The following is a 72,089-nucleotide window of genomic DNA, read 5'->3' on the forward strand; positions in this document are numbered from 1 at the left end:
TGAGCCTCACCTAGATGTTTTCGCATGTATGGATCATATATCTAAATTTGTCACTTAAGAGAATATTTCTTTCTCACCAACACACTTTTCATATTTGACCAACCAACTTTTATGAAAAACCATGTGAGAAGATGCTTTGATATCCAACAACCAAGTTGGAATATTCCCTTGAGATTCTTCTAACTTTTCTTGTGTCCATTTTTATGGCATGCAACCAAGTTTGAATATTCCATTGAGATTCTTCTCACTTTTGTGGTGTCTTTTTTATGACATTTCAATCGAATCTAGTTAACCACACTTTTTATAGCACACAACCAAGTTTGAATATTAATTTGAGATTCTTCTCACTTCTCTTGTGCTTTTCTGTGACATTTCTATCCATTCTTTTTCCTATTTGGAAGTTTTATCGCAAAAATTGCTTAATTTTAAATTGTAATTTTAAATAACTTCTCATAAAAATACTTTAATTTTAATTCTCTATTCTTACAATATTATTCTATGAATCTTAAAAAGAAAATTACAAAATAAGATTACACTAGGGTCTATCTTTAAACATGCTCACCCATATGATAAAGACTTGATTGAAAAAATTATTATCAAAAAAATTAACAATCCCCACTAGGAACAATTATTATTTAAGTGTTAGAAATTTCACACATTTAATGAGAACACCTAAATCAACGTTCATTATCCCGTTTAACCAAGTAGCGCTTGTATTGAATACAACTGTCAACCATCTCAACGCTCCGATTAAGACCCGAGGGAAGTCAGGCTTCTCAAATTGCGAATTAAGACAGACCGAAGCTAATCACGTACAAGAAAATAGGGACAGCGAGCCCATGCTGAAAAGAAAACTTAAAGGTTACAGTTTAGTACGATGGCGATGTGTGATTTCATTAAGGTTCAGCGGGGAGTTTATATCTTTTTTTTTTATAATAATAAAGATAATAATAATGAATATAATAAAAATAAAAATGATTATATAAATTTAGATAGATTTAGTTAAATTTTTTATAAAATATTAATAATTATATTATTATTATGTAATTTAGTTAGTTGTTAATATCATTATTTCTATTATAAGATATTTGTAAAATATTTATTATTTTCGTTTTTCAATTTAATAAATAAAATATTCAAATATTTATTTTATTAAATAATTAAAACAAAATAAAAAATTCTATTTCTTAAATATTAAAATATAATTTAAATAAATTATATATATATGAGATAAAAAAAATTATGGAGGATATAATTTCAAGTAAGAGTGTGATTTTTTGTTATTCAAAATACATTTTTGAATACATAAATAGATTTAGTACCCTGAAAAAACCCATAGGCTACTTGAATTTTACAGATTAAACAACTTAAATTCAAGTTTTTAAAAATCTCTTTAGAATTTTAGTTAAAAATAACCAGAAAAAATGTCTTAAAAATGGTCATTTCATTTATTAAACTAAACATATATATATAATTTTTTAATAATGAGCTTAGTAAAATATTTTAATAGTCAAAAAGAAAAAACAGTTAAAAATAAAATAATTTAATTACTTAAAAAAATTACATGTAATTTATTTAATTTTTGATATAAAATAATAATAATAATAATAAAATATTCACTAATACAGTTACAATAATACAATTACAATAATGAAAAATAACATATAATTATAAAAAAATTATTATAAATCTATCTTACTACTAATTTATCAAATATTATAAAGAAATAAAAAATATTTATGTCTACTATTTTTTCAAATTTTATATTAAAAAAAATAATATACATAAAAAAAAAATTGATTTCTTAAAACTTAATAATTACCCATTAAAATAAATGTAAATTACAATTGCTCAAAAAATGAAAATAATGTGCATAACAAACATACATGTATTTACGCAACCAATAAATCAATGAAAGGGAAACATTCCTGCAACTTTTAAATTACTGAAATGGAAACATTCCTGCAACTATTAAATCAATAAAATGGAAATTGACATTGTGGAAGACTTGATTGCCACAGCTACCAACGCGACACTATGTGGAGAGTGGGTAGCGGGTCACAGTGCGTCGCTGTGTTTAATGGAGACAGAAACATACGCACGGGGAAGACTATAGGTTTTCTTCACTTACACGCAAATTTATTTCAGTGCTTGTCTTCTTCCACGCAAATTAGTCGCGCATCCACTAACAAAATATCCTATTTACAATGCCCACTCCATCCCATTTAATGTGTATTGACATTATCTTTCCTTTTTTATAAATGAATAGAAAATGCTATATATTTATTTAATGTATATTGACCTTATCTTTCCTTTTTTATAAATGGATAGAAAAATGTTATATATTTATATCAACAAAAATGGTAAGTTACCGTATTTTATTTATGAATGTGATTGCACTAAAATGTAAGTTATTAATAAAATGAACCTACATTTTGAATTTTACAACGGGATTTGATTCTTGGAGTACCTCCTTCTATGTCATTCCGTCTGCTCAGACCGGGGCGGGGCACGAACAAGGTGGGTATGGCGATGGCGATGAAAAATGATTTAATGGGAAGCGTTTTAATCATCCTCTCTCTGTGTACACCTATACGCTTCGCAGCAGCTGACCCGGAGACTTCTATCGTTTGGTGCAATTGTGAGGAGAGCGGAAATTATACATATACAAACGGGAGCGCGTTTCAGCTTAACCTAAACAAGCTTTTGGATTCGCTGGTGAAAAATGTTGATGCCACCGGATTCAATATTTCTAGTGTTGAAGGGCAAAACAACAGTAGTACTGTTTACGGGCTTGTCCAGTGCAGGGGAGATTTAGGTTCTTCCGATTGCAAACAGTGCGCATCCAAAGCTAAAGCAAATCTCGTTCAGGGTTGTCACAACACTTCTGGTTTCGTTCAATTAGACGGTTGCTTCTTGCGGTACGACGATCATAATTTTTACAACGATATTGAGAGTACGAAGGAAACAACAAGAATTATTCTTTGTAACACTGAGAACAGCGGTCAGCCACAGCAGTTCACAACTGCTGCGAGCGCCCTCTTCTTGAATGATATCGCTAAAGCTGCACAGAGCCCCGATCTTTTCGCCGTAGATTCAGTCGCTTCCCCTTCTAATTCAACGCAGAATATCTACAGCTTAGCACAGTGTTGGAGAGATCTGTCGCCGACAAACTGCGGGTCCTGCCTGACTTATGTCTACGAAAATATATTCCACGGTTGCCAACCTGGAGCTCTTGGGGCACAGTTCGGATCTCGGAACTGCCACTTTCGTTACGAGGTTTATGAATTTTTCAACGCTACCGTTCTACCGTCGCCACCAGGGGAAAGTCCTCCCGCGTCCTCTGGTAATTTTTTTTTCTCGAGGAATACACGGGTTTTGTAGGATTTCATTTGTTTCTGCTTAACTAAAACATAGATTACTGGTTACTGACACTTTTGTGTAAATATGCAGAAGGCAAGAAACCTAGCGTCTTGGGTATAAGTCTGGGAGTAGTAGCCGCTACGTTTGTATTAATTGCAGTCATAGGTCTTTGGAAGTGGAATATTTGCTCTCTTCTGAAACCTCCGGAGGAGATTTATCGAACCGGAGGTCCTGAACTTGCAGCTAACTTATTCATTGTTAAGGATCTAAGACGCTTCTGATTACGTTGTGTGCAACATAAATAGACACCTTGTAATTGTTTTCGCAGGTGGGGAAGAGAATTCTATCCTAGGGCCGAGCATAGCGAATCCAGAGCTCATTTTCAAGTACGACATTCTGAGAGAGGCTACCTCCAATTTCAAACTAGAGAACAAACTTGGAGATGGAGGTTTTGGATCCGTCTATAAGGTGAGATATCTCTTATAATAAATTAGATCGGAAATAGCAACACCTAGTAAAATTCGAGGGAAAAAAAATAAGATTTTGAAGTTTGTCTATCTGCAGGGGGTTCTCCCTGATGGCAGAGTGGTTGCAGTTAAACGGCTCTATATGGGTACAAGGCATGCAGATGCTGAATTTCTGAATGAAGCGAATCTCATCAGTCGTGTTCAACACAGGAATCTAGTGAAATTGCTTGGTTGCGCAGTTGAAGGCTCAGAAAGGCTACTAGTTTACGAATACCTCGAGAACAGTAGTCTTGACAAGTTTCTATTCGGTTTCTACTCCTTCTTAATCCCTGGATGGTTTTTGGATTCGTTTTCTTGTGCATGTAATTTACATCTACTATACTAACGGTGTGTTATACATTGCAGATGTAACAAAACGTCATTTACTTGACTGGGAAAAGAGGTACGAAATCATAGTTGGAACTGCACGTGGTCTGGTCTATCTTCATGAGGAATCTCACATTGTCCACAGAGATATTAAAGCCAGCAATATTTTACTCGACGATAAACACAGAGCTAAAATAGCAGATTTTGGGTTGGCCAGATTCTTTGCGGTAGATCAAAGCCACGTTAGCACTCGAGTTGTAGGAACTCTGTAAGATTTTTCTCCTAGGGTTCCCCGCTAACTGTTTTAAAAAAATAGAGTAAATGAAGCAATTACAACTCATATATCTGAATATGGATCATGTAATTTTGAGGCGGCTAGGATATGGGGATTTGATTGCGTATGAGATTGTGCAGAGGTTACATGGCTCCTGAGTACGCCTTTCGCGGACAGTTGACGGAGAAAGCAGATGTGTTCAGTTTTGGAGTGCTTCTGCTTGAGACTATGAGCGGAAGAAAGAATCAGAGTTCGGCCGTTGACATGGACTTCCTTAACGAAGGAGTATGGTTCATGTAGATATCGTCTTTTTTTTAGTCTAAATTTTCTTAACTCGCTTGCTGACTAAAGTTTGTTTTATGTTTTATTGACCAAGCAGACATGGAGACTATATAAATCAGATAGAGCTTTGGAAATTCTAGATGCAACAATGGAAGGAAGTTATTCGTGTGATGAAGGGATTAGAGTGATTAAAATTGGTCTTCTGTGCACGCAAGCATCTCCAGCGTTGCGGCCTTCAATGTCCCGAGTGGTGATGATGCTGACAAGTGAGACCCAAAATCTTCCTTCGCCCACAGCGCCTGCTTTCGTAGATGTGGGTACAGCGACCTTACGTCGCCAACAAGGTGGTAGAGTTATTGAGGCGGACAAAACATCAAACGGTGGAGCTGATCCTTCGTCAGAAAATCTCGAGCCGAGGTGACAATCAGCCCATCCTTCTTGGCATTATTGTATCTTCTCAGACAGCATTATCTTCTCAGTGAGTGTTTTCAAATCCGGGCACTATCAATCTTTTCACACGGCATTATCGTCCCTGTGAATTTAGACTTTGGATGTCACGTGGTCGTGTGGTAAAGAGTGTTCATTATCGAAATATTTCAATTCAAACAACGGTCTTATCCTCTTATCGTGAATTGTGAGCGTTTCTCTCATATAGAAATCGAGTTAATGTGAGCGTTTATGTCATATAGAAATCGAGTTAATATGAATACTATTATAAAATATAAATGATTCGGTTTTTTAACTTTTTTTTCATGTTTAACAAGTGCTATATAGTAGATATTTTAGTTTAAATTAAAGTAAAAAAATGTTTCGATGATGGTAATTAATTGATAATTATTAGGATGACTCACGCGCATGTGAATTTGAAAGTTTACATTAAATCTATTACATCTATTTTTCTTGTTCTTGGAATCAAATATGAGTATGACACTCAGCGAAAATATAGTATACATAGATACAGTCTTCTACTACTAATTTTACTTAGATATGATTCCTTTAATACTAATAATTATCATCTATATTTTAGAACTCTCTCTTTTTATATATATATTTATATATAGTGGAGGACTTAGATATGTTTTCTTTGTTATTAATAATTATCATGTATATTGTAGAATTCTTTTTCCTGTGAAGCCTCAGAATAAACACTCCCAACTTCTCGACAAACCCTTCGCTAAATAGTTTATCCCAAGAGCTAGCAGCCAGAATATGCATAACTCTCCCTGTTGTCTTTGAATGCATGACATTCTAAAATGAATTGCTTTTCTGTTTCCACTTTTCGGAAAGAACAAAAAATACATACTCTTTCCTCCCACACTTCTTTTGGCCTTTTGCAGTGCCTTGTTTCAGAACAGAGTTGATGAGAATTAGTCCTTAACTCAACAATAAGAATTTTTGGCTCTCCAAGAAATATTGGCCTCTATGTACGCATTTTATTGATGATTATGAGTGGGATTAAACACTTCAATATAGTATTTTTTCTTTCTCCCTAGCTCCTTATCCCAAGTAGGCTTGTGGAACTTATCCATAACAAAAGCTTTGATCTCTTTACTGTTTATGGGACACGTGTTCAAGCAAATACCCCATTTACTAAACCATTTGTTATTTTGTTGCATCCAAGTCTTCTTTCTTTTGCACAATATGTCATTAAAGACAACCTTAGGCCATCAACCCTCTTCCATTTGCTCATTTTTTTTTAAAATCTCTTATGACTCACACCATAGCAATTGTTTCAATAGGAACAACCCCTGTTTCACTTAACAAGATCGCATAAAGGAATGCACTTTTAATTTTGAATTTGTTTGTAATTAAAAGCTTCTGAATTTTCTCAATTTGTTTCCACCGCATGTCGGATAAGCTACTCACACACAATTCACAACCATAGAGAATCACTAGAATCACTAGAAGCCCAAAAAGATTTTGAGTGGTTTTTCAGTGCGATAACTCTGCCTCTCTACACCTATTTTGAAAAGCATAAAATGTTTTCCAACCCCCCAAAATTCTTCTATTTCTACAGCCATCCCAGCTTAGATTTTTGTTGAAGTCAATTCTGAGGTATTTGTAATCTGCTACTTCTTCCAAAATGTTTCCTTCAAAGTAGAACTTATGCTAGTTATGTTTTCTTTTTTTAGAGAAAACCACTAATTTTTTTTTGCTAATATTGACTTGCATCCCCACCCTTCTAGAAAATGCTCAAATGATAGTAAGTGTTCTTACAAACAAAGAGTAAATTTAGCAATCAGAATAAGGTCATCTGCATAAAAAAGAAGCCTTATAACAAACTTGCTCAAATGGATAACATCACCCCCTTGCAAATTTAACCACTCCTCAAGTTTGTCGATATATAAACCAAAAATGGTAGGAGACAATGGGAAACCTTGCTTGACCCCGATATCGTTTCTAAAACTTTCAGAAATTCCTGCTGAAGTTCTAATTTTTACTTTCACCTTTTCATACAACCTATGCACAATTGCTCTCAAATGTTTAGGAACCCCAAGTTTCTTCATTTTGTGCCAAAGCTTATCCCTAAGAACTGTGTCAACCGTTTTTCAGAATTAACAAAGCAACAAAAAACTTCTTCATTTTTTTCTCACACTTTTTCAATGATGTGCCTTAAAGTTATACAATGATCAATTGTGGAATGTTTAGGTCTAAATCATGTTTGGCCTTTAGCACGCTTATCTCTTTCTTTGCTGATTTTATTTTCTAGCATTCTTCCAAATAACTTTGCAGACCTTATCATTATGGTCCTATAATTGGAGAGGTTATTGACGTCACCACGCTTAAAAAGAGATATTTCCAGACTAGTTGTCCAATCTGTAGGGAACTCATGTTGTATGATGTTGAAAATTTTTGTAATGTGAGGTGCAAGAATCTTTGAGCCCCACTTTAAATACTCTGCTTGGAGTTTAACTAAGTCTTTTATTTTTCCAACACCCAATTGTTGGACACCTAATCCTCAATGGGTTAGTGTGGAAGCCGAATGGACAAAAGGAGTCCAAGAGACCTTGGGATGTGAAACCCAATGGTCACAACAATGTACTATAAATGTATATCAGTTGTTAATAAAAATGTATTGTCATGTTTTATCCTTTCATATTTCTCTTGCTGACCATGTGTGTTTAACATGGTATCAGAGCAGGCGTATTCCTGCCCTGCATAATTATTTTGAGCCATTTGTTTTATGGCCCTTATGTGCAGATCATTTCAGGAATATTTTCTCAGCTAAATTTTAGCTGCAACCTGTCATTTCTCCAGTGCCATTTTTGGCCTCTCTCTGCCATTCTAAATCTGCTCAGTCATAATAATCTGCGACTTAAATTCTCTATTCTGAAATCCTATCAGCCATATTTTAGCTGCGTTCTCTGCGCCCACTAACCAATAGAGAATCCTGGCAGCTCTGACTCATTATTCCCCTGCGACTCATTATTGTTCCACTGACCTGCACTACTGAATTTCGTTGAAGCTAAATTAAATTTGCCTATCCGCCAAAGGTAATTTTTGCTCAGTTGTAACTCCTTTGCTTCCATTATGCTATTGTTGCAGCTATACCGGCCCCTACAGAATCATTCCTCCTTATTTTCTCTCACAGCACTACGTGTCTATTACTCTGCCTCCACGCCATCTGAAACTTTATTTTATACCATGTTTCTCGACTGCTACCAAAAACGTTGTCCCTGGGTTTGAAATTTGAAGGGTTCAAGTTAGTGTTCCACCAACCTGATTGTAGAATATTTACGCCTTTGTCAGTAGTACGATGTAAATGCACATGCATCATGTCGTTAGCGAAGTAAAAGCAAGGGTGAATTTGATGTAACTTGCGGTGACCCTGGACCATTTTTGGTACTTCCCTCCACTGTGCACGCTCCCTCATACTGAGGTTCACATGTCCAAATTTGACATCCTTTTGCCACTCTCACTCCTAACAATTTTTCCCTATTTTCTCTATGCCCCTGACCTAACGCTGAAATACATCCATTGCCTCTATCAAAAATCTGTCCAAATTTCAATATAGTCCAATGAACTCACGATAGAGATGCATGGTAGCCTTTATTGATTCATCATAAATCTGAATCATCGCCACAGAGAGGAGTCTGCAATCTGGTTGAATGTTGCGTGTGATGGTTTGATGCTTGAATGCATGGTAGTTTTCCTTGGAAGATCTTGTTGCGTGTATAAGACTCATGTGAGAAATTAAAACGATGGATTGATGTTGGATTTTGTGGATGGTGGACATACATGGCTTAGTATTAAATGCGATTGAGAAGCTCCATCGAGACCCATGAGCCATTATCATTATTTCTGCACTCCATCTCTGGTATCTATTGTTTGAAATTGGTCATTGTAAAAGAGCAGTGGTGTACATATGTATTGGGCTATAGGTATACATATTATATTATAATCATTGAACTGTGGCATATGACAGCGTATGGTGTGGCATATGACAATGTATTACTCCGGGAAACATGTTGTTCGGTGCGTTGATAAACCATGAACGTTGAAAGTCATGGTATATGTTTTTTTGGTGCGTTGAAAAGCCTTTGAAAGGCTGTAAATGAAGTGATGGAAAATATGAGCTTTGGAATTAAGCATATGGTCTTTGTTGTGAAGCCACAAAAGAAATCTTGAGAATTGTTCATCAACGAATCTCATATTGCAGCCATTTTACTGTGCTCCAAGATAATTCATCACCAGAAAAGAGGTATACACAATCGAGGCACTTAGAAGCTGAGTTATTCTTCCAATGACTTCAATAGCTCGTTTGAGGTTGTCATATTCTATTTGAGGTTGTTAGGGGCCTCATTTCCGCACCTCGACTAAGGGCAGTGAGTGTGTTAACTTTTAGTGGCTTTTCTCATCTTACTCTGAAGGCATGCTCAGGGCAGATCAGGTATCAAAGTCAATAGCAATGCCCGTGCCCTCCATCATCTTCAAAGCCTCATTCAATTGATTCTCGTTGCAAAGTGTTTTCACTTGCGCTCGTAAAGCAGCTATGTTGGCATCTTCATTTCTTCTACTTCTCATCTGTTTATGAGACGCGTGACCACCATGAACAAGTCTAACAAATAAAAGTAAGGTATCTTCCTTGTAATGGTGCCGACGGCATTTCAGTAGCAGCAGCAACATGTTTTAACATTCTACCGCAGTTCGCGCATGTTTTTATCATCTCAATTTATGGACTAGCAATTGTTTCGAGCATCAAAAACATGCCCAAAGAGAGACAATTTCGATAAGTTGGTACCGAATAAATGTTGCAGATTGATACCATTCTTGAGGTCTCAGCCCTGTTTTAGCATCTAGGCACTTGTATATATCTCCATTCTTGTTAAAACAAGACCAGCAATGGCGCGTCTCTGGCTCGATCGGAGGACTGTTGATTGAATTGAAGGGAGGCTCAAACCACTGGTCTATTGACTCCTAATAAGCTTCAACCTTTTCATGGTCGAATGGTATGGTGATAGCATTGAAGAATAGTATAGTGTTATATGCTTTATAATACATGTTGGAAACCATGCAATGTAAATTTGATATGCAATAAGGATTGTGTTCTTCTTATGTATGTTGGAAAGTGCTCAGCATATGCTACAAAATCAATGAACCTTCAGTGACCTGTGCAGTATCTGGAATGTTGGAAAGCTCTGGAAATCTACAAGTATTGGTGTCATGGCCTTCCTTATGGTAATGCTCCTTGCATTTTATCAGTCTGAAGTATGATTTATGTGCCTTAGATCTTCCATTTAAGACATTCGGAGACGGTTTTTGGTTTTGGAAAACTCCACTTCGACGCAATTTCTGTGTTGTTTGGTCTTTTGCTCAACAAACTTTGACAGGGTTTTACTGCTATTGGGGGCCAGTTCGTCGCTATTATTTACAGGTTTTGCTAGACGAAACGAAGTTTCTGCGCCGTTGTATTAAAGAAAGAGGTTTTGCATGTCTTAAATTTCTGGGGTTTTAATTTGTAATTTTCCAAAGATCTGGACGCCTAGAAGAATTGTGAAATATTTTGTAATTTTGTAATTTTCCAAAGATCTGGACACCGGGAAGAATTGTTTGCAAAAAAAAAAAAAGGCAGAGTTGTTTCAGTACTCTTTTGTTGTAAGTGAAAATGGCTTTAATTAGTGATGTATTAGATTTATTAAATACCTTGATATATTCCACTGTTGATGGGAAGATAAACATCAACAAAGACACTCTCTGTGACATTCAGACCTGCCTATATAATGCACAGGAAAAGATCGATTTTTTGTAGCTTGAATCACAGCTACAACAAGAAGAGCTACATCAAAATAGACATCATTCTGAACCTGTTTCTGTTTAGAACGTTGAGACTGCAACCCATCAGTAGCAAGTCAATAATGTTACAGTTCATTCAGATAAAGCAGCAAGGTTACATGCAGATGCAGAAGTTCAGCTTGCACTTCCCAAGCCCATCATCAGACCTTGGGAACAGCTTGTCCACAACACGCACAGAACTGGTCGTGGATATGAGAAGGACTTGTCCTTTCATATTCCAGACTACTCAAAGCCCATTCAGTTTCAGAGTGCTGGATTCATTCATGACAGTTCAGCTTCAGCTGTTCCAGACTCTGCCCCTCTTCCACAGCAGCAACAACAACAACAGCAGCAGATTGTGAAATGCCAACACTGTGACCGAGTTGGCCATCTGAAAGATCACTGTTTTGATCTTCATCCATGTAAGCATTGTCATAAAACCAACCATTCTTCACACAGATGCTTCAGAAACAAACGTCCTGTAAGAACAAAGATTCATCTTGGATGGATCGCTTCTTGGCAATGGGCATCAACAGCCAAGAAGATATTCCAAACACATGTCAGAACTTGTTCGAGAGTATTGAACAGTCTTGCAGTTGAGTTTTCTCCATTTTCTCACCTTGTATCTGACAGGGGGGGAAATGATGGTCATCTACAAGCTTCAAAGTCACATCAAGCGAGCCTGAGCCACAACCTGCCACACCAGTTTCAGAGTTGTAGCCAGAGACAAAGATGCTTGTGAACATGCCTTCAATTGGTAATCTGGGACACTTCCTCTAGCAGAAGACTTCAGCTTCTTACCAGTTTCGGAAGAATTCCAGGAACAAAATTGAGAACACTTCCTCTAGCAGAAGACTCCAGCTTCTTGCCAGTTTTGGAAGAGTTCCAGAAATTGCATTAAGCATTCCAGAGTTGTTGGTCATCCTTAAACCATCACAGGTTGAGACTTCCCTTTTCAGGTTGAAGTTCTCCCTTTTATGCGGGGTGAGACCTCCCTTTCATGGTTGAAGGTTTCCCTCTTCAAAACAATAGGAGCACTTCCTCTAGCAGAAGACTTTAGCTTCTTGCCAGTTTTGGAAGAGTTCCAGGAACTGCACTAAGCGTTCCAGTGTTGGTGGTCATCCTTAAACCACCGCCCTTTATACCAACATTTCATAGAGCACATTCAGCCTAGTGCTGCCATGCATTTTTTGCACATTTTGTATTACAGCTCTCTTCTTGGACTCATACATAACCATTCAGATTAAGGGGGGGAATGTTGGACACCTAATCCTCAATGGGTTAGTGTGGAAGCCGAATGGACAAAAGGAGTCCAAGAGACCTTGGGATGTGAAACCCAACGGTCACAACAATGTACTATAAATGTATATCAGTTGCTAATAAAAATGTATTGTCATGTTTTATCCTTTCATATTTCTCTTGCTGACCATGTGTGTTTAACACCAACTTCTTGATACCCGTCTCTACCTCTTGCACCGTGAAGAGTTTAGTAATAGTGTTGACCAAGGGGGGAGGGTCAACCTTGGGATTCTGCTCATAGAATTATCTTGCATAGGCAAACCATTTAAAATTTGTAATACTATTTTCAATTTGCATCTTTCTCGGTTGGAGCTCATTCCAAAATAATTTGGAATTATTTTTCCCAAGGAAGATTTGTTATTCCCTCCTGGAAACCATGCAATCGATCTTTTTTCTTTCTTAATATCTGCTTGTAAGCTTTGAGCTTTATGCTATCCTTGTTTGACTCTTTCCACATTCTCCTTGCCTTTTTGCATTCTTCGTCAAACCAAGCATTAACTGGAAAGCAATTTGTTTCAGACTTCTTAATTTTTGGTCTTTTGCAGTTTGCAAGTGCGCTCTGAATTAAATGTGTTAATTCATGACTATGAAGGTCGTGAATTGAGATTTTCTCCTTCTCGAAGAGCCTCTCTAGCGTCATTTTAAAGGTATTACAAGTTTTTGTAGTCAAAAGAATTCTGCCCTTTAGGAGATTTTGTTGAACACACCGTGTTTTTTACTCTAATTGCTTATTCCCAGTTCAAGAGAAACTTAAACAAATTGGCTTGTGATCTAAGGTCACAGATTCAAAACCAGAGGGGATAGAGTATGTATGACTTCATAGACTTACTGCGTGGAGGTGGGTCCCTTGTCCCATAAACAAGGGGGTCACATACACCAATTTGGTGTGTGGCTTGGCCGTGACCTTAAAATTGGATAATAATAATAATAACAATAATATAAGCAAATTTTATTTAGCAAAATAGACCATTTTACAATAAGATCTATAATTCCTTTTTTTTCTTAAGTTAAAGTTGACCCATGTCAAAACAAAAAACACACAAATGTCAAATGAAGATGGAAAAAGTAGACAATGTCTAGCCTTATTTTCACTAAAATTGTTTAATAGAAAATTAAATGCCATAAAGTTTTGAAATTGTTTAATAAAAATTTAAATGCGATACACTTTTGAATAGAAAATTTGTAAAGATTAATATTAGCAAGTGAACTATTTTTTCTAATTTTTATTTTAAATATTTAAAATTTTATTAGAAAGAAGAAGAAGATTTCTTTAAAAAAAAATAAAAAAAAAATTCCACCAGTTTAGATCGGACGAACCCGAATCTCCTCCTGTATACCTAAAGGACAAAGTTACCCGGAGAGCCCAAACCTGCCGGAATCCCGCTGAAAAGCACCTTGCTCGGTCCGACGCATCACATGCCGTTGGAGCAAGTGATCTCTCCCCCATGCAACTCTCTCTCAGGTTAAATAAACCTGCACCAGATATCCTTCCAAATCTAATGATTGAGACATCCCGGTGTCTTTATATATACTCCGAGCACTTTTAAAACTCCGCACCTATGAAAGTCGGCCAGGTTGCTCACGTACTCAATGGTTGTTTGACATGAATTTACCACTCAGTGGTTTCCCATGTGAATTCTAAGATTGACCTCTGTCACTGGTCACAGTCTTGAACAAAATGCTTCCGCTATCCCACACTTCATTTGTTTAGAAATTACTGTACATTATGATAAGGCCACAACTTAACTATAAACGGCCTGCTTACAAAATACTATACATTATAATACTAACCCCACAACTTAACTATAAACGGCTTTGCAATTATGGACATGTTGTGTTTTACTTGAGAATTATATAAGCCCAGTTTAAATGATTGCTAACTTTCTTATTGTTTTCTGTTCTTTTTCACTAAAATCAGGTGATATATTGTTCTCCGGGAAATCATATTTTTTTATGATTTAAATGGTATGAAAGTGTTTAAAAATTTTGGAATATTTTGTTTATATATAATATAGATTTATGTGTTTAGTTGTTCCGTGAAGTTTAAATGGAGATGGTTTTGTTAAAGAAACTTTTTCTCAACCAGTTACTTTATTAAAACTCTACGTACATAATACACAACTTAAAATTATAACAATTTAAAATTATAATTCTAATAAATTTTAACAAAAATAAAGTTGATAAGAAAAGAAAAGGCACAAATTACTAGCAATAGAGGAATCTTCTTGGAGATTGAATAGCAAGGCGTTGTGGCTGGTGGAGGGTGATAGGAATACAAAGTTTTTCCATAGATTTGTGAATTCTAGAAGAGATATTAACTTTATTTGGGAAAATTCAGAATGACAGTGAGAACAAATTTTTCTCTCAAGAGGAAATTTCAATGAAAGCAGTCTCATACTTCAAAACCTTCTATAAAAGGAATGAAAATATTCACAATGAAAATATCTTATGGGAATTGCTCCTTTTCCTTCCATGTTTAATGATGAACAAAACAATTCCTTCTTCCAGCCTGTTTCTGAAAATGAACTTTTTCAGGTTATGAATTCATTCAAAAAGGATAAAAGTCCTAGCCCTGATGGCTGGACTATCGAATTTTATCTTCATTTCTTTGACCTTCTTAAGAAAGACATCCTAGCTATGGTGGAGGAATCGCGTTTGAGGGGATTTTTTCATCCTCATTTCACGTCGACATACATTTCCCTTATTCCTAAAAAAAGAAAGCAAATACCTTTTCAGAATTTAGACCGATCTCCCTCTGCAATGCAATCTATAAAATCTCCTCCAAGATTATTGCCAACAGAATCTGAAGCATCCTATTAGATAATATCTCCTTAGAACAACATAGATTTCTCTGATTAGGTTGTGTGCAACATAAATAGACACCTTGTAATTGTTTTTGCAGGTGGGGAAGATAATTCTATCCTAGAGCCGAGCATAGAGAATACAGAGCTCATTTTCAAGTACGACATTCTGAGAGAGGCTACCTCAAATTTCAAACTAGAGAACAAACTTGGAGATGGAGGTTTTGGATCCGTCTATAAGGTGAGATATCTCTTATAATAATAAATCGGAAATAGCAACACCTTGTAAAATTAGAGGGAAAAAAAATAAGATTTTGAAGTTTGTCTATTTGTAGGGGGTTCTCCCTGATGGCAGAGTGGTTGCAGTTAAACGGCTTTACATGGGTACAAGGCAGGCAGATGCTGAATTTCTGAATGAAGCGAATCTCATCAGTCGTGTTCAACACAGGAATCTGGTGAAATTGCTTGGTTGCGCAGTTGAAGGCTCAGAAAGGCTACTTGTTTATGAATACCTCGAGAACAGTAGTCTTGACAAGCTTCTATTCGGTTTCTACTCCTTCTTAATCCCTGGATGGCTTTTGGATTCGTTTTCTTGTGCATGTAATTTACATCTACTATACTGACGGTGTGTTATACATTGCAGATGTAACAAAACGTCATTTACTTGACTGGAAAAAGAGGTACGAAATCATAGTTGGAACTGCACGTGGTCTGGCCTATCTTCATGAGGAATCTCAGATTCGGGTCATCCACAGAGATATTAAAGCCAGCAATATTTTACTCGATGATAAACATAGACCTAAAATAGCAGATTTTGGGTTGGCCAGATTCTTTGCGGTAGATCAAAGCCACGTTAGCACTCGAGTTGTAGGAACTCTGTAAGATTTTTCTCCTAGGGTTCCCCGCTAACTGTTTTAAAAAAATAGAGTAAATGAAGCAATTACAACTCATATATGTGAATATGGATCATGTAATTTTGAGGCGGCTAGGATATGGGGATTTGATTGCGTATGAGATTGTGCAGAGGTTACATGGCTCCTGAGTACGCCTTTCGCGGACAGTTGACGGAGAAAGCAGATGTGTTCAGTTTTGGAGTGCTTCTGCTTGAGACTATGAGCGGAAGAAAGAATCAGAGTTCGGCCGTTGACATGGACTTCCTTAACGAAGGAGTATGGTTCATGTAGATATCGTCCTTTTTTTAGTCTAAATTTTCTTAACTCGCTTGCTAACTAAAGTTTGTTTTATGTTTTACTGACCAAGCAGACATGGAGACTATATAAATCAGATAGAGCTTTGGAAATTCTAGATGCAACAATGGAAGGAAGTTATTCGTGTGATGAAGGGATTAGAGTGATTAAAATTGGTCTTCTGTGCACGCAAGCGTCTCCAGCGTTGCGGCCTTCAATGTCCCGAGTGGTGATGATGCTGACAAGTGAGACCCAAAATCTTCCTTCGCCCACAGCGCCTGCTTTCGTAGATGTGGGTACAACGACCTTACGTCGCCAACAAGGTGGTAGAGTTATTGAGGCGGACAAAACATCAAACGGTGGAGCTGATCCTTCGTCAGAAAATCTCGAGCCGAGGTGACAATCAGCCCATCCTTCTTGGCATTATTGTATCTTCTCAGACAGCATTATCTTCTCCGTGATTGTTTTCAAATCCGGGCACTATCAATCTTTTCACACAGCATTATCGTCCCTGTGAATTTAGACTTTGGATGTCACGTGGTCGTGGAGTAAAGAGTGTTCATTATCGAAATATTTCAATTCAAACAACGGTCTTATCCTCTTATAGTGAAATGTGAGCGTTTATCTCATATAGAAATCGAGTTAATATGAATCCTATTATAAAATATAAATGATTCGGTGGTTTTTACTTTTTCATGTTTAACCAGTGCTATATAATAGATATTTTAGTTTAGTTTAAATATATTTAAATTAAAGCAAAAAAATGTTTCGATGATGGTAATTAATTGATAATTATTAGGATGACTCACCCGCATGTGAATTTGAAAGTTTACATTAAATCTATTACGTCTATTTTTCTAATTCTTGGAATCAAATATGAGTATGACACTCAACAAAAATTTATATGTACATAGATATAGTCTTACTTCTACTTAGATATGATTCCTTTAATACTAATAATTATCATTTACATTTTAGAACTCTCTCTTTTTATATATATAATGGAGGACTTAGATATGATTTCTTTGTTACTAATAATTATCATGTGTATTTTAGAACTCTCCTTTTATATATAACTCTCTCTTTTTATCATGTGTATTTTAGAACTCTCCTTTTATATATAACTCTCTCTTTTTATATATATATTTATATATAGTGGAGGACTTAGATATGATTTCTTTGTTACTAATAATTATCATGTGTATTTTAGAACTCTCTTTTTTTATATATATTTATATATAGTGGAAGGTGTTGAGATTGTTTAATCAATTTTCCTTATATTTTATATAGATTTAAGTTAAAAATATAAATATAAATTAATAATATATCAAATTAAATATTTTAAATTATTAAAAGTTTAATAAATATATAATTTTAAAAATAATTTAAAATATATTAAAATTTGATAGAATGAAAGGAAAAAAAAATTATTTTAATTTCCACGAAGCTAAAGATAGTCTATGGAACATATTGTTTCTTCATCTTGTTGATGTATTCAGTCTTTTTCCTGTGAAGCCTCAGAATAAACACTCCCAGCTTTTCCACAAACCCTTCGCTATATAGTTTATCCCAAGAGCTAGCACCCAGAATATGCATAACTTTCCCTGTTGTCTTTGAAGGCCTGACATTCTAAAATGATCTGCTTTTCTATTTCCACTTTTCCGGAAGAACAAAAAATACATACTCTTTTCTCCCACACTTCTTTTCGCCTTTTCCACTGCCTTGTTTATAACAGAGTTGATGAGAATTAGTCCTTAACTCAACAATAAGAATTTTTGGCTCTCCAAGAAATATTGGCCTCTATGTATGCTTTTTATTGATGATTATGAGTGGGATTAAACACTTCAATATAGTATTTTTTCTTTCTCCCTAGCTCCTTATCCCAAGTAAGCTTGTGGAACTTATCCATAACAAAAGCTTTGATCTCTTTACTGTATGGGACACGTGTTCAAGCAAATACCCCATTTACTAAACCATTTGTTAGTTTGTTGCATCCAAGTCTTCTTTCTTTTGCACAATATGTCATTAAAGACAACCTTAGGCCATCAACCCTCTTCCATTTGCTCATTTTTTTTTAATCTCTTATGACTCACACCATAGGCTCAATTTTTTCAATAGGAGCAATCCCTATTTCACTTAACAAAATAGCATAAAGGACTGCACTTTTAATTTTGAATTTGTTTGTAATTAACTGAATTTTCTCAATTTGTTTCCACTTCATGTAGGATACGCTACTCGCACATAGCTCACAACCATAGAGAATCACTAGAAGCCCAAAAAGATTTTGAGTGGTTTTTCAGTCCCATAACTCTGCCTCTCTACACCTATTTTGAAAAGCATAAAATGTTTTCCAACCCCCCAAAATTCTTCTATTGCTACAGCCATCCCAACTTAGATTTTTGTTGAAGTCAATTCTGAGGTATTTGTAATCTGCAGCTTCTTCCAAAATGTTGCCTTCAAAGTAGAACTTATGCTAGTTATGTTTTCTTTTTATAGAGAAAACCACTAATTTTTTTTTTGCTAATATTGACTTGCATCCCCACCCTTCTAGAAAATGCTCAAATGATAGTAAGTGTTATTACAAACAAAGAGTAGATTTAGCAACCAGAATAAGGTCATCTGCATAAAAAAGAAGCCTTATAAAAAACTTGCTCAAATGGATAACATCACCTCCTTGAAAATTTAACCACTCCTCAAGTTTGTCGATATATAAACCAAAAATGGTAGGATACAATGTGAAACCTTGCTTGGATAACATCACCCCCTTGCAAATTTAACCACCCCTCAAGTTTGTCAATATATAAACCAAAAATGGTAGGAGATAATGGGAAACCTTTCTTGACCCCAATATCGTTTCCAAAACTTTCAGAAATTCTTGTTGAAGTTCTAATTTTTACTTTCACCTTTTCATACAACCTATGCACAACTTTCAGAAATTCTTGTTGAAGTTCTAATTTTTACGTTCACCTTTTCGTACAACCTATGCACAATTGCTCTCAAATGTTTAGGAACCCCAAGTTTCTTCATTTTGTGCCAAAGCTTATCCCTAAGAACTGTGTCAACCGTTTTTCAGAAATTAACAAAGCAACAAAAAACTTCTTCATTTTTCTCTACACTTTTTCAATGATGTGCCTTAAAGTTATACAATGATCAATTGTGGAATGTTTAGGTCTAAATCATGTTTGGCCTTTAGCACACTTATCTCTTTCTTTGCTGATTTTATTTTCTAGCATTCTTCCAAATAACTTTGCAGACTTTATCATTATGGTCCTATAATTGGAGAGATTATTGACGTCACCACGCTTGAAAAGAGATATTGTCAGACTAGTTGTCCAATCTGTAGGGAACTCATGTTGTATGATGTTGAAAATTTTTGTAATGTGAGGTGCAAGAATCTTTGAGCCCCACTTTAAATACTCTGCTTGGAGTTCAACTAAGTCTTTTATTTTTCCAACACCCAAATTCTTGATACCCGTCTCTACCTCTTGCATTGTGAAGAGTTCAGTAATAGTGTTGACCAAGGGGGCAGGGTCAACCTTGGGATTCTGCTCATAGAATTATCTTGCATAGTCAAACCATTTAAAATTTGTAATACTATTTTCAATTTGCTTCTTTCTCAATTGGATCTCATTCTAAAATAATTTGGAATTATTTTTCCCAAGGAAGATTCGTTATTCCCTCCTGGAAACCATGAAATCGGTCTTTTTTCTTTCTTAATATCTACTTATAAGCTTTGAGCTTTATGCTATCCTTGTTTGAATCTTTCCACATTCTCCTTGCCTTCTTGCATTCTTCGTCAAACCAAGCATTAACTAGAAAACAATTTGTTTCAGACTTCTTAATTTTTGCTCTTTTGCACTTTGCAAGTGCGCTTTGAATTAAATGTGTTAATTCATGACTATGAAGGTCATGAATTGAGATTTTCTCCTTCTCAAAGAGCCTCTCTAGCGTCATTTTAAAGGTATTACAATTTACTGTAGTCAAAAGAATTCTGCCCTTTGGGAGAATTTGTTGAACACACTGTGTTTTTTACTCTAATTGCTTATTTCCAGTTCAAGAGAAACGTAAACAAATTGGCTTGTGATCTAAGGTCACAGATTCAAAACGAGAGTAGGTAGAGTATGTATGACTTCGTAGACTTACTGCTTGGAGGTGGGTCCCTTGTCCCATAAACAAAGGGGTCTCATACACCAATTTGGTGTGTGTGGAGGTGGGTCCCATACAAAGTAGTTCATAAGAAAATGCGTAAGTTAAACAAAATATATTTCTCAAACAACCAAAATAGTCTAACTACAATAACAACATTTACATGAAAACGTGTTTGTTCAGTTATTATTATTATAAGTGAAAGTTCCATCCATACATACACCATTGACACCCACTAGCCCCAATAGTGGAACATTATAGTCAAGAACACCTGCTCCTCCAAAGAAGTATACTCGCTATACGTTGTGGAAAATTCAAGGCTCGTCACAATACTCCCAAGCCTTCTCTAAGCCCAGGCCTAGCCAAAATCTTGGCTACTAAAAGCTTTTTCTATGAGTTATGAGGTTCTATTTATAACAAAGGGTGGGGTGACCCTTGACATTCCCCTTTGTGACCCTTTGACTACCCTCATGACTCTTCAACATCTTTACAAAACTCATTACATTACATAGTGATTGTCCACACTCCACTAGCGACACTTGGAATTTCACTTACAATATATTTACAAATAATACACATTTTCCACATGTACAATAGGCTAGAGACAACCTAACAAGACAAAACACCATGATTCTAAAGTTTGGGGAAGGACCCACTCATAAACCTCCACTTGATGCTTCTTGGTCAAGTATTAATTCCAATCATGGTATTGTGTGATGAAGTCCCCAATACTGCTTGATGATGTCTTTCTGATAGAAAACTCTTGCCCCCTTAGGTTCTTGGCATATGGTCTTGGAACTCGTTTCCAACTCATCCTGAAGCATGTGAAGCATATTGTTAACCTTGACTGGACCACCAATGTACTTTTGCATGTTTGTATGCTCAGCTCCAAGTCATCCCTGGTGGCCTCTCGCCTTAGCTTCTCCATGTACTTATCAATCTCTAGCCAGACTTGGTTCTTGTGTTTAGCATCAATGAGGGAACTTGCATCTGTTCACTCTCTTCCTTAGTTGTTGGTTGTTTTGGCTTATCAACATGTATTGGCATTGTTTGCTCTGTCATTACTCCTTGCCTTTCTTCTTCTTCCTGCTTCTACTTCTCTTTCTGTTCTTTCCTCCTCAACTCCTATCTTTCCTTCAGTTGTTGTTTTGCTTATTTCAATCTCAGTTCTGCTACCTAAAAGCTCTGCTTTTCTCTCTTCTTTTGTTCTGCTGTATGTGTCCTATGCTTCCCTTTTCTTCTACTACCAAAGTTGCATGCATGAAGATTGAATCCGCCTTTACTTTGCAGCTTTGTTGGTGGGCTAATCGTAGGTGTTAAGGGTAATCGTTCAAAACTAGAAACGATTTCTCCAAGCAAGGGTGGAACTTCTTCTCGGGTTTCCTTTGGTGTATCAGTCATCAACCTCCAATTTTAGTTATTTTGCTAAAATGGCAAAATTGGTTAATTTACCCAAAATATGGCAAACTTCCACTTTTCCCACAGAATCAAAAGGAAGTAAAACTACAGTTCATAACCTCATCACGTCTGCCAGTCCAAACCTTTAGCACGTTAAATATCCACCGTTGATCTCATCCTCAACCCGATGGTTGTCGCTTCTTCCACTCACCAACTAGTCCAAACGATCTCCATCATCGATCAATCTCGCTTGATCCAACGATTATCACGTAATCTCGTGTGGAATCTTGCACGATGTATAACGAGCTAAGAGCATGCGAGAAAAGTGGTTTTCCTGTGCCACGTGTCGACCGCTAAGGTTAATCGCATGAAATTTCAAAATACCACTTACCACCTTGAGACCGCACGAGATACTGCTTTCACCTACGAAGACTGCTTTTCTATTTTGACTAACGCCTGCGCTTGTTGGCACGCGATGACCGTTAGATCTATTGGATCTGTCGATCGGACGATTCAGTTCTTCTCTTGGCTTTCTCACGATTTTGTCAGCGTATCCTCTTTTCACCAAGTTTAACACTTCCGCCAAGTTTAGTCTGTCTCTAAGTTATATTCAGGATATTGCTAACTAACTCTGTGATTTCGAATACATTCAGGTTGTTTCAATACACAGTGAGTGAATATTTAAACGCGATCATGTAATATTATACAAAACTCTAATTCTACGGGGCCAAACTGGTAATCAACAACACTCAGAAATAATTCGAAGGAAATTCAACCCTTTTGGATTTGACCATTCAACACAGTATACACAGAGATACAGAGAGATTCCAAATCCATCCAAATCTCATTCTACTAATTCAAAACTTACATAAATACCAGTACATACAACAATCAGATCCTCAATCAATGGATCGAATCTGTCTAATCCTAGATACTATCTAATCTACATGATATTCTCCTCATGAATCTCAACTAGGTCTAAATACTTGAATTAATTACAAAATAATTCAAATCCCTAAATTCTATCTCAAATCCTATCTAGAAAGCTTTGTAAAGTGACAACTAAAGGATCCCACTCCTTTTCTTTTGAACTTTTTTTGTATTTTTGGAATTAAATTCGAAGTCTTTTGTCTTCAAGCCTCATGCTCTTGCATCAGACTCCTGAGGAAAAAATTCTTCATGGGCTCCTGTCCATGAGCTCTTCTACAGAATTTCCCAACTTATGTAGCATGGAATCTGTCATCCAGGTAGCATCAACAATTGGTTGATCCTTCCACTTGACCAAATACTGAAAATACTCCTGTCCCCTTGTCTTCTTAAACAATCTCTTATCCAAAATATTTTCTGGCTGCAATGCCTTTGTTGTAGGTAACTGTTTTACCCAATCAACCTCTTGGTCTTCTTTATCTCCTACTATATCGTCTGCAACATTTTCATACCTGAACAAATCAGCAACATCGAAAATTGGAGATATTCCAATATCAGGGGGTAATTCAATTTCATATGCATTTGTAGAAAATTTCTTCAAGACTATGCATGATCCAATTTTCTTCAATTTTAACTTTTTATACTCCCTTTTTGGAAATCTTTCCTTCCTCGGGTGTGCTAAAACCAAATCTCCAACCTCAAAATTAACTTCTCTCTTCTTCAAGTCTGCTATGCTCTTGTACTTTATGTTGCTATCCTATAACTATTGTTTTATCTGTTAATGTATTGCTTGAATCTCTGAAGAAAAATCTTCTCCTTTAGCACTTCTAATTTCAGTTTTGCCCAAGTCTCTTAATTCAAACACTCCTCTTGGGTGCATTCCATAAACTATATGGAATGGACTCTACCCTGTACTCCTGTTAGGAGAATCATTATAAGCATATTCAGCCTGTGCCAAAATTTGATCCCACTATTTTGGATGTTCACCTGCAAGACTTCTCAGAAGATTACCCAAGCTTCTGTTTACAACTTCAGTCTGTCCATCAATCTGAGGATGATAAGCTGAATTGAAACTCAGTTTAGTACCAAGTTTCTTCCACAAGGTCCTCCAGAAATGACCAACAAATCTGGTGTCTCTATCTGAAACAATGCTCTTAGGTAACCCATGCAACCTTACAATCTCCTTAAAAAACATATTAGCAATGTGAGTAGCATCACTGGTTTTATAACATGGAATAAAATGTGCCATTTTAGAAAATCTATCAACCACAACATAAATTGAATCATTTCCTCTTTGAGTTTTTGGTAAACCCAAAACAAAATCCATACTTACCATATCCCAAGGTCTATCTAGAATAGGTAATGGAACATACAAACCTGTGTTTTGGCTCCTTCCCTTTGCATACTGACAGACTTTACAATTTTTTACATACTTCTCCACTTCAAATCTCATCTTCGGCTAGAAATAAAACCGATTCAACTGCTCATAAGTCTTGTCTGCACCAAAATGTCCTCCAAGTCCACCACTATGTTTCTCCTTAATTAAATTTTCTCTCATAGAGCAATTTGGTCCTCCAAGTCCACCACTATGTTTCTCCTTAATTAAATTTTCTCTCATAGAGCAATTTGGTATGCACAGCTGATTTCTTTTAAACAACAATCCTTCTTGCAAGAAAAAATCCAGCCACTTACTTCTGTCTAACAAAACAAGATTTTTACAAGCTTCAAATGCCTCTTTAAAATCTAAATCTTTCTCATATAATTCTTTAAGAAAATCAAAACCCAACACTTGAATTTGACTTTCCTGAACTAGGATACTTTTTCTGCTTAAGGCATCTGCTACCTTGTTTGATTGGCCAGTTATATGTTTTAATACAAAATTAAAACTTTGAAGATATTCTACCCATTTTGCATGTTTCTGACTAAGCTTTGGCTGTTGCATAATGTACTATAATGCATGATTGTCTGAATAAAGTATAAACTCCTTAGACATCAAGTAATGTCTCCACTTTTTCAATGACTGCACAACTACATAAAACTCCTTATCATAAGAAGAATATTTCTTCTTTGATTCATTCAATTTTTCACTGAAATAAGCTATAGGTCTATCCTCCTGACTTAAAACAACGCCAATAGATTCTCCACTAGCATCACATTTCACTTGAAAAGGTTTATTAAAATCAGGCAAAATTAAAATAGGTTTTTCAGTGACATCTTTTTCAACAGATGGAAGTTCTTTTCTGCTTCAACAATCCATTTAAATGGTTGTTTATCCTTCTTTATAGTGTCAATAATAGAAGCATTGATCTTACTAAAATTCCTTATGAATTTTCTATAAAAACTAGCAAGACCATGAAAACTTCTTACCTCAAAAACACTTTTCGGTGAAGGCCACTCTATGATTGCCTTTATCTTCTCTAGATCCATCTTTAATCCATCAGCAGAAACAACAAAGCCCAAATATACCAACTCTTCCTTCATGAATGAACATTTCTTTAAATTTAGCAGTAACTTTTCTTGTTGCAGCTTCTGTAAGACATAACTCAGATGTCTCATATGTTCCTCTTTAGATCTGTTGTAAACTAATATATCATCCAGATATACTATTACAAATTTACCAATAAATTCTTTCAGCACTTCATTCATAAGCCTCATAAATGTACTAGGAGCATTTGATAACCCAAAAGGCATTACCATCCATTCATACAGTCCTTCATTTGTTTTAAAAGCAGTTTTCCATTCATCACCTTCTCTAATCCTTATTTGATGATACCCACTTTTTAAATCCAGCTTTGTAAAATATCTTGCTCCACTTAAACAATCCATCAATTCTTCAACTCTAGGTAAAGAAAAGTTGTACCTGATTGTTATTTTGTTGATTGCTCTTGAATCAATGCACATTCTCAAGTCTCCATCTTTCTTTGGACTCAACATTGTTGTCACTACACAAGGACTCAAACTCTCTCTAATCAGTCCTTTATCTAACAGTTCTTGAACCTGTTTTCTGATTTCTTCATTTTTTGTGGGAGTCATCCTGTACGCTGCTTTATTTTTCAGATTTTCCCTTGGAATCAAATCTATATGATGACAGATTTTTCTAATGTGTGGTAACTCATTAGGCAAATCATCTACAATGATATCACAATAATTCTCCAGCGTCTCTTGAATTTCAATTACCAAATCAAAAATTTTAGTGGAATTAATTATTACCTGGGTTTGCAAATCAATGCAAAATTTACCTCATCTTCTTCAATCTGCTACCAGTATTCTTTTCCACTCAGTAATAGAACCTTTGGATCATATTTTCTTGATGCATCCTCTTCTTCCACAGGCAACAATGTATGATTAATACCATCTTTACTAAATTTGTATGTGTTCTTTTTCCCATCGTGCATAGCTCCTCTGTCATACTGCCAAGGTCTTCCCAACAATATGTGACACACATCCATAGGCATCACATCACATAGAATTTTGTCTTTGTATCTGCCCAACTGCAACTCCACTTCACACTATTCATTCACTAACAATTGACGTACTTTTTGAAGTCGTGACACCTTGTAAGGTGTTGGATGTTTCTTTGTCTTTAATTTCAACTTTTCCACCACTTCTGTAGAGACCAAATTATCAGTGTTGCCACTATCAATTATCATTTGACAACATTTTCATTGAACCTTGCACATAGTCCTGAACAAAGTCTTTCTTTGTGTTGGTTCAACAACTTCCTTTGTTGGCTTTAACAAAACTTTGTTAACTACCAAATATTCCCCTTTCTCTGGTACATTTTCTTCTTCTGGCACCTTTACTGCTTCTTCTTCAGTCTAAGCAACAATTACATTTCTCTTATTTGTTCCTACGTTTTCTAGGCACTCATAGGCTTTGTGTCCCATCTTGTTAAATCTGTAACATCAGATTTCTCTTCCTCTGCCTCTACCTCCTCTTCCTCTAAAAAAACTCTTTCTACCACTTGCATCACCTTCTGTGGGCGTATGCTGATTCGAGCTACTACTAGCTCCATCTCTAGGTGTTGTAGATCTTCCTCTACCACCTTGACTTCCTCTTCTTTGGAAAGTACCTCTACTTCTGGAAAATTGCTTCCTCATGAGTTTTTTTCAGCCTTCAATACCATCTGATAAGCCTCTTCTACTGTTTTAGGAGATATCACACTTATCTCATCTTGGATCTCCATTTTGAGACCATTTATGTATCTTACAACCTTCTTGTCAGTATCTTGAATTTTTCCAACTCTTATGCTCACTTTGTAAAATTCCTTTGTATATTCTTTCACTGTCAAAGACCTCTGTCTGAGATTCTGCATCTATCTATATAATGAAAGTTGATAATCACTTGGAAAAAACTTACCTCTCAACTTTGCCACCATCCTGTTCCACTTTTTAATTGGTTTCTTACCAAGTCTCCTTCTTTCTACTTGCACTCCATCCCACCAAAGTGCTGCATGTCCTTTCAATTTTGTGACAGCAAATTTCACTCTCTTTCCTTCTTCCATTTCTTCATAATCAAAGAATTTATCCATGTCATTAATCCAGTCTATCAACTCCTCAGGGTTTAAACCTCCTGTATAAATTGAACCCTCAAGTCTGGGTTTAGATGTGGATCCCAACACTGATTTAAAGAATCTCATTTCAGGAGTAACTTCTGCAGGTTCCTCTTCTTCTGCAGCTTCAACTTCAGGCTCACTGACATCTCCAACATCTGCATCTCCTTGATTTCCCATTTCCACTGCTTCTAGTCTAGCTTGCATCTGTTGCATAGCTTCCAACACTTCAGCATTTGCAACTGGTCTTCCTCTTCTTCGACCACCACCACGTCTTCCTCCAACTCTGAAAGCCATGTTGGATTTCTTTTTCTGATCTTTGAGATCTTGCTCAGTGTCAATAGGCTACTCTGATACCACTAATGGTGGGCTAATCGCAGGTGTTAAGGATAATCGTTCAAAACCAGAAACAATTTCTTCAAGCTCAGGTGGAACTTCTTCTCAGGTTTCCTTTGGAGTATCAGTCATCAACCTCCAATTTTAGTTATTATGCTAAAATGGCAGAACTGGTTAATTTACCCAGAATATGGAAAACTTCCACTTTTCCCACGGAATCAAAAGGAAGTAAAACTACAGTTCATAACCTCATCGCATCCACCATTCCAAACCTTTAGCGCATTAAATCTACACCGTCGATCTCATCCTCAATCCGACGGTTGTTGCTTCATTCGCTCACCAACTAGTTCGGACAATCTCCACCGTTGATCAATCTTGCTTGATCCAACGACTGTAGCGTAATTTCGCGTGGAATCTTGTGCAATTTAGAATGAGCCGAGAGCACGCAAGAAAAGTGGTATTCCCATGCCATGCGTTGACCGCTAAGGTTAATCGTGTGAAATTTAAAAATATCCCTTACCACCTTGAGGTGATATACTGCTTTCACCTACGAACACTGCTTTTCTATTCTAACTAACGCTTGCGCTTGTTGGCATGCAATGACCGTTAGATCTATTTGATCTATCGATCGAACGATTCAGTTCTTCTCCTGGCTTTCTCATTATTTTTTCAGCGTCTCCTCTTTCCGCCAAGTTTAGTATGTCTCTAAGTTATATGCAGGATATCGCTAACTAACTCTGTGATTTCAAATACATTCAGGTTGTTTCAATACACAGTGAGTGAAGATTTAAATGCGATAACACAAGATTATACAAAACTCTAATTCTACAGGGCCAAACTGGAAATCAACAACACTCAGAAATAATTTGAAGGAAATTCAACCCTTCAGGATTTGACCATTCAACACAGTATACATAAAGATACAAAGAGATTCCAAATCTGTCCAAATACCATTCTACTAATTCAAAACTTACATAAATACCAGTACATACAATAATCATATCCTCAATTAATGGATCGAATCTGTCTAATAGTAGATACAATCTAATCTTCATGATATTCTCCTCACGAATCTCAACTAAGTCTAAATACTTGAATTAATTACAAAATAATTCAAATCCCTAAATTCTAGCTCAAATCCTATCTAGAAAGCTTTGTAAAGTGACAGCTAAAGGATCCCACTCCTTTGCTTGTAAATTTTTTTTGTATTTTTGGAATAAAATTCGAAGTCTTTTGTCTTCAAGCCTCATGCTCCTACATCATTTGTTCTCCCTCTGTTATGTCAAAAACCTCCTCTTTCCCTGATCTTGTACTAGATTGTTGCCTTCTGGTATTATTGTTGGACTTGCTGCCATGTTAGCGTTGACTCATTTTCTATGAGTAGTTGAGTGTCCGCATATATTGGCAAGTTAACTGGTGCTTTCTCAACTGCTTCCCTAGTATTGTTTTCAGTGGTTTCTCTTGAAAAAGTTCTCTTTGGTACCATGGTACAATTACTTCTGGAGAGAAGTGCTTCACAAGTGTGGTACTTGTGGGACAAAAAGGACACTCATGGCAAGAAAATGATAGCTCTTACAAATCTAACTTCACAGCATGATCAAGTAGCAATTAGGGTATCTAATGAGAGGGATTGCGCAATTTTAAGTGACAGCGGTGACTGACTTACTGTGAGAACTATGCATTGTGTAGTCCTAGTAGTCAATGCGGAAGCTTGATGATTGGAACTGCGCAATGCGCAGTTCAGTCTAGGGCAGGGTCTGGGAGAGACTGTGCATTGCGCAGTCTCAGTGGCCAGGCTGGGAGACTGGCTCTTGGAATTGCACAATGTGCAGTTGGAGTTAGCCCAGGATAGGATTTTCACAATTCTAGAAGCCAAGGTAGAGGGATTTAGCTCCCAGTTTGTGTAGTGCATGTAGTGATGTTTCAGATCAGGCAAGGGGAGCCTAGATCTGCCCATGGGGAGTGTGAAAACAAGAAAATTTTAAGGATGATGTGAGGATGAGTGCAGATCTATGAATTATATATGTATGCCTATGAAATAAGTGCAACTCTTGATTCAACTGAAGGAAAACGAAGCATGTGAAGGAGGTTGTCGTAACAGTGACCAATGGTGCAAAAATAGGAAAACTCATGCAACACTTGGAAAAGGAAATCTTTAACTTGAAACAATGCTTCTAAAAAGCTAAAACAAGTTGAAACGCCAGTGCTCATTCATAGAAACAATTGAAACAACATTCTCACAAGATAAACAACAAAAAGTGACATAAGGCGATAAAAGAAAAACTCACCCCGAAAAGCGATGACAATGCTCTCAAGGCTCCTTGGTCTCCTCGGGAATTCTAGAGCTTGATTATCGAATGTACAACTAAGCTCTAGAGACCTTCATTACATAGAGTTGAGAAAAATGGAATTTGTGATGCACATGCCTGAGATCAAGGACAACAATGACACTTGGCAGAAACTTCTAAATATAGCAATATGTCACCTTCAGGAAACTATTGATAGACCCTACATCCTAGGAATGCTTTTTCCCTTTAGTTTTCTTTCTTTTCCGCGGGGGAGCTTTCCATGCATTTCCATGAAAGATTGCATAATTATGGGAAGGAATTTATGAGCAGTTTCTGAGCAGAATGGGTTTTGTGCAATTTATGGGTTGAGTGGCTCTGGGTTGCCTCTCATTCTATGCGCAATTTCTCAGCTGAAGGCTCACTGTCAACTAGCTTTTTGGAATTTTGGAACTGAAGGCTCACTATCAGCTTGGACTATGCAATTCCCAAGAGCAAGGTTGGTTACCCTCAAGGATTGTGCAGTTCACTAAGGAAAACTTGGAACTGGGTTGAAACCAGGTCAAGAAATCGGCTTGTGGGTTAGACTATAAACCAAGTAAGAAAGCACAAGCCAAAAAGCAAAATATAAAGCTAAATCAAAGCACAAGTACCTGGGTCAGTGTGATATAAGCTATTGTGATTTAGGAGAGAGGCTCCAAAACAAAGCATAGGCAAAATTTTGGAGGTTGGCTGTAGCTGCTACAACATTGGCAACACACTGTAGAACTCCAGCTCTTTGTATGGACCTTGTCTCATGTAAAGCGAGTCTAACTCTTTCGAAAGTATTGTTTGATTCTTCAATTGTCATGGCTTCCTCACTAACTTGAGTTAAAGATATAGTCCCTACCATTCTCTTTATCGAGAGGACACATACCAAACCAAGTCAACAGAGTTGTTTCGATTGAGGATGAGGGGCATATTGGTGCACAAGTAATATAGACTATCAGAGTTTTAGTTTCATCTCTGGTGTTGCTCCACTGCCAGCAAGCCTGGAAAGTACCTCGACGGAGTCACTTCAAGAACACAAGCATTTCTCTGCTGCTAGCAAACCTAGAGAGTACCCCAGTGGAGTTACTTACTTCACCTCTCTGCTCAGAAAGCCTCTCTCTTCTTTTGCCTTTATTTCGTTTTTTTCATTGCATTTTTTCATTTTTAAAGAATTGTGCATAGGCACTTATTTATCTCATGAGGTAGAGGAGGGATCCCGACTTATTAAGAGTAGAAGAGGTTGTCCCTTCAGAGAATCTTGTTTATATATATCTCTGACATACTTGTTAAGGTTCCCCCCACCTTACTCTACTTTATTGAGTTGACAAGAGTTAACAAAATATAGAAAACCGATTAGAGTAAGAGGTACTAGTTAAGACTGCAAGCATTATGATTTCACCAAGACTCACTCTGAAAGGAACATATTTTCCATTAGGTATCGTCGATTAGAAAGCACAAAATATCTTCATAAAGACAGGGAATAGACAGATAACCAAATGTGATAGTTGTACAAGTCCTCTTGTATTTCATCTTGCTTGTCTCAAGAAGCCAAACATGGTTTCATGGGGAAACTAATCTTAAGGTGCATAAAACAACAAAGTAATCAAAGGAAATAAATAACCAAGTAAGACGAAACAAAATAGCATAAGAAAAAACAAAACAGGAAAGCAAACACTACTCCTACTCCTAAGCTAAGCAGAGCATGGGCCAACTCACGTGAAGTGATATTTCCAATGCAGCCACCCGTGCATTGGTTGGCCCATGTAGGTGATGGCATGACTAACCTGAAAGATATTCAAGAAAACCAATAAACAAGAACTATAAAACAATTCAAACCAAAACTATTGAAGTTTTAATGAATCTATAGAAAAGAAATGAGTGAAAGAACATGAAAGAGACCTTGCAGACGTATCATGGTGTTGTGTTACATTGCGCGTGGATGAAAAGGATGTGCACTCTTTCGAACATGACAAACAAGAAAACATGAAGGAATAAATTTTTCGTTTCACAACAGTGCTTGCTACGTATGACTCCTCCAATGCATGAGTGATAGGACCGTGTGATTCTGTTGGAGGATGTGAAATTTTTGAGCTAGATTGATTTTCAATGTGAACAAGAGAGTGATGAGGAGCATGGGGTGATTGGAAGTGGAACTGACCTCAAGGCTATGAGAACCTAACATAACCATCAGCTCGGGATGAAGTGCCTCAACAACCTTAGGGGTTTCCACTTCATCAAAAGGTGGATCATCTAAGACCGATGGCTTACAAAGATTGACATTAGGTGAATCAGAACTGTGATTAGATAAACGAGTGAAAATATCACAACAACCACGATCAAAAAATTCAAAATGGACATTGACATCTTCATGATCTAACGAATCATATAGATGGGTAGATGAGAAACATAAATTTTCACCCTCTCAATTTCCAGAAATGAAAGATGAGAGGTCAAGTGGATTCGAGAAGAAATATTTTTCCTCTCCGTAATCAAATGAAAAACTGACATCCTATGCTTTCTATGAATGATCGAAAGTGGAAACATTCGGGGATAAATTTTCACAAGAAAAATAAAAAATGGCAGAATCGCGGAAGATTTCAGGATAAAGTGGACAAGGTGCGGACAGAAGGAGGTCATCCTTCAACGCAACTTCTTTTTTAGATTCCCACACATACTCATAAAAAATGATAGTGCAAGTTGGCTTCCCAACACCAACTTCGTCCATAACGTTATCCTCGTTAAAATCACATGTGGAATTTGTAATGGATGAACAAAACACACTAAAATATGGAGGATCAAAGGGACCAGTGGATGGAGGTCAAGGGGATGAGACCGCATGACAACCATTAGGCTTGCTGTAACACCCTCCGGGGTAAATGTGCATATAAATAACATAATACGAATAGAAATACAATAAACTTATCAACCATCAAAATCCATATATACATCAGTACATTTGAGCATGAAAATCAAGGGAATTAATTTTTCATTAATAATGCAATGAACCAATAGGTGATGGGACTACCACATTCCACCCGACCATAGAGTGGAGAGCCAAGTCTCTCTTCAGCCAATCACCCTTGTACCATATTCCAAGCATGAATGCGGGACTCATAGAACACATCAAAAACACCAATCAATGTGGATGCCACTGGAGTTCTTCGCCTACACTGTGAGGAATTTGAGTGCCTCCTAGTCTCTCAGGCTTCATCGTGCATCCACAGTCTGATCCAGAGATCACTAGGCCCTACACCAAGACATACTCTCCAGGCTTTACCATGCATTCCATCCCGGACTCACTAGGCCCAACAGAGAGAAAATCCACCTCTTGGCTTTACCGCATATTCCGTCATTCACCGGCAAGGATTCCTAGGCCCCTCGAGACACACAATCTGGCTTTACCGCAACCCACAATCTGGTTCAAAGGTTACTAGGCCAGTGGCTTCATGCATCCTAAGTCTAGTTTAGGACCACTACCACCATGTGTTTGTCAATTCAGAGGTCCACCTGACTCAGCTTCGAATCCAATCCGGCCATCCCCTACAAAATGCATGAGAGAACCCATCTCATCAAAGCTATCAGGAGATAGCAAGACTAGGCTGAAAATGTTGTCACACCTGGCAAGACCCATGCCATGGTAGAAAAGAAACACATGCAATCCCATGCATGCTAAATCTAGCAAGGAAAATACACGTGCAAGTTGATACCTGCAATGAAGCCTGTTGTAGCTGCTTGATCCTGTCGTTTCCTACTTGATCTTTCCTTCCTCTTGCCTTCTTTGCCTTTCTTTCTTCAATTCCAAAGTGCTCCAAGAAAAATCTAAGCATCCAAGAGTACGAGAAAGCTCCAAAGCTAAACTAACCAAGCCTTGCACACTGATCCTCAGAATCCTTTTTATTAATGAGGCCTCTATTTTCTTCATTTTCCATTATTTTCCTTCAATTTCCTCCTCACATGAAACATGTGATCTTTCACCTTCCTTTTCTCCTAATTTCCATTATATTCATAAATAAATGTACCAAAATTCCTTTTTTCCTCTTTAATGCCTTATCCACTGCCTTTTCCAATTTCCTTAGCCATAAAAAACCAAATGAACACCCCAAGGATGTCTTACCCACCATCCAGCTTGGAATACGTGTCCCATCATCCATGGTATTTATATATTTTTACATGGAATTTTCACTAGGGCTGTTACAGAACCTTCCCCCTTGAGGGAACACTGTCCTCGGTGTTCAATGACACCTACAACCAACATGACTACTAAAAACAAAACATACTACCCATGGAGCTTTATAACATAGCTCGTTGCAGTATTTACAATGAATGACCTGCTCAAAAGCAAAACATCATGAAAACCTGACAACATACCACATACCAGAGATTTATAACATAGCTCATTACAGTATTTACAATGGTATACACATATACACATATATACATTTCCTCAACCAACAAACAAAATAATATGAATCCGCAACAAGGGAATCTGGAGGCTCACACCTCCACCCTCAAAGTAATACTAGGGTCCACCTCCTTCCCAGGAAGTCCAAAATCCATTTCAAAGTCAAATCTGCATCCAATGTCCATCGTTATAATCCTGCGCCACTTGTCCTCTCAGCGAACAATTACCATCTCATTGTTCCAGGGTGCACTCCCAATGTGCATCTGATTCCATATGGAAATGTTAATGACCAAAACAAATCCATCCGTGACCTTCCCTTCTCTGCTACACAATCCCTCAAGAATCCAGTCACCCCTTCCATGCAGACGCTCACCTTCCAAGTTCCACTGGCATCCCCATCTAGAGTAGTCCATCCCTTGGCAAGGTTTCCTCGCATTAGAAGAGGCAAAAACCAAGGCATATACCTACCTCAACACATCATACTGATCATAACATGCTCATGGAAATCAATGGACACTATTGGGTACCAGTGTCCCACAATCACCCTGCTCTTGATGTGCTTTACCAGCATATAGATGGATGTTTCAATTCCTTTGTTGTTGCTGCTAGTTCTTGTAGTCGATTATAACCACTCAACTGGGCATGTCCATTCTTCCTGTACCAAGAACATAACTTCCATTAGATTCAAAATAAATTGAAATAAATTCAAATCATACTTCATTGGTAGTTCGTCAATAAGGTACACTTGGAATCCTGTTTGCTTCCCGTCACAAGAATTCAAACTAGCATCTTTGACCAAATCAACATGTATAAAAATATCACATCAAGTTAGCTCAAAACACAACCATCATATATCAAAATCATAAATCACATGTAATCATCATAAACCAGAATCATAGATCACATATAATCATCATATACCATAGTGATAAATCACATGCATAATAAAATTGAAATAAAATGATGATACTTATCCTTTTCTCAATCCTTAGCTTCTATCTTTGTCTTTGTTCCATACGCACTCCAGACCAGTTGCTACACTCAAAAAACACCCAGTTCCTTCTCCTCAACCATGTGCATAGACACATAGTGTGTATCACACACATAGAACCACATGGTATACCACACCATGCAATACATGCATCTACACCTGACATACAACACATACACCTACACCTAGTGTATACAATACAATGCATCCATCTATACCCGATGTGGAATACCACCCAATGCATGTACCTACACAGAGTACTACACAATGATTACACATGCCGCAATACCATGACTACATGATCCATATACATAATATGCATGCCCATAACACAACATCGATGACATGCACACAATACCACACGTACACCAATACCATATGTACAACATGTACACAATACCACCTATACACTGCACTACCTGCAAAACATGTTCACAACATCACATTACACAACACCATCTGCACCATGTGTACACAACACCACATGTACACTACACCATTGTACAATGTGTACACAATACCACATGTACACAGTACCACACACACGATATGTACGTGACACCGTATGTACATAGCATCACATGCACAACATGTACAAAACACTGCATGCTCATGGAACCTTATGTACAACATGTACACAACACCACATGCTCACATCACCACTTGTACAATCATGCACACAACACCAAGTGTACATAACACTACATATCCAACATGTACATAGCATCCTCCATACACAACACTTCATATCCAACATGCACAGAGCACCATATGCGCAAACACCACATATACATCATGAAGATAGTACAATATGTATACAACACCCCATATGTAATCTTCAAACAACCCTATTTGTGTCTTCATGTAATAACATTGCATAAATAACATGGACACATGCTATGTATACACAACACCACAAGTGCACACATCATAAATGCAACATATACAACATATGCACAAAAATAGTACCACACATCCAAAACCACACTGTCCTTACCAAGAAACCTTGCTTCCAATATCTCATCCATGTTTATCCTAGAATGCCGCAGACCACACTGCTTTCAATTTGCTGATGTATCCTTCAACATTACTTGCCATAACATAAACATAGGCATAATACAAGTATACAATAGCAAATCATATCCACATGATACTGACCTCATATATTTGTCATGACTACTCTTCCCAATTGATTCCTCGTAAGACCGGGAACCTCTTCATGTCGTTCTCTGGCATAAGCAATCATTCCTCCACAAGAACGATCCCTGACAACCCTGTCAGACAGTAACATTGATACATGGATACATACATACATATATAAACGCTAGCATAAAACAATCATCACCTTGTTAGACAACGACATACATATATTCATGTATACATATATAAACATCAACATAATCTTGATCATAACATAATTACCAGAGAACATAAGGTCTAGATTAAGAGAAATTCCTTTATTCATGCAACACATGCTCAACATTGAGAACAACAATTCCCAACATAGCCAAGCCATGTGATGCCTCAAATCTATTTACTTTACCTTTTTTTGTTACCTTTCTCATGACTATACTGCTACCATCCATTTAACACAATGGACCCAGCCAGTCCAATTGACTGTCATAGCCTCACCTTCTGTTGCGCTTACTTATACATAGAGATTCATCTATGTCTTGCATCACCTGTTGGGTACCGCATATCTATCCTGATTTCCATCAACTTTCCTCTTTCCCAACCAATTCCCAAGACTCAAAACATAAAAGGCAAGGAAATAAATAAACAAGAAGAAGAACATGAAAGCCCATAACAATATGACACTACAACAAAGTGGCAAGGCCTTGCACCAGACATAAACAAAACCGCAAATGAGGCTCAAAAGACCAAAAGCACGAGACTGACACCATGACTCAATCCCCATGGTTCCCAAGGAAAGTTCAACCCAAGCCATCTTCAAGATTTCATGCCAACCTCTCTTGCCAACTCCTTGCATCATTCTCACACATGTCAACCACATGTTCAAAATATCAAGACAATCATATCTACTAATTTGAAATCAACCGTTTCCAAGACTAACAATCATGTCATAATCCATAGTCAACTCATTGTCATAAGTCATAATACTACAACTATCACCTACTATACTTAAGTACATATTAAATTTCTTAACACATATTTTAGTACAATCATCTTAAAACAAAATCATTTGAACGCATACTCATATTAAGCAATTCATCAATCATTCAATCACTTGCAAACATACCATGTTAAATAAATCAACTAGGGACCAAACACTCAAACACCAAATAGACGTCATAATTAAACAACCAAGCACCAAGTAGATGACATAAGCAAGCTCATGCCTTAATGCATCTTAGGGAAGGATATCTTGTCTACACAATAAAGCTAGGTTAGCATGATACAACTTCACAACATATCAACTCAAACATAAATCATGATATCCCTAACAATAACTAACTAACATGTTCACATCATAATCTCATAAGCATTTGTCGTTCATGCATAACAATCACATATGTATGATCAATCTAGATTAGTACAACACCATATCACAAATATGTCAGCTCATACCTGGATATTGCAACTATAACCATCTGCATAGGCCAAACCAGGTTAGCACAATACATATAACATCAAGATCTTCAAGGCGATGAACATAACCATCACACATATGACCAATCCAAATTATAACATCAAGATCTCAATGAAATAACCCTAATCATCAAGTTAATAATGTGTAACAACAATAAGCTATATATCATGCTCATCAACCACATAACACCGAATCTTCAAGCTAACTGCCATATAACAATAAACAAGTTAACCTATAACATACTTATCAACAAATATAGCATAATCATCAGGTTATCTAATATAAAACAACAATAGCAATACATACAACTACAGGTTACTATCATTCTTGACTATCTGACACATGTGCATATAACCACACTAATCATCTAACATCTATCATGAATGTAACCATAACATCAAATACATGTTCATAAATCTACTTACATACCTGCATGCCAAACATACACTACCTGTATGCCGATCTTCTCATATCCCTTGCTCTATCTCAACTAGCTCATTAGCATCATAACAACTAATAGCATCATGATGACATAAATTGCATAGAATGACTTCACAATGCATGTTTGACCTACTATACATGCATAATCATAACCAAGACCATACACGCATAACAACTCCATATACACACATAAAAAATGAGTACCAAACTAAATACACATCATTCCAGCTAAAGTCCAGTCATCAATGCATGACCGTATCAACTACACAAACCATGACCTCATGCATGGCAAAAACCATTACTCCATTGTACACATTGCCACATGCAACCAACAGTATGCATAAGCAATTTCAAACCAACTACCAATACACATAACCACATGTAGTCGAACATAATCAATCATTTCTTGTAATCGACCTACAATACTAATGCATGTAATCAAAATATTAAAAAAAATGCAACCTAACATACAAGGATGTAAGTAGGTATCATGAAATCAACAAGCAAGTGACATATAATTCATACATAGTCAATCACATGTTCCAAAAATCAAGACATCGTGTCTATTAATTTGAAATCAGCATTCACCAATACTAACAACCTATAAGCATGCCCCCTTACTATCCATGGTCCACATTAAGGTAGAAGGAGGAAGCTACCATAATTGCCCGATCTCCAATGTCCAATTATGGAAGTGGGACCTCCAAAGCTCTACTAAATTTAACCACACTTGAAAATAAATTGATTTTTATTTCTCATAAATTTGTATGAGACTAAGTCAAAAACATTGCACTTATTCCACTTGTAACATAATAAATAAAAGCATGCCACTTTTCCATTTCCTTACATGCAACTTTTCAAATTCCTTGCATGCAACCCTTCAAATTCCCTACATGAAACTCTGCAAATTCTTTGCATGCAAATAGGCATAGATCAGCGACATCCATATTATCATACTACAATACTATCCCATCCAAAAAAATAACATTTTCTTCAAACAATTACCATACTTTTACATTTTCCACGAACAACTACTATACTATTACATTTGCATGTAAGCATTTATTCAAACACTTTACATGCAAACTAATATAGAAAACTATTTGCATACAAGTAAGAATATCAACTACAACAATACTATTACACATCAATACTATCCCCAACCACAAACAACATACTCATTGGGGCATTTTATCAAACAGTTTGTATGCAATTAATCATGGAACCATTTAAGCATTTCATCAAACACTTTGCATGCAAACTAATATAGTGAATGATTCAATGCATATATCTTAAAATGTAGTAGTACAAGTTATGGAAACTGAACCATATGATCAGTGGTATTATCCATCACTATGGTTCAAGTTACAACTTTTGAGATTTCATAGATGAAAAGTTATAACAAAATACCAACAAAATCATATTTGGTGCACAATTCTAGGAGTATCTAGAAAGCTTGACTTCCACTAGTCATATCTCCTAACTAAATGTCTAAAATTTTTATCACAATATCAATGGAATTTCCCCTCACCGTGGAAGAAATTTCATCTCCTGAGAGTTTCGAGAAGAAAAGTTATAACAACAATGTCAGCATAACCTGTTTGAGGCCTAATTTTAGGAGCATTCAGAAGGCTCGACTCCCTCTACTCATATCGCCTAAAATATTGCGACCTAACATCTGAAATTTCTACTACATAATCAGTGATATGTCCCCTCAATGTGGACAATTTTTTAGCTTCTGAAAGCCTACAAAGATGCGTTATTGCAAAAATTCCAACATGACCTATTTAAAGATGCATTCGGGAAGGTTATCTTCCTTAGATCATAACTCCTAAAGTATTGTGAACCAATATCTGAAATTTTTACCACATTATCATTGGGATTTACCTTCAATATGGACAAATTTTCAACTTCTAATATGCCATAAAAGAAAATTTATAACAGATATGACAGAAAGGTCTAAAATTTAACCTTTGTTCTTCATTTCACCTATGATAGAGCCCATCCAGTCCAAGTGTTTGAACCTGGAAGCTCTGATACCACTCTGTAACACTCTCTGGGGTAAATGTGCATATAAATAACATAATAGGAACATAAATACAATAAACATATCATCCATAAAAATCCATATATACATCAGTACATTTGTGCATGAAAATAAAGGGAATGAATTTTTCATTAATAATGCAATGAACCAACCGGTGATGGGACTACCATGTTCCACCCGACCATAGATTGGCTGAGCCAACTCTCTCTTTAGCCAATCAGCCCTGTTCCATATTCCAAGCATGAGTGTGGGACTCATAGAACACATAAAAAACACCAATAAATGTGGATGCCACCAGAGTTCTCCACCTACACCGTGAGGAATTTGAGTGCCTCCTAGTCTCTCAGGCTTTACGTGCATCCGCAGTCTGATCTAGGGATCACTAGGCCCTACACCGAGAAATAATCTCCAGGCTTTACCATGCATTCCATCTCGAAATCACTAGGCCCAACATAGAGAAAATCCACCTCTTGGCTTTACCGTATATCCTGCCATTCACCGGCAAGGATTCCTAGGCCCACCAAGGCACACAATTTGGCTTTACCGAAACCCACAGTCTGGTTCAGGGGTTACTAGGCCAGTGGCTTCGTGCATCCTCAATTTGGTTTAGGGACCACTACCACCATGTGTTTGTCAATTCTGAGATCCACCCCACTCAACTTCGAATCCAATCCGGTCATTCCCCACAAAATTCATGAGAGAACCCATCTCATCAAAGCTATTAGGAAATGGCAAGGCTAGGCTGAAAATGTTGTCACACCTGGCAAAACCCATGCCATGGTAGAAAAGAAACACATGTTATCCCATGCATGCCAAATATAGCAAGGAAAGTACACATTCAAGTTAATACTTGCAATGAAGCCTGTTGTAGATGCTTGATCCCACCTTTTCCTGCTTGATCCTTGCTTCCTCTTGCCTTCTTTGTCTTTTTTGCTCCAATTCCAAAGTGCTCCAAGAAAACTCTAAGTGTCCAAGAGTATGAGAGAGAGAGAATAATGAGAGAGCTCCAAAGCTAAATTGACCAAGCCTTGCCTACGGATCCTCAGAATCCTTTTTATTAATGAGGCCTCTATTTTCTTCATTTTCCATTATTTTCCTTCAATTTTCTCCTCACATGCAACATGTGACCTTTCACCTTCCTTTTCTCCTAATTTCCATTATTTTCATAAATAAATGTGCCAAAAAAAAATTGCCACTTTAATGCCTTAGCCATTTCCTTTGCCAATTTTCTTAGCCATAAACAACCAAATGAACACCCATAGGATGTCTTGCCCACCTTCCAGTTTGGAATACGTGTCCCATCATTCGTGGTATTTAAACATTTTTACATGGAATTTTCACCAGGGCTGTTACACTTGCAGTCCAAATCTACGTAGAAATCCAAAGTAGGTTGGGTGGGAGGAGGTGACAGTTGAACAGGTAGGTTCACAACTCCTCCAATCTCGTCCTACCGAGCTAGAGCTGCTTGATGAGAAGAGGACGGAGGGTCACTTGTGACAACAACCTTGTCCATCTCAGATTTAGAATCTCTAACACTGAATTATGATGGGAGGGGTTCGAAAGATTCTAACTCATGTGGATTCTTCGATATGTTAACAAGATATTGAAATATTTCGGTCAAAAATTTCTAGTCAACTTCATCTTCTGGAAATTCAAGACAGTGATGATGGAAATGATTATAAAAGTGCACAATAGATTTGTCAGGTGTTTTTCATAATTCTAAAAATTTTCGATTAACTGTTTTACGGTCATAAAAGAAGAAATCACGACCTAACTCTTTGAACGTATGGTTGAAAGAGTGTATAGAGGTTGCAGGAAATGTGACACATCATTGCTTAATGTGCCCTTCGAACGTGTAAGAGAACAATCCACATGCAATTTCGTCTAAGGGGACTTCATTCCTGTCACAAAAAAACAAAAAGGAAATTTTGTGAGTTAACAGGGATGGTCTGTTTTCACCATCATATTTACATCGTGACAAGTCATCTATAACATCCACCGATATATCAAAATCAGAAGCATGAGAAAAACATGTCGGGGTTGAGATTGTGATGTAAGTCATGAATAATGTGCATAGATTCAAAACAAACTTTGAGGACTCAGCTTGCCATCTGGCCCTCCTTCTAGCGCTAGAAATGTTGACGGTGTATGACCCACCAACATTCAAGGGTATCTCCCAGGTAACAATTCCCAACTAGACCTCAGATCGTTTGGAGTAGGAGTCCCAACAGTGGGTGGTAATGTATTGCCTTAACCACGGTAGCACGCAGAGATAAGTAGAATGACTTTGGTCGGAAGTAAGTGTGTGACCTTGCAGCGAGTCAAATGAGATGCATGGGGGTTCTAACACATGGAAGGGAAAATGAAGTGTGTCCCTTAGAAGCTTGTAATAGTACACAACTTGAAAGGAACACACGATCAGAATGACATCTCAAGAAGCAATGCAGAATATTCCACAAAACAAAGTGACGAGTTAATCCAACAACAGATATTCCTAAAGCAACCAGAACAATCTAACTACAATAACAATATATGCATGAAAACATGTGGGCTTAGTTATTATTATTATAAGTGAAAGTTTCATCCATACATTTACCATTGACAACTACTAGCCCCAACAGTGGAACATTACAGTCAAGAACACCTGCTCCTCTAAAGAAGTATACTCGCTCTACGTTGTGGAGAAGCAAAGGCTCATCAAAATACTCCCAAGCCTTCTCTAAGCCTAGGCCTAGCCAAAATATTGGCTCCCAAAATCTCGTTCTATGAGTTATGAGGTTATATTTATAACAAAGGGTGGATTACCCTTCACATTCCCCTTTGTGAATCTTTGATTACCCTCACGACTCTTCAACTTCTTTACAAAACTCATTACATTACATAGTGACTTTTCACATTCCACTAATGACATTTGGAATTTCACTTACAACATATATACAAATAATACACATTTTACACATGTAACCATGTGAGAAAAAATAGACTAGAGACAAACTAACAAGACAAAACACCATGATTCCGAAGTTTGGGGAAGGACCAACTCAACAACCTCCACTTGATGCTTCTCGGTCACATACTGATGCCAAACTTGGTACTGTGCAATGAAGTCCCCAATACTGCTTGATGGTTTCTTTCTGATAGCAGACTCTTGCCTCCATAGCTTCTGGGTATATGGTCTTGGAACTTGTGTCCAACTCATCCTGAAGCATGTGCAACATAGTGTTAACCTTGATCATACCACCAATGTACTTCTGCATGTTTTGTGTGCTCAACTCGAATTCATCCCTTGTGGCCTCTTGCCTTAGTTTCTTCATGTACCAGTTGATCTCTAATCGGACTTGGTTCTTATGTTTAGCATCGGTGAGGGAACATGCATCTGTTCACTCTCTTCCTCAGCTGCTGGTTGTTCCAGCTCATAAACCTGTATTGGCATTGTTTTCTCTATCATTGCACCTTGCCTTTGTTCTTTTTCCCACTTCTGCTTCTCTTCTTGTTCTTTCCTCCTCAACTCATGTCTTTCCTTCGGTTATTATTCTGCTTGTTGTAGATTCAGTTATGCTACCTATAAGATCTGATTTTTTCTCTTCCTCTACTCTGATGTCTATGTCCTATGCTTCCCTTTTCTTCTGTTGCCAAAGTTGCATGCATGAAGATTGAATCTGCCTTTACTCTGCAGATTTTTTCTCCCTCTGTTATGTCAACAAATTCTTCTTTCTCTAATCTTGTACTGGATTGTTTCCTTCTGCTATTACTGCTGGACTTGCAGCCATGTTAGTGTTGACTCCTTTTCTATGAGTAGTTGAGTGTCGCATATATTTGCAAGTTAACTGGTGCTTTCTCAACTACTTCTACAATATTGCTTTCAGTGGTTTCTCTTGAAGCATCTCCCTTTGGTGACATGGTACAATTATTACTAGAGAGAAGTGCTTCATGAATGTGGTACTTGTGGGACAGAGAGGACACTCATGGAAAGAAAACATTAGCTCTTACAAATCTAACTTCACAGCATGATCAAGCAGCAATCAGGGCATCTGATGAAAGGGATTGCACAATTTTAACTGACAGGGGTGATTGAATGACTATGGGAACTACGCATTGCATAGTCCCAATAGTTAGTGTCGAAGCTTGATAAATGGAACTGCACAATGCACAATTCAATTTGGGCCAGGGCTTGGGAGAGACTGCGCATTACACAGTCTAAGTGGCCAGGCTAGGAGATTGGCTCATGGAAATGCGCAGTGCGCAGTTGGAGCCAGCCCAAGATAGATTGTCCGCACTTGTAGAACCCAAGGCATAGGCCTTGAGCTCCCAAATTGCACAATGCATGCAGTGAGATGTGAGATACGGGCAAGGGGAGCCCATATTTGTCGATAAGGAGTGTGAAAAAAAGAAGATGTGAAGGATGATGTGAGGATGAGTGCATATCTGATTAAGTCTAGATGTATGCCTATGAAACAAGTGCAACAATTGATTAAATTGAAGGAAATCGAAGCATGTGAAGGAGGTCGCCGCAATGGCAATCGTTTGTGCAAAAACGGGAAAACTCATGTGACACTTGGAAAAGGAAATCTATAACTTGAAACAATTCTCCTACAAGCTAAAAAAAGTTGAAACACCAACGGTCATTCATACAAACAAATGAAACAACACTCTCATAAGTTGAACAACAAAAAGCGACAAAAAAAGCAGCATAAGGCGATAAAAGAAAAAATCACCCCGAAAAGTGATGATAATGCTTTGAAGGCTCCTTGGTCTCCTCAAGAATCCTATAGCCTAATGGTCTAATGTACAAATGAGCTCTAGAGGTGTCCATGACATAGAGTTGAGAAAAATGGAATTTGTTATGCCATGTCTGAGATCAGGAACAACAACGACACTTGGAAGAAACATCTAAAGATAGAAATGTCTCACCTTCGGGAAACTGATAATAGATCCCTACTTCCTAGGGATTCTTTTGCCCTTTAGTTTTATTTATTTTCCGAGGGGGAGCTTGCTATGCATTGCCTAGAAATATTGCACAGTTCTGGGAAGGACCAGGCAATTCTCTAGCTCATGCACTGAGCAGTTTCTGAGCAGAATGGGTTCTGTGCAATTTTTGGGTTGACTGGCTCTAGGTTGCTTCTTATGCTCTGCGTAATTTACTAGCTAAAGGCTAGCTGTCAACTAGCTCTGCATAATTTTGGAGCTGAAGGCTCACTATCAACTTAGACTGCGCAATTCCTTTGAGGAAGACTGGTTTCCCTCGAGGATTACATAGTTCACTAAGGCAAGCTTGGAATTGGGTTGAAACCAAGTCAAGAGATCGGCTTGTGAATTAGATAGTAAACAAAGTAAGAAAACACAAGCCAAATTGCAAAAAATAAAGCTCAATCAAATCACAAGTACCTAGGTCATTGTAAAATAAGCTGTTGTGATTTAGGAGAGAGGCTTCAAAACAAAGTATAGACAAAATTTTAGAAAATAATTATAGCTACTACCACCTAATGCCTCAACATAATGCTTCTTCACAACTGATGTTCGAAAAAGTTTCTAAAAATATTTACGATATAATTATGTTATGCGACCGATTAATTTCCAAAAAAACAATGTGATAACTTGGAAAAGCAATCATAAGAATTTATAAGAAAGCGTCCCCATATGAATCATAGTGGTGGACCAAATAATGATGTTTTAATTCGTCTAACTAATTGGGTATCATATTAAAATTATATATAATAATAATAGAATTTGCTAATGACATATTTCTTTCGATCCAAATGAGAGAGAAAGAAATTAATAATTAATTATTGATATGCAGTAGCTTATTGCTTTATGAAATTTAAAAGTCAATTACAGGTTTTGCTCTTATTCATCACGTTTCCAACATGCATGGCCCCGTGTGCCATTTTGTTGTATTCACCTATAAATACAAAATATCTGCATGTTTAGCCTTTGTTGTAGTGGATATATACAAAATGTTTGGTGGTTCAAGTATTTATTGGTAAAATGAATTTTGTGAGAGATTTTTCGGCGAAAACAGATCCAGCCTAGCATGTTAAATAGGTTAGGCTGGATCTGTTTCTTCAACTTGTCGTAACGATGAACCACACTAGTTGGTTCGAAATGCGTTGACAAATAATATTTCATATGATTTTCGTCAAAAAATCTCTCACAAATTTGATATAGATCACAGAAACCTGAATTCTATAAAATGAATTTTCTATTAGTCACAATGTAATTCTGATCTGAATCTAATTTGACCCCTTGTCTATTCCGACTGTCTCTAAATCGTTGATCAAAATTGGTGATGAACCTAAATTGGATACGTCTTTTAATTTGAGTTGGGGAGAGTAGTCTTCACAAATGCATTGCTGGGTACAGTGAAGTACAACACCAGCACGAGTAGGAATAACCCAACTCCTAGGGTATGTGGGTTCATGTTACATAGAAGAAATATACCCTCATTGGAACTTCTATGAGTATTATTTGGAAAAGAAAAATCAATTCCAGCCAAAGTAGTAAAAAAATATTAATGATGATGAAAAGGGGAAGAAAAATATCCTTCGTCGGTAAAAACACGGGTAAAATAATTTTGTTTTATCCGGGAAGGGATGTTACAACATTCTATTTTTCAATTTTGATTGGCTTCTGCTTTGCATTTTTGTATTGTATCCAATTTATCACCCTTCAATGAACTAGCCTTGTTGTTTTTAGTTTATTTCTTAGTTGCTTGATATGCCTAAGAAGTTGATTTTCTAGTTGTTTTCTTCTAGGATATAGAGCAAAAATTGATTTTCACTAGATATGTTGCACTTTTGCCATAGTTAAATATGGAGAATCTTTATGCACATTTTTTTCACTGGTTTTTTGTTTTTTCTTTTTTAATATATATAGTAAACTAATTTTTTAAATAAATATTTATTGTGTAAAATGGTGATAATGTTAATGATAACGATAGTGGTTAATATAAAATTTAATTTATTAAAATTTTAATTTTTTTAATATATATATAGTTTATAGTAATCTAATTTTTTAAATAAATATTTATTGTGTAAAATGGTGATAATGTTAATGATAACGATGGTGGTTAATATCAAATTTAATTTATTAAAATTTAAAAAAAAAATTACTTGTAAAAATTTTCGTTTGGGTTTATAATTCTTAAATTATTATAGTTTTAATAAATTAAAAAGTTAAGAATCTAATATTGTAATTTGAGATTTTGAAAATAAATTTAATATGAATATAAAATAGTGATTTTTTTTTGGTTTATAATCCTTAAATTATTATAGTTTTAATAAATTAAAAAGTTAAGAATCTAATATTGTAATTTGAGATTTTGAAAATAAATTTAATATAAATATAAAAAAGTGATTTTATTATGGATTAAATTTATTTTGAGTAGTTAAAAATGACAATTAATTTTATAATTTAATTTAATTTTCTTTTTAAACTTTTAATAAAAATATTATTATACCAAAAATTCGCCATATTCACATTCACCCTCTAAGCACCCAAGTTTGAATACTTCACTTAATGAATAGCATATGTGTAAAAAATCACTTCACACTTAAATGAAATTTTTAATAATAGTTTATATTTAAATATCTTTATTCACTAGCTTACATTTAAATCTTAATAAAATAGAAAAATATGTATTTAAATACAGGAAAAAATCATTTTAAAATTAAATTAAATAATATATTATATCAAATTATATATCTATATATATATATATTTCACATTGCCATTCAATGAATTTAAATTTTAGTAGTTCAGTTTACTCGATGAATAGTTTATATTTATATTTCTTTGCAAAGATATAGGTGGGGAGAACACTACATTGTTTGTGAACTTGTGAATAGCTGGTGAAGGAAAGATACTTTGAAGCAGTAAAGCCGAGAGTCCAACGGGGGAGGGAGCAGAGTTTCCGGGTCAGAGAAAATGCAGAGGCGGGGTTTTTGGGGCGGAGGATATTTGTCGACCATCGGCGATGAAAATGGAGGCATCCCTTCCCTACCACATTCATGGCAGCTTGATATGACCAGGTTTGAGTTTTCAGGCTATATGAGCATTATGGATATGGTTACACCTTATATTGTGATGATATAAGTTTCAGTTCACCATTATATTGTCTAGCTTTATGACAATAATACATGGGTATGCTTATTCGACTTTGTTTATGGTTAATGTGGTCGGAATTGATCCACATTCTGTTGTTGTTTGTTGTCTCTATTCTCATCCTTTATCGTTTATACGTTGCTCATTTCTCCAACACACATTGACGGCCACATGCTTTCTGGGTCTGAGTCTCTTTCATGTCGCTGCTTGCCTGTGTCTGTTGTGGGGTTTTCTTGTCTGTTTACTTCTATTTCGCATTTGCTCTGTCGTCAATGCTCTAAATTTTTCTTCATCTCTCAGCCATGCAAACAAATTGGGTTTTGTTTGGGTAATACATGGTTGACATGTATGTGCTGTTATTGCCTTTGTTGTTGTGTTGGTAGTTAGGTTTCTCTGTATTGTAGTTTTTTGCTCTTTGGATATCTGTATCAATTCACTCTCTGAGACTTCAGCTCCAATAACTTTGTATTTTCCGGCATTGTTTCCCGGTATCTCCTTGGATTTTCAGACTCGTTGTTGTGGCAGGTGGCCTCATATCCTGTCCTAAACCTTGCCACATGCCTTTTCTAGCCTGTCGTGCATAGGATATGCCTGTCTTGGTTGCATTGGGATCCCCGATAATATTACGTGCCTGACAGCCCCTTATCCCTCTCTGACATATCCTTTTTTATACTGTCTTGGGGAATGTTTCTGTTGGCGTTTCCTTATGTGGATTTATTCTAGGATCGTGTATGCTCATCAGTGTTTGGAGTTTGGCCAGCTCGGTACAATGGGTGGGTTATCCAAATTAAATCTCTGACATATCCCTCTTTGACATATTCTTTTTTATATTATCTTGGGGAATGTTTCTACCAACGTTTCCTTATGTGGATTTATTCTAGGATCGTTTTGGTCAGCTCGGTACGTTGGGTGGGTCATCTGCTTGCTGAAACCTTTTAAATTGTGGGCTGACATATCTTGGCCGGTTACATTGGGCTGGGGTTATGGATATCCTAGATTTCAACACGTCGGCCCAGGAGGCATTTATTAAAGCCACCATGGAGGCTGAGTCTAGTTGGATGGGCAGTCATGAGGGTGGGCGTTGATGTGGCACACAATAACTTGATGACTGTGGGCGTCGATGTGGCACACAATAACTTGATGACTGGCATAATATCTTGGGAGATGCTAATGTTCTAGATGGCGGACATGTGTCACTGGATTTGCAGGGTGGCATGCATGCAGGGCATGAACGACGATTCGGGCATCGTGTTCACTCTATTAAAACTACATCTCCGCCACTTGCTCTATTTTTTTACATTGAGAGGTTAAATGATCACATTACTAGCCTGCATAAACGCACATTAGTGGGGTGCTGACACTTCTCTATGTGGAGTGATTCAGACATGAGGAAATGGGCTAAATTGAAGTGGAAGTTTATCCTTGGGTACATGCCGACGGTTGTGAGGCTGCTCCGGGGATAGTATAGCTTCCATTTCCTCAGCTAGGAGGACCTGCAAAAGATTAAGGCTATTCCGTGGATTGATGGGTGCAATTTTATGGAACTCCACTCTTGGTTTATAGGGTTCAATTCCCTCAACAATACCCCATAGAATAAGTTGATTTGGGTTAAATTGCCTGGCCTTCCTGTTGAACTATGGTTGAAGCAGTCTTTGGTGGATATTGGCAATGCAATTGGGAAATTTGTGTACGTGGATCCCCGCTGCCTTGGCGCCCCTAACAAAAGGGTCGCATGGATTCTTATTGAGAAAGAATACAGAGGCGGTTTCCCAGATCATATCGGGCTTCACTGGGGTGAGACTAATCTTACTCAGAGGTTGGATTATTGGGGGGTTCCATTTTGTTGTTCACTTTGCCATCTCACTGGACACGTCCTGGAAAATTGTCCGCGGCACATGGGTGGCAGATATAAAGGATGAATGGTTTTAGGGCACTGAAAAAGCCAGATATGGGTGCTACTTTCACATGGGACAAGGGTCCTCGTCGTTTCTTAGGTATTCATCATGATTCACATCCTCCTCGCATTTCTGTTCAATCTTCTTCACGTAATGGAACATCTCCCATCACCATCCCATCATCACCTTTCTCATCTAGGAAATCTGACTTACCTAGATCTTGCTGGCCTCGTCAAACCTCTCGACCACCAACCTTGGGTTCCCCCCCCATCATGACAATCCCAAACTGTTTCAGCCACATGACGTCCCATTTAGCCCCAAACTATTTTGGTCTCATGACGTCCCATCTACTTCATATATGACCTACATTCTGTCTCCTCCATGTAAGTCTAAAGCACAGGGACTGAGTCCTAGTAAGATCCCTTCACAGACTCTGCTGACTTCCCCCACAAATTCCGTGGGTAGTGATCGGGGGAGTCAGAATTTTAGGGGTCGTGCTAAGCTGAGCATTGCAAATTCTCCTATTAAAAGATTTCTTGTTGACGTACCTATTGTTGATGTAACATCCTCTCGGGCCCTTGGAGCACAGATGCCCGTTCAAGGTGTCCCATGACTTCCATCCTATCGCTTAATATTCGGGGATTGGGAACCCCCTCTAAGTTCTTGGCTCTTAAGCACCTTTTGCTCTTTGTGCATCCATGTATCATTTTTCTTCAAGAAACCATGCATTTGGTTTCACAATTTGTTGTATATTTCTGGAAAATGTTTTCGGAATGGTATATTGCAACCACAACTATAGTTGGTCTTTCTGGCAGTCTTGTGGTATTATGAAACCCACTATGGGTTTAGGCAAAAGCTTTTTCCTATTCGGCGGGAATCCTAATTGAAGGTCATTTGCGTGGTATCAAGATCGTATTCATATATTGAATCTATATGGCCCATATAGGAACAATATGGCTTTCTGGGATGCATTGTTTGCATCTAACATTATGGATATTGGATTTAAGAGATCTGTGGTTTGTGTCTTTTGGATCCCACTTGGGATTTGAAACGTTGGTATAAAAATGTTCATATTATGGATATTGCCTCTCTTTTATTGCGGGGGATTTCAATTGCATTTTTGGTTTGGATGAAGTATAGGGGATGTCAAGAAAAATTGACCCAATGATGGGTAAGATCCAGGAGGCTTTTGTAGAACACAATTTTATTGATATATGCCCATCGAAGTTGGTTCCCACCTGGGATAATGGTTGAAAAGGTGCGGCATACATTGCAAAAAGGCTGGATAGGTTTATTATACATGAGAGCCTGATGGAGGCTCTGGGGAATGTTCATTCGAATGTCATTAATAATTTTCTATCGGATCATAGGCCAATAACTTTGCATTGGCAGGCGGGAGGTCATATGCACAAGTTGCCTTTTAAATTTAATTGTACATGGCTTGATGATCAAGATTTCAATGATTTTGTTCATTCGATTTGGACTCAGGCGCATGTATCAAGATCCTCTTTCATGGAAAACATACTAGACAAATTGGGCATTCTCCAGATAGAAGTTAAACCATGGCATAAAAAGAAATTTAAAGCACATCATAAGGAATTAAAGGATATCCAACAGGATTTGAATGCCTTAATGCCATGGATGATAACGCATATTCTCCCAGCGGATATCAGGTCCCGTATACATGATTTAGAACTTAAGAAAAAGGGAATTTTATCTGCTTTGGAAGCCACTTGGCGCTTGAAGAGCAGGGAAATCTGGATAAAAGAAGGTGACAAAAACACTAAGTTTTTCCATCGCTATGCTAATCATAGGCGCAATATCAATTCCATCTAGGAAATTCATAATGTGGATGAAGCACGTTTATGGTCACAAGAAGACATTAGTGAAGTTGTTGTGGAGCACTTTTAAAGTGCTTATGAACGAAAGGGGGAGGCTAATGGAGATGCTATTACGTGGGATGTCGACTTGTATCCTACTATGTTTGATGCTAAAGATAATGAACACCTTTACAAGGTTGTCACAAAAGATGAGTTATTGGAGGTCTTAAAAGCTTTCAAAAGGGATAAGATTTCGGGTTTGGAAGGTTGGTTGGTTGAAATCTTCACTCATTTTTTTGATATTTTTAAAATTGATCTTTTGAATATGGTGGAGGGGTCTAAGATCACAGGGAATATTTATCCCTGAATAAACTCAACCTATATAGCTCTCATACCTAAGCATCGTTCTGCATAGTCTTTCAATGACCATCGACCTATTTCTTTATGCAATCTAATTTATTAGATCATTTCCAAAACAATAGTTGGCCGGATGTGGAATATACTATCAAAATTTATATCTCCTGAGCAATATGGGTTTTTACAGGATCGACAAATAAATGACACAATTTCCATTGCTAAAGAATGTATGCACTCAATTCATACAAAGCATATTAATTCTACCATTATGAAGGTGGATCTGCAGAAGGCGTATGACTGTGTAGATTGGGGCTATCTTCGTTTAGTCCTATATAAGATTGGGCTGCAACCTAGATGTGTGAATTGGGTCATGGCATGTGTTTTGAATATTAATTATGCTGTTATTATCAATGGATACCCTACCCGTTTCTTCAGGGCTGGACGGGGACTACGTCAAGGCTGCTCACTATCCCCGCTCCTGTTCATCCTGGTTATGGACGGCTTGAGTTTGAGGATAAAAAAAGTGGTGGAAGATGATCAATTTCAGGCTTTGTAATGGGAATCAATATCAAAATCTCACATGGTTTTTTTGTAGACGATGTGCTCATCATGGGTATGCTAAATCGTCTCTCATGGTTGAATATTTTTCATATATTTAAAAAATTTGAAAATGCTTCTGGTTTGGTAATGAATTTGCAAAAATCAATGTTATATCATGATATGGGGGATATGGAAGTCATCGAGTATATTAAGAATCTATTTGGTATTGAGGCGGCTTCGATGCAGAATGGATTACAGTATCTCGGTTATCATATTAAACCAAACTGCTATAGAAACATTGATTGGAAATGGTTGGTTGATCGGTTTTACAAGCGAATTTCCGGGTGGGAATTTCGTTGTTTATCTCTGGGTGGACGAGTGACTCTCACACAGGCAATGCTTACCCAACTGGGGGTATATTGGGCACATTTATTTCACATTCTTATGGCCATTATTAATAGTATAAACTGTATCATTGAAAAATTCATATGGGTTGGTGGCAACGGTAGAACAAATTTCACCTTACCAAAATGTCTCATATTGCATATCCAAAAAATATTGGGGGGCTGGGGTATCATGAATCTTAAATTATTTGGAGCTTCACTATTGGTGCAATCCTTATGGCAAGTTATCTTTGGTCTGGTACATGGTGCAAGGTGATCAGACAAAAATAAATGAAAGATCATAATTTCTTATATTGGTTTCGCAAGAACAGTATTGGTATTACAGGCGGATCGGCCATATGATGCAGTTTACAAAAGGTTAAAATATACCCCACATGGTATGGAATATGGGTTTTGGTCACTCTATCATTACGAGGGTGGATTAGATTCAAGGCGCTGGTGGGGACTGTTTGCTATCTATCAGAGCCTTTACTTGATTTTCTATATAGAAAAGGTATAATATTCTAGAACCAACTGATCAATACATGGCGGGAAAGTTTACCCATATGGAGATCACCACAAGAACTTGGGATGGTTGGAAATCTAGCTATCAAATGGTTACAAATTTCTGCTCACTTAAAAGCACTGGGTATATGTCAGGAGGTGCAATATGATAGACTAATGTGGTCGGGAAAAATGAAGTCTGGAAACATTATGGTGGCGGATGTATATAGTAAGCTATGTGGTTGTGATGGCAGGTATATGGAGGATCTGACTATGTATGACCTCTAGAAAATTCACATTCCTATCAAAATCATTTGCTTCTCATGGTTAGTTTTCCATAACAAGATTCTCACATGGGAGAATCTGAGAAAATGTCATTGGCATGGACCAAGTATGTGTGATCTGCAAGCAGGAGGAGGAAAACAATGTCCACCTATTTCTCAAGTGTCAACATGTAATCCAGGTATGGGAAAAATTAGCTTTATATTTTGATTTTCCTTATAAACAATTCCTTGACATTACAGATTGTATGGGGTGGTGGAATAAACAAAAGCCTGCCTGGAGGATAATTCTGCTCTTCCTTTTCTGGTCCATATGGAAATGGAGGAACAAGCTCATATTTGAGGACCGGGCTGAAGACTTTGGACTGATACATGAGAAGGTCATTTCATTATACTCATTGTATCATGTACATGATAATGTACATAAAAAAAATCGTTCAAGGAGAAATTTCCCTCAGATGGTATACTCAATTGCTTTCTTTGACGGTGCGACACAAAATAATGTTTGTGATTGTGGTATATGGATAGTGATGTCAAAAGAACTTCAATACAATGCTCATTGGAATGCGGGTATAGGAACAAACAATAAGGTCGAGGAAATGACATTATGGGATATCTTATGGTTTGATGTTCTCGGTTTGTTGTACATGGTTAATAAATGAGAATGATCTTCGTTAAAGTATAAAGGATAACGCTTTACTCGGTTGCAAGAACATAAGTTAAGTATGTTCATGTTGGAATAGGCATAGTCCATAAACGTTAGTATTGTTAAAAAGAAAGCGTTCGGTGGTGCCACACCTTGCTACAAGCGGTTGGAAAACCACCACAGGTGTAGGGGCGTGACAGTTGGTATCAGAGCTCGGTCGGAGCTGGTGACAGGTGAAGTAGGTGCAGATAAGGTTATGGAGAACAGTCTGGGTTTCGTAGACTTGATAGTTTATGGCAAGACCATTCAAGCTCTAGAAGACACAGGTGCTACACATAATTTTATGACAACACGGTTAGCAAAAGAAGCTGGGCTGACATCTAATATGGAGGTCAAGGCAGTGAACTCTAGAGCTAAGGTGGCAGGTTTGGTACACAATGTACCTGTGCAGATAGAAGAATGGGAAGGTCAGTTAGACTTCATAGTGATGGAAATGAATGACTTCGATATGATACTTGGACGAGATTTCTTCTGTGATGAAGGGCTTCTTCAACTCGGTCAGGCAATGGAGCAAGGTGAGGTTGCATGTTGTGCTAACAAAGAAGAGGAAGCCGTGGTAGATGAAGATGCTGCAAACTTGATCATGATGGAGGATGAACTTGAGGCTGATCAAGTTGAACCAGGATCGTGCAGTTTGTCAACATGGATGAATGAGGACACTCACATGGAGGAGCCTCATGATGATGAAGTAAGTGATGATACTTGTGTTTCATTTGGACATTTGGGAGATGGACCGTGTGCAGGAAAGGGCAAAGCCAATTTGCCAATGCTAGGGAGGATCTCACCATGGATGACTATGATGGAACCTTGTATGGAGAAGCAAGGATTGTCAACTGTTATAGGGCTTGTTGGGGTTACTTGTGACCTTGTGATGAAAGGTGCAAGGACCCGGGACAAGGAAGGAACTTGATGATCATTATGGAGGATTGGGTCATGCTTTAGCCACATGGAGAATTGGCTAAGTGCCCGGCATGACTCATGGACAGGTTGAGGAGGGCACACACTTGTGATGTTTTGGGTGGACTTGTCATGGCCGAGACCAAGAGCAAGTCTTGATGGACACTTTGGTGGAGGAGCTATGATGAAGGGACTCATGACATGATGATGAGATGGTTGGGTGACCGAGTTCACTAAACCAAAGATCGAAGACTTGGATGAGATGGCCAGATGTTGTGATGTGTCTTCTTGGTTGGACTACATGGACAACTTAGTCATGGACATCAGGTTGGAGACTTGAAGATATGGAGCATGGCAGACCTATGCAAGGACATTGTGTGGAAGCACTTGTAGAGATGTCAAGGGACATCCAAAGAGGAGTGCTAAGGCATGAATGTTATGCAGGAGGACTTGCTAGTGTGACATGGGAACTTGAGGATGGCACATTGCAGATGATGAAGAGGGCTTCATGGACCTGAATGGGGCACATCAAGAATTGATAAGATTGGAGGCTTGAGGATGGCACATTGCAGATGATGAAGAGGACTTCATGGACCTGAATGGGGCACATCGAGAGTTGATAAGATTGAAGACTTGGATGGACTTGTGAGCAGCTATGGAGCATTCCTATTACATGGGGATGGGTTATGGAGCTCATGAGGACATGAGATTGTTGTGACTTTTAGAGGCTTCATGTATGGTGGACTTAAAGGTCTAATGCATTGAGGAGCTGAGGTCAGATGACTTTGATGCAGTATGAGATGCATAAAGTGCATGGACATGGCTTGGGAGAACTTGATGTAGAGGATCGATAAGAGACACTTTGAGGTGATGAAGTTACAATGATGATGATGATGCTTTGGTGATACACTTGAGCATGGGTTGAGCCGAGACTCAACGACTTTCTATACATGAGAGCTGATTTGATTGAGGATTGTGGGCAGCACATGGATAGGTGAGACAAGTGCATACTTGTTTCTATGAAGACTTGAGGATGGCACATTGCAGATGATGGAGAGGGCTTCATGGACCTGAATGGGGCACATCGAGAGTCGGTTTGATGAGATGATCTCTTCACTTTGGAGGAGACACACACATGGACAACATATTGCAGATGACAGTGGTTCGACATATGTTGCGGTGATGTTTGCCTCATGTGGAGGAGACAACATCATGGATGATGATATGTTGTCGATGACGACAACGATTTCAGGTGGAGGAGAATGTCAGGTCTTCGGGTGATTGTGCGATGGGCGCCGGGCACAAACGCACGACAGGCGCACGGTGGGCGCGCGCGACAACCAAGTGCGACGAGCTGCGTGGAGAGCGACACGATTGCAACAAAACCTGCGACGTTATCAAACACACAAAAATTGGCTAAGTGTCATGCACGCATATGTGAACGCACGAAGGTTTATATGCGTTGGACGTGGGCATAAAACTTACAACAAAACCGACTTGTAAATGGTGCATATGGGCATGCGTTTCCAACTTGTGGGGGTCGGCCATGGGCTACACACCCCCTTGAAAACATACGCATGAGTGGATATAAATGTAAGGGCATAAGGCTCATTTTAACACATCGAACTCTCATACATTCATACGCATAAGAGGAAAGGAAATCTGCGCAAGGAAGATAAGGAGATGCGCACATCTCATGCGCATCGTTATCTAAGGTGCAGTTTGGATTCCTAATGCCGGTTTGGGTGAGGCAAGTGTGCCGGGGGTCATTTTGAAGGCAATTTTGTGCAGGATTTGGTAGGAAGGTTGAGTGGCTCGGGTGAGCACTTCTTCTTACGCAAAGGTGCAGAAAATGTTGTAAAAGGCTGATCTATGCCTTGTTGTAAAATTATTCTAAGTGTTGGTTTGAAGATTGCCAAGCATACTTGTATTGTAATATTGAAGAAGCGGTTATAATATATTGTTGGGCAGACTTTCTGGGAGTTGCCCCTCCCTTTGTACTTGATTATTGTTGATGTTCTCGGTTTGTTGTACATGGTTAATAAATGAGAATGATCTTCGTTAAAGTATAAAGGATAACGCTTTACTCGGTTGCAAGAACATAAGTTAAGTATGCTCATGTTGGAATAGGCGTAGTCCATAAACGTTAGTATTGTTAAAAAGAAAGCGTTCGGTGATGCCGCACCTCGCTACAAGTGGTTGGAAAACCACCGCAGGTGTAGGGGCGTGACAACATCCCTCCGAGAGCAGATGCTTAACTGCTCTTCATTTTAAAAGGCATTCTACTGTGTGCTCTTCCAATCTGAGCAGATAATGGTTAGCATCATGCCAAGAGGCTACAGGCATGGGCCGACTTTCACCTTGGCTCCAGAGTGCTTGATGAAGGATCAGCTGCTGCAGAATGCATATCGGAGGTGTTACTGCTGGATGCTTTTTCAGGGTCAATAACTCTGGCGCGCTTACCTTCGTTGGGTACCTCCACAGTGACACCATCCATATCTATGAAAGCAGGTTTTGCGAGCAAAGCAAGATTTTCTTGATCACTTGTCAGCATCCACACCACCCGGGACATTGAAGGTCTCAATGCTGAACCCGCTTGCGTGCACAGAAGACCGAGTTTAATCACTCTAATGCCTTCTTCCCGTGAATAATTACCATCCAATGTGGGATCCATAACGGCCAAAGCTCGCTCTGTTTTATACAACCGCCATGTCTGGTAATTGGCCAATATCAACAAAAAATAAAACTTTAGTTAGCAAGAAGCTGTGAATACTGGAGAAAATTTCGATTAGAAAGATGATATCCACATAAACCATACTCTTTCGATGAGAAATTCTTCGGAGCTATGATTCTTTCTCCCGCTGATAATCTCAAGTAGAAGGACTCCAAAGCTGAATACAACGGCTTTCTCTGTCAGCTGTCCACGCAAAGCGTACTTAGGGGCCATGTAACCTCTGCAAAATGCCATATTTAATCAAATCTTCGTATGAATTATTTGGAAATCTCAGCATTCCATTAGTGGAAAATTTCTTACAAAGTTCCTGCAATTCTAGTGCTAACATGGCTCCGATCATCTGCAAAAAATTTGGCTAATCCAAAGTCTGCTATTTTGGGTCTAAGTTTATTATCAAGTAAAATATTGCTGGCTTTAATATCTCTGTGGATGATCCGAATCTCAGATTCCTCGTGAAGATAGGCCAACCCACGTGCAGTTCCAACTATGATTTCATACCGCTTTTTCCAGTCAAGTAAATGGCGTTTCGTTTCCTCTGCAATGTACAATTAAAATATTAGCAATCTATATGTACAAACTAAGGACTCTATGATCCATGCAGCGATTGAGAGTGAGTAGAAACCAAATAGAATCTTGTCCAGACTACTGTTATGGAGGTATTCGTAAACCAATAGCCTTTCCGAGTTTTCCACAGAGCAACCAAGCAATTTCACAAGATTCCTGTGCTGAACACGACTGATAAGATTTGCTTCATTCAGAAATTCAGCATCTCCTTGCCTTGAACTAATATACAGTCGTTTAACTGCAACCTCTCTGTTATCTGGTAAAATCCCCTGCAGATCAATAAACTTTAAAATGACTTCTAATCTCCATTACATTTAAATATCAAAGTGAATTCAATGCAGGACCAAGAGCTCACTTTAAATACGGATCCAAAACCCCCTTCTCCAAGCTTGTTCTCCAAATTAAAATTGGAGGTCGCTTCTCTCAGAAAATCGTACTTGAAAATGAGTTCCGCATTCCTGATACTTGGGGTTAAGCTAATCTCTCCTTGGTCACCTGCTAAAACAATTACATGTTAAACAAATAACTGAACAGTTCAGAGGACACAAGCTGAATATCCTTGAGGCTAAACAATTTAACAATTTCTAGACCTCGAGTTAGATAAATATGATCCCGACGCTTCCGTCGAGAGAAAAACTTCCACTTCCAAAGGCCTATGACTGCAATTAATACAACCATGGCAGCTACTATGCCCAGAATTATCCCGAGGACATTAGATTTTTGGCCTCCTGCAAAATTTACACAACAATTCTAACTAAATTGGATATCTTTTATTTCACCAAAACAAAATCTTAAAAACAGTACCATGTACCTTTTCATTGTAAACAATGTGAAGAACATACCAGAAGATACTGGAGGACTTTCCCCCAGTGGCGGCGAGAGAACAGAGGTATTGAAAAATTCATAAACCTCGTACTGCAAATAGCAATTCTTAGATCTGAATTGTGCCCCAAGAGCTCCACTTGGCCATCCGAATATATCTGACAGGGCTTCAGTTAGGCACGATCTGCAGCTTGTCCGGGACAGATCTCTCCAGCACTGCGCGAAGCTGTATATTTTCTGCGATATATTACCAGGCGCAGCGACTGAATCTGCAGCGAAAAGTTTGGGAGCCTCCGCAGCTTGAGCGGTAACATTTGAGAGCAGGGCCTTAACAGCATTTGTGAACTGCTGTGGTTGACTGCTATTGTAATCGTTGTAGAGAACACTTACTGACGAATTCTTCCTACTCTCAATGTCGTTGTAAAAGTTATGATTGTCGTAACGCAAGAAGCAGCCGTCTAGTTGAATGAATCCAGAAGTGTTGTGGCATCCCCGAACAAGATTTGCTCTGGCCGTGGACGCGCACTGTTTGCAATCGGAAGAATCTAAGTCTCCCCTGCACTGGACAAGCCCGTAAACAGTACTATTGTTGTTTGCCCCCTGAGCAACAATACTAGAGGTATTGAATCCGGTGGCATAAACATTGTTCACCAGTGAATCCAAAAGTATTTAGATTAAGCTGGAATGCGCTACCGTTTGTATATGTATAATTGCCGCTATTCCCACAACCACTCCAGACGAGAGGAGTCTCTGGATCAGCTGTCGTGAAGCGCATTCCCATACATAGACAGAAAATAAGCAACACAGTGGTGATTAATAGTTTCATCGTCATCCCCATTGCAGAACAGGGCATAGCATTGGAACACTCTCTGTTTTCTAATGTACCGAGTACAATCCAAAGGCCCTGTAAACCTGAAGTCAAAATTTGGATGAAGATGCTTTTATAAATCAATGGTATCAGAAAGCTACAAAATTAATTGGATTTCACACACCGGCGTGCCCCACTCAAAAGTGGAAGCTTTTGAGACTCAAAGAACATGGGAAGCCTGAATTATGTTTGTTGGATATTTTAACTAACTTTATTTAAACTATATTTTTCAAAAAATATTTCAGTTTGATTGCTTTTTCAAAAGCTAATTACAATCACTTAAACCAGTGAATCAATGATCCTGTAAAAAAGGACAACCATTCAATAAAAAAAAATTATGATAAGGTAAACTAATACTCTATACGTACTTGTTTAAATGTACTTAAAATTTTGATATAACAATAAGATTCTTTATTTAAAATATGTACAAATTGACCAGATAAACAATAAGACAAATAAAATATATATATTATTTTTTATTTTCGTATAAAAAATAATCTATTTTAACTTTTCCATATTAAAAAAACCTTAATATAATAATTAACCTTGCCGATGATGATCGATGGAGAGAGTAGGGTTCGATCCGGGAACCCTAGGCCCTAGGCCTAGGTGATGCAGACGGCGCAGGTAAGGACACGCAGGTACGGGAGCTTAGGGTGCTGGCAGTCTCAACGAGGCTGTTTTCTGGTGGGCAAGCGGAAAAGGAGACAGCTGGATTAAAAAATTCCGTTTGCAGTCTGGCGACGGGTTCCGTTCCCGTTTGGGCTTAGTGGGGTTTTGTTACCTGGTGGTTTTTCCTTCGCAAACTTTCTTGGCATTTTTACGACTGTTCCTTTCGTTGAGGTCAACTTCTCTGCCTGCAAGCGGTTTTCAGCGTTCTCCCCGGGTAACGGTTGCGAGGAGGTGGCAGTTATTACGGGGTTCTTGTGTTTTTTACTATGGTAATTCCAAATGAAACGGTGGAACTTGACCCAACCCCGGAGGATATACTCTCGGTCTGGGGAAAGGAGATCAATGAGCAGAATATTGGCAAGTTTTTTGGGCATCTCGACAGTCATGCGTCGGCATTGTTCTCGGCAGGAGGTCCGCGAACCACAAAAGGTCTACTGGACGAGAGTTGGGGTCTTTCAGGCGGCCTCGGCAATATCGGCAAGGGTTCTGAGGAGGAAAACGCTCAAGCAAAGTTAGATGCGTGGAGAGATAAGGTTATCGCCCCACCCAACAGTAAGTCTTTCTCCCCTTCTAAAGTTTTTTGCCCGTCTGGCGGCCTTGAGGACATCATTAGCTCTGCTCAAAACATAGGGATTTGGAGGCCTGTTGGGGGTATCCAAATTGCCGGGAAAGAGGTGGGCGGAAAAAGCAATCCGTCATCTGTTAACAGGGTTCTCTTTTCAAAAGACTCATCTCAGAAGTTTGTAGGGGCGGAGGGGTCCTCTGCAGGACTTGGTAAGGGTTTAAATCAGGGGAATTTTGCTCATTCCCTCGGTACCGGAAAGGTGATAGAGGATGGGACCTCGGTTGAAGGAGAAGTGGGGAGTCCTGTTGAAGGGTTGATTGAAACCCCTCCCAGACCTGGGAACGATCAGTCAGCAGTGAATGGATGTGGTTCGCAAAGGGTGGAAGGGGACCAAAACCCTAAGTTCGGAGACAAGGGTTCTGAGCCAGAAACGCAGAAGACAGGGGAAAAAAGGAAGAAGGCTAAACCCCTGAAGAAGAAGCGTTTTGCGAACTTGGTACTTGGGATGGACGTGCAGGTGGAGGATGTTCTAGATGTGGCAGAATGTACTCTCGTGGGCAGAATTAGAGGGCGCCCTGTTTCAGGCAAATCTTTAAGGCAGTGGGCGGAGAGCCAGTGGTTGGAAACCCCGGCAAATTCTTTCAAGACCAACACTCTGGTCAAGGGTTGGTTTATGGTTAGTTTTGACAGTAAGGAGGCGCTGGAATGGGTCGAGGGGAGGAACTGGGCTTTCGGGAATCGACCTGTTTTCTTTAAAAGATGGTCCCCCCTTTTCGATGCCTCGAAAGAAAAGGTTGAAGAATTCCCTGTCTGGGTCAGGGCTCCTAATTTGCCCCCCTTTCTATGGGTGGATTCTGTTTTCAAATCTATAGGGAATCTCTTGGGCACCTATCTGGACGCTGATAGATCGTTTCTCCATACCTATGAGAAAGCTGTGGCAAGGATATTAGTAAGGCTCAATCCGAAAGAAGGACTGGCAGAATCAATCACGTTGCAGTATAAGGAATTTGTTTTCGAACAGCCTCTGGACTATGAGCTTCTGCCCTTTCGCTGCCACCGCTGTCACGAGTATGGGCATCTGGCGAGGGATTGCCCATTGGGGAAGAGAAGAAGGAGGACTCAAAGCAAAGAAGAGGAATGGGAGGGTTCTCTGAGGAATGCTGAGAAACCAGTGGCGGGGTCTTCACCAAATGAAAATTCTATGGAAGATCTCTTTCATCAGTCAAAGGAGGGAGAACCGCGGGAGGACGGGGACCCGGTCCGTGCTGCAGCTGACCAGCCGAACTTGGAAGCGCCTCTTGCTGATCCGGCCATCGATCCTGAAAGTGACCCATCCGGTAAGCAGTCATCCCCAATCATTTCTCCCTTTTCTTCTGAAACAATCGTCGGGTGTAGCCCGCTGTTAAATAATTGTAATGATGTTATGCAAAACATTGAAAACCTTTCAGCTGCTATCCCCTCCTTAAATCTGAACTGTGAGGTTTCTCCCCCGAAAAGTCAGGGACCGGGTCCTTCCTCTTCTGTCTGTCATTATAACCTTAGATCCCTCAGTAAGAAGTCTGTCTGCCCGAATGAGGTTATGGAGCCTGTAGGTGGGCTAGGGGCTGAGGTTTCAAAGAGTTTATCCAAAAAAGGTAGAGGTCGAAAATCTTTGTTCTCAAAAGCCCAAGCAAAAGCAATTTTTGATGTGGCTGATGGCAAACAAATGTCGATTCCTGGGGCGCTTAGAGCAGCTAAAACCCCTGAGGCAGTTAAAAAATGATTTGTTTTTCATGGAACTGCAGGGGTTTAGCCAGTAAACCCAAAAAACTGGCTTTAAAAGACCTTATTTCTCGTCACAACCCGGATATTGTTTTCCTTCAAGAAACTTTGGGCAAAAGTACTGATATTGAAGCTGCCCTTCGCTCCTCCTTTCCGGGTTGGACTTTCATAGCTCTTGATGCCTCAGGTCATTCGGGAGGGCTTGCTATTGGTTTTAAGGAAGGGAGATTGAAGTTGTTAAATTTCTGGGGTCTGCCAAATGTTCTGGGTTTGGAGATCATTTCCCCTGATTTTGCTTTTCCCCTTCTGTTTGTCAATGTCTATGGTCCATGTCAGGGAAGGGTTTCTTTCTGGAACAATCTCCTTTCAAAGGGTCTGATAAAGGATAAAAACCTGATAATCGGGGGAGATCTTAACTTCTCCCTGGGTTTCGCTGAAGCTTGGGGGCCTCTTGCGAGGGAAGATCCTTTGACTGATTATTTCCAAAATGCCCTTCGCTCGCATAAGTTGATTGATGTCAATATCATAAAAGCTAAACCTACTTGGAGGAACAGAAGAACGGGGGAGGATAGAATTGCAAAAAGATTGGATCGGTTCCTCATCAGTGAAAGGTTGGCATCCAATATACCTTTGTTCAGGCAATGGGTGGGTGAAGGGGGGAATTCGGACCATTTTCCCATCTTGCTGGAATTCTCCAATCCCCCTCCTAAGCCGGCTGCTCCATTCAAATTTAATGCCTCTTGGCTACAGGAGGACTCTTTCAATCAACTTTTCAGAGATACTTGGAGACATTCGGGCATCGGTCATGTGGAGAATAAAGGAGCCTGTTTCATGGAAAACCTAAAAAGACTTAAGAAAGCAACCATCGAATGGGCCTCAGCTAGAAGGAAAAAACAAAATGAAGATTTGGTCAACCCAGGAGTCGAAAGAAAGAATTCTGGCTCTAGAAAAGAGTAGAGCAAAGATTTTATTGGATAGAGAAGAGGAGTGGAGATTGAAAAGTAGGGCTATCTGGTTGAAAGCGGGGGATGAAAATACAAATTTTTTTCATAATTATGCAAAGGGACGGAGAAATGCAAATACCATATGGCAGCTGAAGGACCCTGAAGGTAGAGAGGCCTCATCATTTGAGGAGCTATCAAATATGGGTAAGAGCCATTTTCAATCCCTCTTCTCTGATCCTGGGGGGATCTCTTTAGCCGAAATCATCAGAACAGCCCAAGCTTTCCCCCGCTTTGTGGAGGAGGAGGATGCTGAAGACCTCTTCAGAGAAGTGACTAAGGAGGAAGTAGAAAGTATTATTAAATCTATGGCTAAAGATAAAAGCCCGGGGCCAGATGGTTGGACCATCGAGCTTTTCTCCCATTTTTTTGATTCAATTGGGGCAGAACTGACTGAAGTAGTGGAGGAATCAAGGAAGAAAGGAGAAATTTATGGTCCTTTTAACTCAACTTTCATTGCTCTCATCCCAAAAAAAGAGGACCCGGAAACCTTTGAAGACTTCAGGCCTATTTCGCTGTGCAATACTATTTACAAGATTATTGCAAAAATCATTGCGGTCCGTTTGAAACCTATTTTATCCTTATGTATCTCAAAGGAGCAATTTGGTTTTTTGGACGGTCGTCAAATCCATGAAGCTATCGGGGTAGCTCAGGAGACTATTCACAGCATCAGGCAAGCAAACAAAAAGGGGGCTGTGCTTAAAATCGACCTCTCAAAAGCATATGATAGGATCAGTTGGACATACCTAAGGATGCTCTTGACTCATCTAGGCTTTAAGGTGGAGTTTATAAATTGGATCATGGGATGCATCTCAAATGTAAGTTTTGTTGTTCTGATAAATGGGGCTGCCTCCAAATTTTTTAAAAGCCAAAGAGGACTGAGGCAGGGATGTCCTCTTTCTCCTCTGCTTTTTCTCCTGGCAGCAGAAGGATTAAGTAGGTTGCTTTCAAATGCCAAGAGATCAGGTTTGATCAAAGGTTTGGAAGTTGTTGTTAATTTGTTCATTACTCATCTTCTTTTTGTCGATGATATTCTATTATTCTCAAATGGGACCATAAATGAAATTAAAGAGATTAAAATCATTCTTGATCTGTTCCTGAAAGCTACAGGGCTTCAAATAAACGATAGGAAGTCCCAATTAATATTCGAAGGTTTCAGTAGACAAGAGGAGATCCTGATTGCTTCTTATTTGCCTTTCGGAACCTGTAATATGGAGCAGCCGTTCAAATATCTTGGTTTTTGGCTAAAGCCATCCTCCTATAAAAAACAGGACTGGAATTGGTTGGTGGCAAAGATCGAACAAAGAATTTCCCATTGGAGTTTCAAGTGGTTATCGCGGGCAGGTAGACTTACTCTGGTAAATTCTGTTCTTCAGGCTATTCCGGTTTTTTGGGCTGCTTTGACTTGGATCCCCAAAGGGATTCTCCATAAAATCAAACAGATATGTAGCAGGTTCCTGTGGTCAGGGTCAAAGGAGGACACGGTTCTCCCGTGGGTGGCCTGGGATAAAATTGCTAGACCAAAAGACTGGGGTGGATGGGGATTAAAAAGTCCCTTTGATTTCAGTAAATCTTTGGCAGCAAAATCAGGATGGCGAATTATAAATTCGGAGAATCTCTGGACTAGAGTTGTAAAGAGGAAATATATTGACCCTGTTCCTCTTGAAGACTGGATTAGGAGCCCAAACAAAAAAGGAAGGAACTGCTCTGTTATTTGGAAAGCCACTACAGAGGCCTTTAAAGTCATTGAACAAGGTTTGGCTTGGCGGGTTGGAAATGGTGAAAGTTTGAGGATTGGCAGGGATCCGTGGGTAGGGTGTAGCGAAGGGTTTGCTCTACCCCCTGATTTGCTCATTCATCTGGATGATAAAGGAATCAAAAGCCTAAATCAGATAGCAAATATGGAGCAGTCATCTATATGGGGGCAGTCTTGGAAAACTGAAGAAGATTTAGGCTTAGATCCCATATGGAGGAATGAATGGCAGCTTTTTCTTCAGGAGCTTAGAAGATCAAATGTCAGATTAAAGGACAGACCGGACTCCCTGGTTTGGGCCCATTCTGAGACAGGTTTATATTCTCCTAAGGCTGGGTATAATTTTCTGATGAAGAAAAAGGGATGGGACCCTCCTGTTTGGTGGGCAAAGCCTCTGTTCAAGCTGAAGTGTCCCAAAAAGGCTAGGATTTTCTTCTGGTGTGCTTTAAAAAATAAGATCCCTTCATGGGAGATTCTTCAATCTCGTTTTAAGCAGGGTCCTGGCAGATGCCCGTTATGTTTTGCTGATTCAGAATCCATTCCGCATCTGTTTCTCTCATGTCCTTTTACAAGGCAAGTCTGGTATGAAGCGGAAAAGCTCTTGAATGTCAAAGTAAGGTGGGAGGGGGAAGTTATGTCCAATGCCTGGGAATATTGGTGGAACCATTTTCATGAGAAGAATCTGAGAAACCTTCCCCCCATTATTTGTTGGGGCATTTGGTTAGCCAGAAATCGAAGTATCTTTAGAGAAAAATCCACCCCAGCGGCAGCCATTGCAATCCAAAGCTCTGCCATTCTCGACAACATTCCTGAGCCGGAAGGTCCTTTAAAATCAGATCATCGGAGGGAGTTTCATATTAGAGATGGGATTCCGTGGGCTTTCTTTGATGGGGCAGCCCAAAATAACATCACAGGAGCAGGGATTATTATTCACATTAGCCCTTCTCACTCGCTTAAAGCCTCTGTGGGTCTTGGGATAGGATCCAATAATTTTGCAGAACTCTCAGCCTTAAAATTACTCCTTTGCTGGCTCATTCACAAAAATATCCTTGCAGTTCAGATTTTTGGAGACTCGCTGAATGTTGTAAACTGGGTCATCGGGAAATATAGATGCCAGCATTATATGTTGATGCCATTATTAGAAGAAATACAAAATTTAAAGCTGCAGTTTAATGTATTTTCCATTGATCACATTTACAGGGACAGAAATGAAGAGGCAGACAGGTTTTCTAAAGATGGTTTGCAGCAAGCTGTGGGCGCATGGAGAATAACAGAACAGTACCAGGACCAGATCCGTGTGTCGGATCTTCCCCCATACACTTAATGTGTTTTTTCCTTTATATATATATGCACTAGTTTATCAGCGGTTTTATATGATACTGGTGGCATATGAAAACTGTGTCTCTCTTTGTTTTCTGTTTGCTCTGTTTTGATAGAGCGTGTAGTGATCTGTGTTTATTGTCTTTGCTATGGGTTGTTTTCCTTTTGAAAGGAGACCCAGGTTCCTTGAGACTTTCTTGATTACAGTGTTCATGGTGTGGCTGTACAGGCCGGGTTCAGGGGTTTTATAGAGTTTTGTAGGTATGCTGCTGTTTACACAGAGGAGTTTATGCTCCTTCTCATGCAGATTTTGCAGAATGTTCACTCATATGTTTGTAACTTTTTTATTCCTTATAAAAAAGTTCGATTTTTTTCCTTGGAAAAAAAAAAGTTAACCTTGCCGATTAAAATGTATCTCTTCACTTCAAATGTGATCTAGTCCAGATTCTCCACTTTACTTCTATATAAAAAAAGAAAAAAACGCGAAGAAAGCGCTCCTCCCACTTTAGTCTGAGAATATTAAAAATGAAAAAAGCGCAGCAAGTGGTGGATGTCCGACACACTAAGTGGCAGATGAAGTCTTTGCTAATCCTAGACGCTTCGGGAATAATGAGGTTATATTGGTACAGGTGCGTAGAGCATATTACCGTTATATTGGTACACGTGCCTAGAACATATTGTACTCTCTGAAAGAAAATTAAATTAAGGTCAATTATTTCATATACGTAATCTAAGTTTATTATATTATAGGTTTACTATATATTTGATTAACATGCGGAAAAGGAATTTAAGTTTGGGGAGGGGCGGGAGGAATTGCCTGGAAAGTTATGGAAATTTTAGTCATATTTAGAGAAAATTTGACGTAGATTTTTGTAAATCCAAGTTATATTTGTTAAATTTCAAAATTTTTGGTGTCCTAGACATTTTTGATGGCGCTGAATCTATTTCCACCATAAAAAACAAGATTCAAACACTTTCCACCATCAAAAACAAGATTCAAACACTGCCTCTATAAGATTTTTTGAAATTTTTTTTGCCTGGATTCCTGCCACTTTTAGCCGTCCGGGTAATTCTTCCGCCTGTAAACGACCCCATTATGGATCTCTGTTTTGCATATTACAATGTTAAATGAGTTTATATAAATATTCATTATATATATATATATATATATATAGATATTATAAAAATGAGAAAGAAAGAAAGAAAGAAAGAAAGAAAGAAAAAGATTTTTTGAAATTTTTATTTTTTTTGCCTGGATTCCTGCCACTTTTAGCCGTCCGGGTAATTCTTCCGCCTGTAAACGACCCCATTATGGATCTCTGTTTTGCATATTACAATGTTAAATGAGTTTATATAAATATTCATTATATATATATATATATATATCTATATATATATATATATATATTATAAAAATGAGAAAGAAAGAAAGAAAGAAAGAAAGAGTTTTTTATTTATTTATATTTTATATTGTAAATATAAAAAATATAGATATATTATTATTTATTTAATAATAATCTAATTACCTCAATGGGGTGGGTGAATGGGCAGTATGAGATTTGGCTCTTGCAAGGTGATTGCATTATCATGATGCGTGTTTGGCATTTTGGCGGAGGTCGAGAAAAATGGCAAAGTGTTGGAACCATCCAAAAGGAACAAACTTATTATATATGGCAACAAGTGGGCATCCTCATCATTTTTTGTTGGTTGGGTATAGGAGGAAGGTCAAGTGGGTTTATTGAGACTATATATGCACTGGCTTGCTACCTGTGCACTCTCCATGGTCCATGTGGTCTAAGTGAGTTAGATGTTGGTGAAGCAAGGACAGTGCACAATGGGCACATTGGTTAAGAAACTAGCAGAATAGTTATTAGAGGAAATTTCACCGTGAAAGCGCCAATGAAATTTTCATGTCCATAATGTGTAAACCAATCAAAATCCGTTAAATTTAAAAAGAGGCACATGTAAATATTTTGGAAGAAAAAGAAAAATTTAATTGTATTTTTTGTTTATCTTCATATAGGTCTACTCAAATTTCAAGTGTAGACACTTATTGGATGCAGAGTTAAATTCCACATCCAACGAGTACCCATTAGAAATATTTTTTAGAAGACCCACATTGATAAAAATTGAAGGTACATTAAAAAAACGTGTTTAACTTGTTTTTTTAATGTATATTTATTTTTTATCAATGTGGATCTTCTCAAAAATATGCATAATGGGTACTCATTGCATGTGAAATTTAACTTCACATTGAACGAGTGTCTACACTTGAAATTTGAGTAAACCTATAAGGAGAAAAACCCCAAAATACAATTAAAAAATTTGGTTTTATTCTTTCCTTCCAAAATTCGTAAATTTTATTTTATTATTTTCCTATTATTTTATTATTTTTCCTTAGGAGGTCACTTTTAGGCTCAAATTTCCTCTAATGGTGGGATCCGAGAGAAGTGAGTAGGGACACCTGCAAACCAAGCACGTTGTGGCAAAAAAAATTATTATGGAATCAACCCGAAGTGTGCTGCTAGTTTGATTATGAAGGTCCTATAATCGAGTCGGAATTTGGGTAAGTGCTTGTTTTCATTGCCTCTTGATCTCTGCGTTCGGTTAGTGTTCGATGATAGAAGCTTGAGTTTTGGTCCATCATTGGCTTGGATGGAATCTTTGGGTTGTCTTGAGTCATCTATTTTTGCGCTTGCGACTTGTCCTAAGTGTTGGGAAGGGTGGTTCCATGTGGGTCATTTTTACTTCGTATTTTGAGAGTCTGTGGAGTATTGTTTGAGGAAAATTTGCTGATTACGATTTGTGGCGAATTAATATCATTGGGGGATCTTGAGCTAGCCCACTTGAGAATCTCTTTTGTTTCTGTGGTTAGGGTGAGGTGCTAACAATATTGGCCATTGCGGGTGGTGGAGGGCTACACAACCTCATAAGGGTTGGAATTTTCCTAGTTAGTGGTATGGGCATGGCTCAAGTGTCCTAGATTCTCAGCAGAGTTGGGGTTGCATGCTTAGTGCATGGGTGATCCATCAGCGAGGTCGTGCTCGAAGGGTTGTTGGTCATAGGGTGTAAACGGGGAGATAGTTGATGAGGGAGTGGGCAGAGTCGACAAAGAGGGAAGGTTGCCCACAACTGAACCCTGTCACTAGGCTTGGTGGAGCATGAGCAGAGGTATGAAGACCGCAATGAAATCATTACATTTATTAATGATATGCAATTCACCCAAGGAAATATTTTGGAGCGTCTCGCCTCGGTTCGTCGAAGCCAACACAGAACTAACGAGTAGTTGGATGAAATGAAAGTTGTATGTCTCATGTTGAATTCCATGTGCATGAAGGTTTTGGTTGTTAATTCGACCATGTTGTCGCTGAGGGACCAAATATTCTTTTATAAATGTCATCTTGGTGTTTTCAGTGTTCTTGAATGTAAGGCCTTTTTGTCTAGGTAGCTTCTTTGAAACAAGGCAATATCTTCTATGCTTTTGTATTGCTTTCCTGGCTAACAAATCCAGTCGAAGTGAAACTAAGAGAGTAGAGAGCAACTTAACTGTAAAATGTATATTTTTGACAACTTAATAGATGTTTTTTATCAACAAAGAAAACATAATAATCTAATATTTTTAATAAATATTAATGGTGTAGAATGATGATAATATTGATGACAGTAATGGTAGTTAATATTCACTAAAATCAAATCTAATTAATTAGAATTTTAAAAAATGGGTTATTTGTTTACTTAATTTTTTTTTCTTTTATGTTTATAATTCTTAAATTATTAGTTTTAATAAGCTAAAAAGTTGGAACATCAATGATATGTCTGAAATAGAAGAAAATACATCCTGGACTCAAGTTGGAAAGAAAGGAAAATACATTCTGCGCAGGAAAACAAGAAGTTAGTCTAAGTTAAGACAAAAGTAGTGAATAATGGAATGTAAATGCATTTGAATACTGGGAGTTTTTTAGAGAATTTTTGGTTGGAAAAGGTTTGAAAATTTTGAGACATGGGAAATTCATTGGAGGGTTTGGATTGAGCCACCATGTTCAATTTCAAACCTCCAAGGAAGATTGG

The 72,089-nt window shown here is 38.1% G+C and overlaps 3 protein-coding genes and 3 pseudogenes across 4 annotated transcripts; 4 read left to right on the plus strand and 2 right to left on the minus strand.

Moving 5' to 3' along the window:
* Nucleotides 1-2,399: 2,399 nt before the first annotated feature.
* Nucleotides 2,400-5,380, plus strand: LOC149237280 (cysteine-rich receptor-like protein kinase 2). The gene is made up of 7 exons (XM_089369218.1): nt 2,400-3,346; nt 3,454-3,636; nt 3,692-3,831; nt 3,928-4,138; nt 4,236-4,464; nt 4,611-4,755; nt 4,850-5,380. Exons 1-7 carry the CDS (start codon nt 2,479-2,481, stop codon nt 5,171-5,173), a joined length of 2,100 nt encoding a protein of 699 aa, XP_089225344.1. The 5' UTR covers nt 2,400-2,478; the 3' UTR covers nt 5,174-5,380.
* A 9,581-nt stretch (nt 5,381-14,961) lies between these two features.
* LOC149237281 (cold-responsive protein kinase 1 pseudogene) lies at nt 14,962-15,826 on the plus strand (annotated as a pseudogene). Its single transcript, XR_016245913.1, has 3 exons — nt 14,962-14,977; nt 15,227-15,366; nt 15,461-15,826. The product of XR_016245913.1 is annotated as a cold-responsive protein kinase 1 pseudogene (transcript).
* Nucleotides 15,827-15,880: 54 nt separating this feature from the next.
* LOC149237282 (cold-responsive protein kinase 1-like) lies at nt 15,881-16,923 on the plus strand. The gene is made up of 3 exons (XM_089366800.1): nt 15,881-16,003; nt 16,150-16,294; nt 16,389-16,923. Exons 2-3 carry the CDS (start codon nt 16,157-16,159, stop codon nt 16,710-16,712), a joined length of 462 nt encoding a protein of 153 aa, XP_089222926.1. The 5' UTR covers nt 15,881-16,003; nt 16,150-16,156; the 3' UTR covers nt 16,713-16,923.
* Nucleotides 16,924-58,317: 41,394 nt separating this feature from the next.
* LOC149237283 (cold-responsive protein kinase 1 pseudogene) lies at nt 58,318-58,929 on the minus strand (annotated as a pseudogene).
* Nucleotides 58,930-59,766: 837 nt separating this feature from the next.
* LOC149237284 (cysteine-rich repeat secretory protein 38-like) lies at nt 59,767-60,919 on the minus strand (annotated as a pseudogene).
* Nucleotides 60,920-64,845: 3,926 nt separating this feature from the next.
* Nucleotides 64,846-68,025, plus strand: LOC149237285 (uncharacterized). The gene has a single exon (XM_089369219.1). It carries the CDS (start codon nt 64,846-64,848, stop codon nt 68,023-68,025), a length of 3,180 nt encoding a protein of 1,059 aa, XP_089225345.1.
* Nucleotides 68,026-72,089: the final 4,064 nt, after the last annotated feature.

The sequence above is a fragment of the Pinus tabuliformis genome, chromosome 8 (assembly GCF_031772625.1).
Source record: "Pinus tabuliformis cultivar Carrire ecotype Pingquan chromosome 8, CPIR1, whole genome shotgun sequence".
In the NCBI taxonomy this organism is placed as follows: Eukaryota; Viridiplantae; Streptophyta; class Pinopsida; order Pinales; family Pinaceae; genus Pinus; species Pinus tabuliformis.

Excerpts from the sequence above, each read along its gene's own strand:
- LOC149237285 (XM_089369219.1), top strand. The coding sequence starts at position 64,846 with ATGAAGATTTGGTCAACCCAGGAGTCGAAAGAAAGAATTCTGGCTCTA.
- LOC149237282 (XM_089366800.1), top strand. The coding sequence starts at position 16,157 with ATGGCTCCTGAGTACGCCTTTCGCGGACAGTTGACGGAGAAAGCAGAT. Across the intron at positions 16,295-16,388 it reads TGGACTTCCTTAACGAAGGA|ACATGGAGACTATATAAATC; the intron begins GTATGGTTCATG and ends CTGACCAAGCAG.
- LOC149237280 (XM_089369218.1), top strand. The coding sequence starts at position 2,479 with ATGTCATTCCGTCTGCTCAGACCGGGGCGGGGCACGAACAAGGTGGGT. Across the intron at positions 3,347-3,453 it reads AAGTCCTCCCGCGTCCTCTG|AAGGCAAGAAACCTAGCGTC; the intron begins GTAATTTTTTTT and ends GTAAATATGCAG. Across the intron at positions 3,832-3,927 it reads GTTTTGGATCCGTCTATAAG|GGGGTTCTCCCTGATGGCAG; the intron begins GTGAGATATCTC and ends GTCTATCTGCAG.